We start from the raw sequence: 72,089 nt of genomic DNA on the forward strand, positions 1-72,089 counted from the left end.
CTTGCATCACTGTACTTTTTCAGAACTTTGTAGAAACAAGTCATTAAGAAGTAGCAGAACTTGGATCTTAGGTTTAAGACCCACTGAAACATAGATTTATAATTTGATCCTTTGAGAGGTGACTAAAAGTATTATAGGAATAATCAGATATGGCCTAATGGTTTTATATATTTTTTCTGCATTCTCATTGGAATAATTATCAGAAAAAACAATGAAAGTCTGGATATCTTGTGTCAGAAAAGACAGATTGGAAGGGAGCAGCTATGGGAATTATCATCCCCTCATCTGCACTTTCTCCATTATTTCTGGCTTCTGATTATATGGTTTGTATACTTCTTGCTACTCAGAGGACAGACTGTACACATCTTTAACACCATGTTTATTTACACAAAGCTTCTTTTGCTACCAGATGATTATCAGTAATTTTCAGAGACTATTGCTTTAACTTTTTTTTTTTAATTTTTTTCCACATGTGATAAAAATTACTAAGACATAAGCGTAAATTGGTATAAAATTCTTTCTAGAAGTCTTCAGAAAAGCTACAGACTCTACTGAAAAGCTTTTTCTCCCTGCTTTATTTGGCTAGAAAGAGAGCTATGTGTAGTTTAGAGTAAGCCATTCTCACTCAACAGCTCAACACTTTAGGGTCAAAAGTTTGCAGATTTTGTGTATGGTGCCTTGAAAATAGTTTTTAATACTTTTTTTTTTTTTTAATTTAAGAAAAACAAAACATAAAGCAAAACAGAAAGGGCTATGGAAATTTGGAGCCCGTAAATTGTGTTTGCAGCAAATGGTTTATCCAGAAAGTTCTCTGAGTAAATAAGGAGAGTAACAAAAGTATTCTGCATGTTGAATGGATGTAGTAGGGATGTTGCAAGTACTAGAATGTGTATTACTATGAATATGAAAAAGACCAACAGAAGCCTTAGAGTAAAACTAATGTAAATGTAATGATTAAGTAAAACTCTTACAAAATCATTAGATGTGCTTCATAATTATTTCCCCTCTGTGATATGATTTACAATTAGTCCATATTAATTATGTTTAGTTTTGGAAAGAGTTCATGTTCTCCGCACGTTGCTAAGAAATACACCAATTTGTTCAAAGTTTGATGCTGAAATTTAATAGTAAGAACACTCCTTAGAAAATGCAAGGAATTTCATTTCTGCCCAAGATTTTGACTTTCCATGGCAAAAGCCGTCCCCAAAACCAGGGTGAACTCTGAACCACAATAGTGAAATTAGACATTATAATAGCAATGACCAGATTTCCACAAGCATCATTTAAGAACAAAGTCTGATGAGTCAGTTACTTGGTCATTTAGAAAATCCTACTCTAAAGCAAAACAGTGCTGATGCTTCAGGAAAAAATCCTTCTTCAATGTGTTCAAACACAAAAGTGGAAGATATGAAAGAAAAAATCAGGTATTCTGACAAATATGCATGAGAACCAGATGACAGTCTGGAATACACTTCAAGTTAATGTATGCTTCCATAATTCTGATATTTTCTACATAAAGTTTCTGCAACTGATTTTGCTAAATGTAACAGGCCAAATTATTTGGTTACCCTTGCTCAGTATAGGTTCCATGATCCATCAGCTTTTGCATCTCTTCTGATTTTAATTTTTGTAGATGCAGACAACTAGATTTTTTTTTAGCATTCCATAAAAGAGGATTATATGTAACATTATTTCCCTGCTGTCTGATGACTACTTTACTTCCTATATTTTTTTTTCATGGTCATGTCCGAAAGCAATTTCTTCTTAGCATTGTTTTCAGTAACTTGTTACTGGATGTTCTGCAATTTTCTTTGGCCTATTGAATTTTTTTCTTTTCTCCAGTTCTCAAAGTCATCCAATTTTTCATCAGCAACAACATGGCATTATCACACTTTTTTTTTTTTTCTGTCAAGAGCATGAATGAATGAGTCTTGTCCTACCAGCAATCTTCGGGAAGGACTATAATTATTTTGAATTGTCTATTATAGATATTTTCAGTAATTTTAGATATTTTCACTATTTATTTTCTACACTTGATCTTCTTTTTAGTCAAAAATCTTGACTTCTCTAGTTGTTCAGCAACTTCATTTCAGCTCATAATTTCCTATAAGACATTATATCATATAATTTATGCAAGCATAGTTATGTTTGAGCTACAGTATGTGTTTCATTAAGAATACAAGTTACACCAGCAAAGAAAGATAACCGGAGAGTTTATCAAAACATAACTTTTATAAACTCAATTTTACTTTTTGACCTGAACATATCATTATGTTGTATTTCTGCTTTCCTCTAAACAAACTGACTAATTCCTTACAAAATAGTGAAGTTTGACTTACGTGTAGTTGCCTGGATAACACCCTTTTCCCTACCATTCATACAGCTGCGACATTTTCTGTTCTCCATTCTTATGTGTTCGTTTACAATCTCATTATTTTGAAATTTCTACACTCCCTAAAATTTTTGAAACGGATGAGTAACCAATTATCTTATCTTGACTACATTAAGATGTCTGATTTCTAAGTCACGTTCTATTCCGATAATTTTTTTATCTTGATTTCTGTTATTCAGTTTGCCTCTTCCATTTTATACTGAAATAATTACTCTTACAGAAAGTTGAGGCAAACTATTCATTTAGTATGGGGGCCATATCTAGATTATCTTTAATCTCAACCTCGGCCTTCTTCTTTCTTTTTATTTATTCTGTTTTTATTTATATTCACAGAGTGCCTTTCTTTCCTATTTATTTTCACATCCTTTAAAGGTCCAACTCAGCTTGACTTTTCACTATTGTCATTTCATCCCGAACCTTCTTGACCTCTAAGAGATGATTTCTTGGCTATTCGGTCCTTTTTTCCATTCCTTACAGCTCTCTGCTTACTTCTAATATCCTTTTTGTTTATTCATTCAGCTAGGTCTGATGCTCTTCCTTGCACGTTCTTCTTTTCAAATGGAAGCATGTTCTAGATAGTTTATGAAACTTTGCCTAAAGCCTTCTTCTATATAAAAGTCTTGAGTTCAGGCCAGATGAGTTAATTAACTAGAATTTCCCTTTTAGTAATGGAGAAATAGAGGCAGCAGGTTTGGGGGGTTTTTTCCACGTATTTTAAACTGAATCTCTCAATGAACACACCGTGGTAAGGTTATTTTCTTTTTCCATTATGTCCAAATGTCTTCAGATTAGGTAGCATGATTTTTTTGTTGTCTCAGTAATTATGTGCAAACTATCATATTTTTAATGTCCCATAACAAGTAACAGTATTTGTCTTCCAACCTATATCTGTGAAAGCAAAGTCTCCCACACTGTTAGAGCTTGCAGAGCCATTGCTCTGTAATAATACTCTAATGATTCCCCTCCATAGCATCCTTCCCTGTTGGCTTCTAAATTTCTATGAGCTTGAAACCAGCAAAACTCCTTTTTCTTCCTCTCCCACTCTCTTTTTTTTAGTGTGTGTTTCTGTTAGTCCCTTTCCAATCCCATTCCATAACTCTGCTCCCTTCATTTTGTTTTCCAAATTGCTTGAACATGCATATAAAATGTTTCTTTTTGTTCCTCTGTGCCACTAATCAGATCAAGTTTCCTACACAGTTATTTCTTCAGAAGTGAGACAATTTCAACTACTGTTAGTGTTAGTATTTTCTTTCTTAGGTTTATCTATCCTAGAACCAGTGAAATTCCTTTCTACTTTGCCATATCTATAAAAATTGATTTTATTACCTCTCTCTAGGAAAACCTAATGTATAGGTTTCATAAATTTCTCAATATGGCTCTTCTCATTGTAAAGATCTTTCAATTTCACCAACTTCAATTCGAAAAAGGCTCTATCCATATACCCTCAGAAATGTCCTTTTCCTTTCTCCAGCTTTTATTTCTCTTTTCTGTTCTCCCTTCAGTAAATAATTTTTCCTGTCTACGGTATCCTTACTTATTGGTTTTCTCACCCATATTTCTTACCCTGCAAATTCTTCACTCCCTTTCTCAGACAGATGGGAACGATTATGTTTTGCTGTAGACTTGTTCCAAGTTCACCCACCTAAAACTCCCAGATTTTCTTTACCGTCTCTCTGAATAGAACTCTGGTTCTTTGGCCTAAGTGTGGTAGCTTATGTCTTTTGGCAGTATTTCTGAATTTTCTCATGCTAATATTCTTGTTGTAGACCCTGGCATGAGTAACAGATCTGGGCTTCGGACATCCTCCAAGGTGTTCAAGCAGGCAGATGTAATATAAAATTTATAGGCCAAATATAGTACACACAGCTACTCATCTGGCTTCCCATGGCTAAAAGACAAGATGAGCAGCTTTTTCCTAATTACTTTTTCCTTCCAAGGCAATGACTGAATAATCATAGAATCATAGAGAAGAGGTAACAGAGGTGCTCCAGCCCTCTGATAATCGTTGTGGCCTCCTCTGGACTTGCTGCAATAGCTCCATGTCTTTCTCCTGCTGAGGATCCCAGAGCTGGATGCAGTACTCCAAGTGAGGTGTCATGAGACACTTCTTTTCATGCAGTCACTTTTCACTAGTCCTGAGCCAAAAGTCTATGTCCAGCAATGGCCATCTTCCTGCAGGACCTGGAGAAAAGGAAGAGTCACTTGCATATACTGCAAGTATAGAATCATAGGATGGTTTGGGTTGGAAGGGACTTCAAAGATCATCTAGTGAGACACCGCTACAATGATCAGGGACATCTTCAATTAGAAGATGCTCAGAATCTAGCCTTAAAAGTTTCCAGGGATGGGGCATCCATCACATCTTTAGGAAACCTGTCTCAGTGCTTTAGCACCCTCATTTAAAAAATTTCTTTCTTCTGTCTAATCTAAATTGATTCCTTTTTAGTTATCCCTTGTTCTATTGGAACAGGCTCTGCTAAAAAGATTTTCCCCATTTTTCCTATAGACCCCTTCAAATACCTGAAAGGCTGCTATAAGGTCTCCCCAGAGTCTTCTCTTCTCCAGGCTGAATAACTCCAGCTCTCTCAGCCTTTCCTCACAGAAGAGGCGTTCCACTCCTCTAATAATCTTCCTGTCCCTCCTCTGGACCAACTTCAACAGGTCTGTATTCTTCCTATGCTGTATCAGCAACGTAGCACATTTGAGACCTTACACAGAAGTAAAGACGCTGCTGCTGCCACTGCAGTGCATGCCTAGGGCTTTGAAACCTGTGGTTCCTTTGTGGCAAGTGTAACAAAGCTCAAGAAAGTAAGTACAAAGCTCTAGTCTGAAAGCTCAGCTACACTAACTTCTCTGGATACAGGAATACCAATTGCACTGTGAGGAAGTAAGAATATGATTGGAATAGCAAAAAAATATATACAGAAATCAAGATGTTTAATGTTATGTTTTAAGGGGATTTATTTTCTTCCAAAGCATTTCCTGAAAACAAAATTAGGCTCTGTTGCAGCCGGCATATTTCTATAATCTATTTTTATCATTGTAGACACTGGGGAAACAGTAAAGCTGTCTAACATTCCCTGCTCTATTGACTCAGTCTGAGCCTTTTGGAACCACTTTATAGACTCATGCAATGGGTGATACTTGATTTGATGCAATGTTTCTTTTGACCAAGAAATCAGAGGTTACAGAAAGCAACATGAGCTGTTACTGTTAAGGGCTCAGTTGCTGACCAACAACAGGCCAGGTTGTTTTCTGTGTCACATATAAGCAGTTTTCTGTGTAACTGAGACATAAACAGTCTATCATGTAGAGCACATTACATGACTGGCATGTAGGCACTAACTTACCTTCCTGCAAGGTAAGATTTGCTTGATTAATTCTCAGGACTTACTGTATGCCTTAATAAATAAAGCATTTTGAAATTGTCACATAAGATTCATGCATAATTTTGGGGGTTTTTTTTGGTGTAGTTTTTTTGTGTGGGGGTTTTTTTTTTTACAGAGCAGCAATAATTAGTTACAGAACTGTATCAGTAACATTTGAGCACTGATTACTCCCACAATTTATCAGTTTTTAACTGATAAATTGTGAATGTATTGGCAATAAATAAAACACTGAAGCCAATATTTTTAACATACATCCTGTGTAGTATTTTGGCAAATACAACCAACCTACTTTATCGTATAAAAGTAAGTGCAAAGTATAAAAAGTATAAAAGTAGTTCATTAGAGTTTATTTAGCTGCATATTTTTCCTGTGTCTGGTTGTTTTTACAAATGGCATATTCTCATCCTTAGATTCTCTTTCATTTGCTTTGGTTTGAAATAGCACATGAACAAAATGGCAGTGTGAGTTAATTAGGTAGGTTTTGTTTCATCAAGCTAAATCATACATGTGAACTCAAAGAAAGAAAGAAGGCAGGTTCTCCCATTCCCAGTATTGCATGCTTTCACAAGCAAAACTTCGGGAGATGTAATAAAATAAACAGATTGTTTTTAAACAGATGTTCTTGTGCTGGTCTGCATAGGAACAGCTGATATATGAGGAAATAGTCTAAGACACATTACAAAAATAATATTTAAATTGGAACAAGCGCTCTTGTGATTTACACCTAATGTTGCTCTCACTCTGATAGACAGCCAAATGTTACAGAGAAAATATTCAATGCGTGTTCTCATTTTGAAGCAGCATAGAAGATTTGTAGAGAGCAATGCATGAAGGGTGCACGAAACCTTCTAGAGTTAGCTTTAAGACGCAGTTAAATGAGTTGGATGTAACAGGCTTGTTGATTACAACTTTTAAAAACAGCTACTCTCAAACTTTTTAAAAACCATATATATTTTTAGTAACTAGTCTGGCTTTAAGACTAGGTATTTCAAAGGTGTCTAGGAGAGACAAATATTTGAGTTTGACTCCTGAGTTACCATTCAAAAAACCTGATCCAACAGAGTTCCTGGGATCTCAGAGCACAGAGCACATTGCTGTATCAAATTTTATATCAGCTTCTAAATCTGTCCCATACTATGCTAACTACTAAAGCTGCACTTTAGTAGTGATCTTTAGTTTAGGTGATCTTTAGTTTAAAGATCACCTTATCTGCTAAAAGCACTCTTTGAGCACTCAAAGAGAAAAATTGCAATCTACCAGACGGGAAATCAGTGTGGTGGATGTCTCATGGAGTGGTGATAGGGAACATCATGAACATGAGAAAAGCTTATCTCACAGATGACAGAAGCTCAGGTGAGCACAGGATGGGTATGGAATTTTAGAGCAAAAGTAGGATAGCTGTTCCTGTGGGTCTTCTGTTAAACTGGAGGAAAAAAATGGGCCATGGTAAATGGAGGGACACACCAGTTCCCCACTGGCTTCAGCCTGTAATGCTGTGGGGCTGACAGTCAGCATGTTGATGCTTAGATTTTGGATAGGCTATGGACTAAATGTGATACGTGATTTGGCAGAATTATTCAGTCTGGTTCAAAGTGCAGGGGAGTGGCTAGCGAGGAGCTAATTTCCCCAAAGAGAGTTTCAGTAAGGGGTGATCTATAAAATCCCACCCTACAGTTTGTCATTAGAGTACCAGTAAATAAATTAAGGTGTAAGCATGTTAGTATTTATAGCTTTTATTTCATTTCAGAAGACCATTTCATATGCCATATGGTATACATGCTCTGTTCATATATGAGCTCAAGTTTCGTGTGATGGGTAGTAATATGAAGGCCTAGAATAAAAAAAGTACAAGAAAAAGCTAAAAATGGCCTGTATTGAAGCAAAGGAAAAGACATCTCAGCCATTGCTTATGAACTCATACATTTCTTAGAGCTCTGCAAGGAGCTTTTGTAGAGGCTGACTTAGAGATCAGGTCTAGTGGCAGGTCCTACCTGCTGCCAAATCCCTCAGTGGGTCACACAGTACAGTGATGGCTACCCTGGACTCTAAGGAAAATTTTTAATAATACCTCTGGAGTGGCTAGTGCAGTGCATGACGAAAATGCCTGTGCCCCTGCCAGTATGGAGCCAAAACAAACATACACAAGCCTGGGATACCCTAGAGTTGATTTTATGACCAAACTTCCAAATAAAACTCAAAATATAACTATTTCCTTTTCCCTTACTTTTTAAAAAATTGAATGAACTTTTTAGAAGAGAGATGGGAAAATTATAAGTGGAGAAAAATGTTGTACGATCCCTTAGCTAGAGGTCTGGAAATCAGTCAGCCTTTGAGACAATCTTGGACTAGAGATCTGATTCCTTTATCTTCTTTATCCACAAGTCTAGTTCATATAAATACAAATCAAAACTCAGACTCTACCTTTGAAGACACAAAAATATATTCCAGATATTTTCTATTGCCTTTGTTGTTTGGCAGGACATGACAACCTTGGATGAATTTATCTTTCCAGCCCGCACTAGTCTGTAGTTCACAACAAAACTGATTTTTTTTTGTTTTGTTTTTCTTTTTAAAGGAGGGATTTCTCTGGAATGTTGGTGATTTAAATGACAAAACATTTGGGCCCATTTTGCTTCCTACTTTTTCCTCCTTAGCCTATACTTCCATAAGATCGCCACCAGATGACCAAAGCATCCAAGTGCTCTCTGGATACAGTTCTCCAAAGCCTACTCAAGAATGAGAGAAGAGGTAGAATTTGCCATTTGATCTCTGTGTCATAGGTTTTCTCATAATCTAGGGTAAGATACAGGAGATTTGTCATAATTCTAGCAGTATGGATTTATATGGATTTGTGTAATTATTCCATTTCTGAACAGTGAGGGCAAAAATGTTAGTAAAGAACTGTATGTTTTCCATATAGACATAATTTTTCCACAATATCCAGAGGACAAAAATATGCTACCAAATTCTTATATTTGCTCCCAGTTCTTTCTTTGGTGTAACGTTGTAATCCAAGTGTTGATTGTCATCTCAGGTCAATTAATTTTACATTATTTAACATATTAGGAGGGTTAGTGGGCTTCTGAGTCTCATCCTCAGCTGGGATCAGCAGAAGAACAGAATATGAGTGCTGGGTCACCTGTATTATCACTGGGTGAAAGGCCCATTAAGTGAAGCTTGAAAAATCTATGTTTCTCTACTGAATACCCTGGGAGACTCAAAAGACTGAGGAGAAGGGGAATTTTCCATAGGTTCCCTCTCAAATCACTGGTGATAAACTAGATTCCTCTTCTGAAAGGCTACTGTCTTTCCATTGACTAGCAATGGAAGGCAAGGTGAAGAGCCTTATATATCCTTCTACATAAACACTGAAATTGGGTCATATAACCACCCCACGTGCATATGCTGGTCTGTTGATACATGATAGCCTTTCTCATTCTCATTCATCCTTCCCTCACCATTAAATAATATTTAGAGCTCTATGTTTTCAAGGGCAAAGAGATGTGTCTTCTTCTCCTGAAAGAATTTAGTGAAGTGAGTAAAAGACAGTAATGATAAGGTTAGTTCTCAGACAGGTTTCACTCCCATGTTTTTCTATTCCCCAAGGAAAATATTGCATCCGGTGCAGATGAAAAATAGCAATGAAGTTTCAATTATAATAATATCTTTCTTTGACTTTAAAAATTGTACCTTAGTCATAGGGTTGATTTCTGTGTTTGCATTTTGAATCATTTCTACTTGGGTTATTGACAACAATAACATTCTGCTACATTTTATTTTCTCAGAAAAATATGAAAGATAGAACTGCTTATTCAGTTCCACCTTTTCTTTTCCAAATTCGAGACTGTGAGGAAACTACTTTGTGTCACTATAATAAGCAGCAGTTTTGGCATTATTTGAAGACAATCTAAGGTTTTTGCCCCTTGCATTTCTACAACAAAATTGAAGTGGAACAAAAATGTCTCTGGTCACATAATTTCACATAAGAAGTTTCAATAACAATGATGATGCTGCAAAAAAACCCAGCATGAATTGAAGATACTAGAAGCTAGGGAGTACAAGAGTACCAGAAATACTAGAAACAATATTTCTGCTTAGGAAAGTAGTATGCTTGCTTTAGAAGTAATTGATTTTTGATAAGTATGAAGATTCAGACTGTTTTTTGCAGCAAAGTTACACCTTAAAAATTGGGGATAGTATCATTTTTACTAGAGTATTTTCTGCTAGGCTGTATAAATGCAACATTTCTGCCACATAGACAGAATTCATTACAAATATGATCACTTCTCTGTTCCTGTATGCCTTTTTTCTTAAGTTTAAATGACTCAGATCCTTAGGTACCAAGAAATAGATTTTCATCTGAAGAGAAAAATTAAGAAATTAATATAAGCAGCATAAACCCTAGGGATTTGTGAACCTTCTCTTTGTTGTTCTTCAAAAAGCTTCTCAAAGTCTGGATTTTCCTTACAGTTTCAGAAAGCAATAGTATCAGAACATCTCAACTGAAATCACCGTAAAGAGCAAACTGTTGAGGAAAACGTTCTTGAAATGAAAACACAAAGTGCAGAAAGAATCTTTAGAAATAGGTCTTGGGTTGACTCGGAAGATTAACAAACTGTTTGGTAAATACAATCTCAGTCTGAGGATGCATTTCCCACAGGGTAAAGATCATGCAGTGGTGGCTTTTCACAGCTCTGGCTACCATTGTCTGTTACATGTACACTCTAAGATGTAGAATAGCAATAAAATTCACCTGAGCTGTATACAGACTTTGACAGTGGTAGTGGTACCCAGTAGTTTCCTCTGTATGGAGCTAACATAACTTTATGTTGGAATGTGGAAATTTTGGGATGAATTCATGATACTAGATGAAAAACCAAAAAGATTGACCAGTTAAATATATACAGATGTGGATGAGAGATGTTTCTTCTTTCATAATTCCCTGGGGTTTAATAGGTAATTTTAAATAAGGAACTTCAGATTCCTTTTGCCACTCAGATTCTCCCTGAGGATGGAGTTTGAACATATCAAATCTCCTTCCAGTTGTTACCCGGCAATGTTAGTGCAGTACTATGATTGTTAAATTATTTACTCTACTTAATGTGGGTTTAGTTTACATCTGAATATGGCCCCGAGTATTGGTATTAGTTTGGGATAATTGGATTTTTCAGATTTTAACAAATACATGTGCTAAGTTCATTGCAGAGTGTGTTTAAACTATCTTGTCAAGTAATTTTCAGCTTTTGTAGTGGCAAAGTTGAAATTAATTACCAAAATAAGAGCAAAACCACCTATTTCTTACTGGTGCTACCACAGGTGTGAGAACAACAGCACTAAACTTCAATAAGGTACACTGATGAGTGGGGAAAGACTCAGGTTTCCTCTGGTTCAGAAATGAAAACAGGAAAGAACAGAAGAAATAATTTTTAGAGCAAAACTTGCTATAACATAAATTATATCTTTTTCCAATTCACTAATACCCTTTTATTATTTTAAATTACCTATTTAGAAACATTTTAGAATGAAATGACAAAGGGTATTTCCAGTTAATCCTAGTAAAAGGTTGGTGCTTCTTGTTAAGCCAGTTCATGCGTCATATTGCTTTCATTTGTCCAGCTGCTAATATAAATGATGATCTGTTGAAGTGCATCTCTCTTGGCAAGATATAAAACTGGCAAGGATTTCTGGACAGTTGCATGCATTTACTTTATGAACAAGTACACCATTCTGAGTACCAGCACTCACTGCATTGCATTAAATGGTCCTGCGAATATAATATGACTTTCTGAGAGATTTAACTAACAAATCTTTTTTTGAGGGGATATAAGACTTACAGTGATTGTGGCTTCTGTTTTGTCAGGGTGCATAAGTTTCTTTAAAAATTTTGAGAGAGAGAAATCAAGCTAATTTGAACATGAAGAAGGGAATGAAGGGCCTCCACCTCCTTTGCCCTGTACCATATCTAAACTTAGTGTAAACATCTGAAGCAAAACTATGGTCACATTTAAGAACAGACATCTTTCGACTTCAATGTATCCCAGAAGGCATCATTAACATATGGTCTCCTCTGTTCTTGAAAAATTCTGCTAGCACTAGTTATGCCGAGTTAGTAACTAATTTTGGGATAATTTCTTGTGAATATGGTTGGGGGTCAGCAATATATTTTTTGTGGAAAATCTTTTGGAACTACTAATTTACTCTGGCTGATAATTTGCCCCACAGGGTGGAGGTCAATGCAAGATCAGATCCTGACTGACAAAGATTGAGGCCTGTATAAGGGAGAGACTATTTCTATGTGGTTTGTTGTACCTTGCTTTTACTCTGTCTTTTTAATCTTTGTGTTGACTGAGGACTATTCTTAGAAAATTGGACCTTTTTCACGTCTTGGGAGATAAAATGTTACAGCATATATTGGATCAGTCTGTGTTTACTTGTACAGATTATTTTGTTATGGAGAACACTAAAACTGCAAAGAAAGAAAATGCAAAAACTTTTTTTTGCGTTCTCAGTGCAGACTTGTCTGCATTGTTTTCAGCATATCCTTTTCTGCACCTAGGCTTCAGCATTTTTACTTTTATAGCTCTAAATAATCATGCTGTACCTCTAGGAATTCTCTTTGGGATATGTACATTATTTCAAATGATGCTTTGGAGTGGAAAAGTTTGGAAGAAAAATACTCATAAAATCTCATTTTGTGTGTCATTATATTTATGGCACCACAATTCACTGATGGCACAGTACAGTGATTATAAACACAGCAGTGAGAGCTTCATCATTCCCATCAGCAGTGATTTCACTCATCCTCACATGTCCTTAAATGTACCATATTTAAGCTGACACAGCACAATCTACCAGTGTTGAGAAATGAGGCCCTTGACTCTAAAATGGGCTGCTTGGCAACTTGTAACCCTAGAATTTAAAATAACTAAAGGAACTTGTGTGGTTACCATATTACTCTTGCTATAAGGCTTTTTCACTGCTAGAGAAAGGGCACAGGTGTGAATAAAGATTCAAAGTAAGATTAGGTAGAACATGAAATGGTGATTTAGCTAGTTGCATTTGTTCTGGCAAGTCAGTAAGAATCACTGACCCAGCATCACTTTGGAGGATCAAATTTTCCTATAAAATTTGAAACTGAATACTTGACTAACTATAGTCAGTAAAGATGACACTGAACTCTGCAGAACAGTGGAGTTATTTTTCTGGAAGTTTTATCTGTATTCTACCTGGGATAGTTGTATTCAGCCTTCTTCCATTTCCCCCGATGATTGAGAGGAAATGCTTTAGTTTTTAATCTATTGGTTTGGGTTTTTTCTATTTTGCTTTGTTTTCGGTGTTGGGTTTTTTTTGTTTTGTTTTAGTTTGTTTTTTTCCCTGCTGTGATCTGCTAGAAGTATTTTATACTGACAAGAGCACAGCTGGATTTGGCACATATTGATCAAAAATCGGTTCAAGATAATGGTAGTGGATTGAGTATAGTAGGCTAATGAAAATAAGATACTTATCTTCATATTTGTATCTGGAGTTTGTGCCTGCCAGTAACTGTTGGCCAATAGCTGTCCTTCTAGCAGATCTGGTTGCTCTGATTTACGCTGGTATCTGACTTAGGAGTTTTAGTCTCACTAATTTGCAGTGTTACTCAGGTGTTGTGGACATCTTTGATGGTCAGTTAGCTGAAATTTCAAACAAAATTGCAGGCGAAATAACTTGCCTGAAGGGTTAAAATATTTGGAACACATCCATTGAGACGACTCTTTCAGACTGAAGAAAATGCATTACCTTTGTTCCTCGAAAAACTTCCCTTCATCCCTGTTGGCCAGAATTGTTTTTTTTCTACTAGGGTAAGGTGACATAGTTCCATTTGTGATCTGTCACATATTATTGAAAGTCCCTCTCAGTTGAAGTTGCATATGAAATTTGCTTAAATAAAGCATCTATTTCCTCTCTAGGGTATTGACACTGACTGAGATCCATCAATTTTGTACATCGTGAAGGTAAAGTCAAGTTGTAAAACATTTTTGAGGTGATTTTTTTTATCCGAGTCTCTCCTTTCCAAGGATTTCTGCTAAAATAGATATCACAGTTCTTAATTTACATTGGGATAGATCATATCATCCTAACTTCAGTGTTCCTTCTTTGTCTTAAACAACTCCTGAGAGTGAAAGTAGATGAAAAGACAACATTTGTTTTATATAGGTACAAATTCAGTTACAATTTCAGCTATCCTTGGAGCTGTGTTGGAACATTTTGAGATCGTGCATGGTGCCTATGGCTTTAGCCTTCTACCTGTGTATAAGATGAGCAAGTGCTATCTCTCAGCAGGAGACTCATCACTGCCTCAGCCATTCTCATTTATTTTTTCTACAAAATACTTGCTCTAATTTTCCTTTTAGAAGAAAAAAAAATGTTCTGCAGACATAACAAGTGTATAAAAGTATATCATGGAAGGGTTATAACTGTTGTAATCAAAGAAATTCAAGGTGTAGCACCAGGTACAAATGGAAGTTGTTGTTATATATGGATTATACTGCCTCAGTTATTTAATATGCCAACAGAACTTTCAGCCTTGCTTAGACAGTCTAGGTGTGCCCTTACAACTTTCTTTATATTACTGTGTTCTTAAACATATCCAGTGCTGGCTATTAAAAACCTAGAATTTTGCAGTCAGTGGAAATGCCTGACTTCAGGGACCAAAAATGTCAACAGGAGGAGGACTGAAATAAGAGTTGCAGCTTTTCAGTGCTGAGAGAAACTATTCGTGTATGTGGCTCATAAAACACTAGATAATATTCCTGGTTTTGGGTCATCATGAAGCATAAAATAGTTATTAGCAAATTAATAAAAAGAACACACATGGAAACCACGCAAACAGAGTCCAAATGAAACCCTAGTATAATCAGTAGACCCTAACTGATTTCATATGAGCTATTTCTAGCTCCACATTTGTTCAACTTAGTAATTTATGTGAGTGTTTATAATAATTTTGTGAAATCACTCTGATTAGCACTGTATCAAAATGTCTGATAAAACAATGAATTCATTTTACTAAATTAAAAGGATTTTAACATCAGAATTTATTATATTTTACGAACTTGACCTTTGATGAAGAAAGGAATGCCATTTTCTTACCAAAAGATCAGCATTGTTGTATACAGCTGGAAAAAAACATTCAGAAGGGCATCAAAGAAAAATATTGTGCTCTGTCTATTGTTAATACAGAATGTGGAATTCCAATTTGCATTTGCATCACTTGGCAAACCTGCTGTAAAAACAAACTCAACACCACCATTCCTCTTTTTTAAAATATTTTGTCTAGTTGTATTACCAGAGATCTTTGTCAGAGATTTTTGCTTGAGGTCAAAGAGGCCATTGTATTGCCTGTATTCATAACAGTGTAAATAATCTAACAGGACACAGAAGATTGACATGAGTTGAAGGTGTCTCCTTTAGCCTTTGCCAGTTCTTTACGAATTGAATGCACATGTGTTTAGGGGAAAACTACTGGCAACAGGAATGATCTCAAAATGCAGCAGAGAAAGAGTTGCCCTTCCAGTGACAATATTTTTAATCCAGGTGATATAAATAACTGAAACACTTCAAATCGTCTAGCCACAAGGGAGAAGTGTCACAAAATTAGTTGAAACAAATTAAAGTAATATATCTTTTCCCAAGTCCAAGGTTTTAATTCAGGAACAAAATTGATAAAACTGTTGCCACCGTTATGTTCAGAAGCAGGAAATCACTTTTACCCATCCTGTCTGCCTCATAAGGTATGGTTTCTCCAAAATCCTTTCAGTCAGTGGTTCAGTGACAAATAAAAAGTGCCATTTATCCTTCTTCCCTAGTGAACGTTCACATCAAGATGCTGCAAACTTTTTAAAAGCTAGTGAGTCCCACATGCTTTACCTAAACTGGAAGTAGTTCATCACAGTTTTTTAAGTAGATCACAGGACTGAGATTTCTTTTATCAATTTTAAAGAGAAACATAGAAAGAGAGATGAAAGTTCTTTAATATGAAAGGACTCTTAGTTCAAATGCAATGCTATGCATTGCTTACTTTCTATATGGTGTACTTTCCACCTCTTTGTTGAAAGTAAGGCTTTTATATATTGTTTAAGAAAATATTTTGTGAACCACATTTGGTCCAAGGGCTGCATGTTTCAGTTTATACAGAAAATATAAAGCAAATGAAAAAAGTTGATATACCCAGGATTCAAAGTGATTGGGGTATCTGCACTAAAAATGTCAATGCTCAGGAACAAACTCATGTAAGGCAAAAATTCCAGAGGTAACTGATATCTAAAATTTGCCTGATACTAGTGGCTTTGTCTTTGTCTCCACATCATTAGGATTGGACTTGTTTCAAAGTCTTATAACAGCATTTCTTAATAGAAGACAATATTTAACCATAAGCAAGGAAAGGAAAATACGAGTTGTTTCTTCTCATGTAAATCTGACATTTTGCTGAATATTGTTACATTTTTCACATCACAGTGGTAGTTGAACCATAGGAAAGCAGATGAAATGAAAGAGGAAAAGTACATAGAGCACAAGCTGCAGACAGTTATCCTTCACACATCTACAAAGGGAAATTCCTCGTCTGAAAGGCCTATGATTGCCTATCCTCATGCAAGAATGACAAATGCAGGGACAATATCACCTCAGAACTGGACAGAAAATTGAAAACTTTTTGATTACTAATCTTTCTTCAGAAGAAAAATTACCTAGTTTACATGAACCTGCTCTTTATCACAGGGCATAAAGTACTCTGTAAAACATAAGTGTTCACGTTTCTCACCTTCTTTGTTTTAAGCGCACCAGGCAAAACTAGAGTCACAGGAGTCAAACAAAACCTGCAAAGTTGCTTTTTCCTCTATAAAAAAGTCCTTTAGATGGCAACTTCACATAATATAATTGTATCTGGGTAAGTACTCTCAATTTTCCTACTGACAACTAGTAAATGGGAGTGGCGTTTTAAATTTAGAGTGGTTCAAATGAACGGTTTTTAATGTCATTTGACTATGCCTTTGAACAAAACAAAACTATACCCCATTGTAAGCAAATTATTTTAGTCAATCTAAAGCACAGCACTGAAAGCATAGCATTGCAGGCTTTTCAAAGGTTTTGGGAACCAAAACATGAAATCATGTCAAAAATCAGAGTAACTTGACCTAAGTACAAGAGAGTTAACAAGATCTTCCTAAAATGGAAAGAAGCCTTCTGTAGATAGAGGGTTCTTTCCCCTGGGTTCTAGTGTCACAGGGTTGAGATGAAGTTCAAAGTCAGACAAAGTCAATATCTTTGACCTTCTCTCAGCAAAACAAACACTAGTGGTGAGTGTCAGTAACAGTTCAACAACAGTGAATGTTTTTCTTAAAGGACACAGTAGAGTCAGGGACTTTGCTCTCCCTTTCTGAGGGTGAGCTTGGAAAACTGAACTTTAAGTCAGCTCAGAAGCTGAATGATGACAATGTATTAGCATGGCAAGAGCAGCTCCATGGACACGGAAGATGAAGAAGGAAGGATTTGGATCTCTTAAGTCTTGTAGTTACTGAATACAAAAGCCAAGATCTTCCATTATGACTGTACATCATGAAGGAGGAGAATCTTTTGAGAAGTTATCATTCCACAGTGATTCCCCATCTACCTTTTCTTTATCATGTGCTTAAACAAATATTTCTTCAGGATGACTTTTTTCTGAGTTTGTAAAAAGGTTTAACTGATATTTTTGTAGAGTTTCTTCTATTCCATCTGTCATTTTTGCTTTTCACTTGCTATCTTTAGTCAGTTTTACTTGCCTTTAATCACGTTTTTTGCTCCCCATTTCCTTGATTTTTTATTGTAAACCTTTCAGGTAGATCTTCTGAATCAATTATAAGCCTTGTTTTTCTAAGATTTTGATTTACCTTTACATTTAGTAAGGACAAGTCACCTTTGTCTACCAAAGCCTTAGGTCCTTTTCCATAGAGCTGCTCCCTGCTAGTATCCTAATAGGCCCAGTTTGCACCAGGGGTTTCTTCCAGCTGAAGGATTTGGCATCTGTCCTTGACAGAGTTCCTGTTGGCTCCTTCCTTCCTCCACCTATCATTTTTCCCACCACTTTCAGCTTCTACACTTCCAATCAGTCAAACATCGTAGAGCTTCCCTACCCTCTGAGCAGTTGGGGTTCAGCCTCTCTGATGGTCTCTGTCCCCTTCACAGATGCTGTGTATTCTGATCATTGTTCTGCATCTCCTCAGTGTGGTGACCAGACTCCTCAATAGCACATGGCTGCTGCAAGCGAGGACATGGTCTCTGCCACATCAGCCTGTGGGCTCCCTCCAGAGTCCTGCTTGGGTCAAGGCCTTCTCTGTGCCAGAGGTAGCTGCTCCAGACAGAGTTGGGGACAGTGCCCTATGTTTGCCAGTGCCACACTGTACTCACTCACCAGCCTTCCTCCACTCCCAGAGCTGCACAAATTGCTTTCAGGGCCTGACAGTTATATGTGTCTCTTTCTAGCACTGGTTGAATGGGTGCTTGACATTCCCAAATCAAGAGGAAGACAAAATAAAAGATGTATGCACATTTTAGCATAAACAGCTGAAAAAAGTATTTAGCAGCTGCTAGATTTGGTAGAATAAAAATTGTGGAGTAGCTACCCTTTCCCAGCAACAGTCAGTCCGAAGTTTCTAGAAGACTTCCTAGAAGTCCTCAAAGATGTTAGAAGAAAGTCTCAGAAGATACGAAAGAGTCTGGAAACTGCTCTGTAAACTATTGTGTCTGTGAGCTTCAATTTTATATATTTTAGCAGGGTTTTTTTATGTTAAAGTCACATTGTCTTAGCAATCTCATTCTCCATTTCAGGTCTCTGATTCTTATTACAATTCAGTCTTGAATTAGGGATTCCATAAAACCTCAAAATTACATGTTTGACTCTACGGTCTCAAATCTGTTGTAAATGTTTGAAAAATTTCATCCTCTCTTTAAGTTTTCATAGGAAACTGATATCTTTCAAAACGCTCTTTCTCTCTAGGAGTTTTGTTTTCCCAAAATATCTGTAGTAAAGGCTGATAACTGCCTTATGAGATTTCATTTTTCTGGAATAATAAATAGTTCTCATACTTCTGGACCACGAGTACGTATATAAAAATCAACATACCTTCTGCTTACCTTTTTTTTAATTTTTAAGTTAATTTATTCATCTTTATGAAGAGATTAAATACATTCTCAACTTTTCTGCTGCATTTTCTAAGTAACTTTTACTGCATTTAATTGTTTAGCTTATTAGCTACTAGGCATTTAATAACTCACCACTTCAACTTCCATGTTTTGAGAAAGTGTTTCTTCTTCCATTTCCTCAGAGAGGGGTCTGTGGGATACTTGTGTCAGATTATGTGACAATGTAATACTGAGCAAGTTAGGAACATAAAAATTAAAATGTTGTGAGGGTGAGAAATAGGCATCTAAGCAGACCTCTATCACAAAAAAAAAAAAATTCCAATACTCTCACAGTACTATATTCTACCCCAGGCCTCAAAAGGTTACCTGTTCAGTGCAAATAGATGAGATAGAAAAAAAGACAGGACATTTAGAGACACAGATTTAGACTCTTGCCTGAAGTTGTAAGCAATAAACTACATAGCAGAGGCACAAATAAGGCTAGCAGCTGATCCAGAAACTGTGACATTTTCTGCTTTGAATACAGTGAACTGGTCACTAAACCCTATTGTCTTCAAAGTAAATATTTAGAAACTTTCTCAGTTTTAAGTTTGGTTTCCTTAAGCAAAGTTCATTTGGGCATATTCAGGTCAAACACAGTTTTGCTTTGGTCCTTTTGCTTGCAGAACTTGCATATGAAGGAAGAAGGAGAACAGCTTTCCAGGTTCCTGAAGGGCATGTAAAATAGGTTCCTGACACAGTTGATGAGGGAAGGTTCCCTGCTGGACCTGTTGCTTTTGAACAGAGAAGGACTGGCGGGTGACGTTATGGTCAGAGACCGTCTTGGGCACAGCAATCACTAAATGATAGTTTTGAGTTCTCAGGGAAGTAAGAAGGGAGATCAGCAGACTGCCACCCTGGACTTCTACAGGCCAGACTTCCACCTGTTCAGGAGACTAGTTTACAGAGTCCCTAGGGAGGCAGTCCCAAAGGACTAAGGAGTCCAGGAAAGTTGGATATTCTTCAAGAGGAAATACTAGAAGTACAGAAGCAGGCCATCCTCATGTGCTGAGTGACGAGACGGTGGGGAAGATGATTGAACTGACTGAACTGAGAGTTTTGGCTGGAAATCAGGAAAACAAGGAGAGTTTATGACTTTTGAAAGAAGGAGTAGGTAACTCAGGAAGACTACAAGGACATTGGGAGGTTAAGCAGACAGGAAATCAGAAGGGACAAAGCTCAACTAGAACTTAATCTGGCTAGGGTCATAAAAGAATAAAAAATTAATCTATAAATATTATTTATAGAAGGCAACAAAAGGAAGGCTAAGGAGAATCCCCTCTTAAGGCCTTCTTTGACTCAGCCTTTAATAACAAGACCAGTTGTTCTCTGGGTACCCAGAGAGCTGGAAGACAGAGATGAGGAGCAGAATGAAGCCTCCATTATCCAAGAGGAAATGGTCAGTGAACTGCTACACCTCTTAGACACACATAGCTTTATGGGGCCAGATGGATCTACCCAAAAGTACTGAGGGAGGGGGTGGAAGTGTTCACCAAGCCACTTTCAGTCATTTACCAGCAATCCTGGCTAACTGGGGAGGTCCTAGCTAACTGGAAGTTGGAAAATGTGACACCCATCTACAAGAAGGGCTGGTAGGATGATCTGGCAACTACAGACCTGTCAGCCTGAGTTCAGTGAGAGGAAAGGTCATGGAGTGGATCAGGTCATCTTGAGTGCCATCATGTGACAACAAGGGGATCAGGCACAGTCAGCCTGCGTTTATGAAAGGTAGGTCCTACTTGACCAACGTGACCTCCTATTATGAGATCCACTTAGTGGATGAGGGAAAGGCTGTGCTTGTTGTCTATCCAGGCATCAGTAAAGCCTTTGACACCATTTCCCATGGCATTCTCCTGGATAAACTGGCTCCTCATGGCTTGGACTCTTCACTGGGTAAAAAGCTGGCTAGATGACCAGATCCAGAGGGTGGTGGTGAATGGGGTTGCATCCAGCTGATGTCTGGTCATGAATGGTGTTCCCAAGGCCCAGTGTTGGTGCCCGTTCTAATATCTTCATTGATGACGTGGATGAGGGAATCAAGAGCACCTTCAGTCAGTTTGCAGATGATCCCAGGCTGGGCAAGAGTGTTGATCTGCTGGAGGCTTCTTGCTAATCTGCAAAGGGTCTGCAGAGGGATCTGGACAGGCTGGATTGATGGGCTGTGGCCAATTCTATGAGGTTCAACAAGGCCAAGTGCTGAGTCCTGCACTTGGGTTACAACAACCCCAGGCAGTACTACAGGCTTGAGCAGAGTGACTGAAAAGATACCTGGAAGAAAAGGACCCCGGGGTGCTGGTTGACAGACAGCTGAATGTGAGCCAGCAGTGTGCCCAGGTGGCCAAGAATGCCAGTGGAATCCTGGTCTGGATCAGAAATAGCGTGGCCAGCAGGACCAGGGAAGTGATTGTTGCCCTGTACTCAGCACTGGTGAGGCAACACCTTGAGTCCTGTTTTAAGTTTTGGGCTCTTCACTACAAGAAGGACTTTGAGGTGCTGGATTGTCCAGAGAAGGGCAGCAAAGCCGAGGAAGGGTCTAGAGCACTAGTCTGATGAGGAGCAGCTGAGGGAGATGGAGCTGTTCAGCCTATAGAAAAGAAGCCTCAGGGGGGACCTTATCACTCTCTACAACTACCTGAAATGAGGTTGTAGTGAAGTGGGGGTTGGTCTCTTCTCCCAAGTAACAAATGACAGGGTAAGAGGAAATGTCCTCAAATTGTGTTGAGGAGGTTTAGATTGGATATTAGAAAAAATTTCTTCATCAAAAAGGTGGATGAGCACTGAAACAGACTGCTAGGGAATGTGGTTGAGTCACCATCCCTAGAGGTATTTAAAAGATGTCTAGATGTAGCACTTAGGGACAAAGTTTAGTGGTGGACTTGGCAGTGCTGGGTTAATGGTTGGACTTGATTATGTTAGAGGTCTTTTCCAACCTAAATGATTCTATGATCCTGTGATTCTAAGATGAATCCTCCAAAGGTCAGGAGAAATACTGCAGAATATACACACCCATTCTTCAAAGCTGGTGCCAAGTTGATACGTACCTTTCCATTACAAAGAAAAAAATTAAAAAAATTGAAGTGTTGAAAGTCACACAAGACTAGAATAAATACCTGACTGGCAGTGGACAAATGTTGAAGACCCACCCAAATATTATTCTTTTTCACTTCAGTATTCTTCAAAGTTCTAAAAAGGATGCTTCAATCTCGCAGAAATGAAATATGAACTTCTGCACTTTGAGTGAATGTTGTCTTTCTTAGTATTGGTATAAACTGGGTTTTTCAGCTCCATTTGCAGTTTCAGAGATGCTTAAAACACCATCTGAAGGGACTATAACATCAAGGAGCTATGAGAGAAACAAACAAACAAAAAAAGTTTAGGTTTGGTTATGATGAGCCCACAAGACAAGCACCAAAGACACTATTCTGATGCTTAGGGAGATTTTTGTTTTATAATTTCTATATTCAAAGAAATTAAGCACTGATGCATTCATTTATTCATCTGTTTTTGTTAGCTGATTATGATAAGATTCCTAAGTTATGCCCAGAGTATTGAAATGTGACACAGTAACCAAAGTCTGGAAAATGTATGTTTAATATGACAAGTACACTTAGGCTAGCAAATTCTTAACCCTTTTGCTTCTCTTCTCTGTAACCAGTGGTTTCTGCTGATGTATCAGTGAGAAAAATACTAATTTTATCAGTGCCTCAAAGTGTGCTAATTACCTCATTTATAAGGAATGTTATATTATGACTGGCAAAGCTCTTTAGCATCCACTCTACCCCGCAATAATTTCTTGGCAAAGCAGAGTGTTTGATACATGTAATTAGCATTTCCTCCCATTATAAATAATTGTTCCTCATTTTCCACTAATTCTTTTCTAGGCTGTTGATATACTTACAGTAACAATAGACAAACCTGAGCAAATAGGGGTCTGGAGCATCTCTTATGAGGCCTGTTTAGCCTAGAGAAGAGAAGACTGACAGGGGAATCTCATTAATGCAAATAAATATCTCAAAGGTGGGTGTTGAGACTATGGTGCCAGACACTTTTCAGTGCTGCCCAGTGACAGGACAAGGAGTAATGGCCATAAACTAAACCACAAGAAGTTACACCTCAACATGAGGAAGAACTTTACATTTAAGGTGGCAGAGCACTGGAACAGCCTGTCCTGGGAGGTCATGGAATCTCCCTCTGTGGAGACATTCAAACCCCATAAACCCAGTTGGATGCGTTCCTGAGTAACCTGCTCTAGGTGACCCTGCCTTGGCAGGGGGTTGGACTAGATGATCTCCAGAGGCTCCTTCCAACCCTAACAATTCTGTGATTCCATGAAATTGTTTCATGAGCCTTCCATGTGCAAGTTTTGTTACTGTTGCCACAAAATCTTGTGCCATTCTCTCCAAAGTATATTAAGAATATTAATGCTTGTGGTTGATGGAAGTTATAATTTAAACTTGTTTTAAAAAATTTATAATGCTGAGAATATGATTGTCCATACTGTACTTGTTCTATCTTCTTTGTTTGAGGTTTTGATCTCTGGTAGAAAATTGATCTATTACATTTTGATATACTGGACAGGATTCAATTCAAGATGAAGACACCAAAAGTGGTGTCTATATATAAGCTGAGTGCTTAAGCCCCCTGTGAAATCAACAAGATATGGTCAATACAGTCAATGATGTTGAAAGAGTTATTCAAGCAACTTTCCAGGGTGTGTGCCTGATGCAATTTGAGATTTCATCAACTTGTCACCTGTTGCACTTCAAAAAGTCACAGCTATTCTTACATCCCAAGGCTTCTTAAGCCCTTCATATCTGTGAAGCAGACATCTCAAATGTCTGGGTATATTAAATGAATCTAGAAGTCTATGTCAAGGCAATGGAAAATCTACCTCGGTAAGCTGAAATTGTCTCTAGGCTACACTTTTCCACATCTGCCATTATTTTTTCAGGAGCTTAGATAGCTCTTTGACAATTACAGTTAGTTGTTATAATCTTAAACTTAAAACTACCACTATACGTCTGACTGCCTTGTGATTTCAAACTCCATCTTCGACATTGCTATAGTTGATGACATTTCTGTCACCATACTGCCAAATGGAGGTAGATATTGCCAAAGCATTCTTGAATGAATAATTTGCCTCCTATTCTGATTTCTCTCTGTGCTACAAATGCCTTTTTTTGGTCCTTGAAACACAAGATACAACAGGAAATTTGTCTTCTTTCCCAGGATGATCCAGAGGTAGGAGTAGATCTGTAGTCTAGGATCTGCTAGAGCTCAGGTTAAGGTACTGCTCTCTACATGATTTTTGAGTAACTACAGGTATGCTACTTAGCTTCTCAATGCTTCTTTGTCTCTGTATGGTGATTATCAGTATGATGCAGTATCAAAAAAACAAGGGAGAAATATGAATGTGTGAGGTTTTTTGAACTTTACTATGCCTGGAGATACAGAATAGGAAAAAAAATGCATTTTAGATTTCAATTTTATTAATTAATTGTCTGCCACTACAGTTATAATATCAAAAGTATCTCAAATCCTAAACAGGTATTTTCAAGTTAGTTACAAGTAAAATAAATTATCCTAAATATTTCGAGCTTAACTGTCTTATATTAGCAATCAGCATAACGTTACTTTGGTGTAAATACACTATTCTTAAATTACAACTCAACTTTTATACATTTATAATTTATTTACTAAAATAAATGTTACTCAACATAATAAAGTTCATCCTACTTTGTTGAGCAGTGGGTAATCACCCATTACTCAGTGTTGGATTCCAAAATATGAATTCTGCAGAAAGAAATTTGAGTGGTCTCTGCAGAAGGCCCTGGGGAACAGAAGATGGGAAAGCCCCTTTCCCCTGACCTCATCTCTATGGACTCTTCCTGCCTTCTTCAGCAGAAACTCCTTACAGGTGTTTCTACAGGTGATGTTATCACCTGTCCTGCCAGCCAGAGAATCCACATCCTGATCTCATCAGACCTCTGCATAAACCCATTGTGTTCTCCCCTTTTGCATGTGTATACTCTGTAACCTGTTGCATCCGTATATCCTATACCTCATCATGGCTAGGCTTTGTGAACAAAGATTTGGGGAGGGCTCTACCCACATTTGTTACAAGCGCACTGGTGGCTAAAATGGCCAATACAAGATAGGCACATCCAGTTCCAAAAAGCACAGCAGAAAGACTCCTTAGGTGGTATATTCTGCAAGACACGATTCTTTTTGCATTGTCTTTTCTCCTTGAGAGTGATCCTGCGTGTGTTCTCAAAAGCATCAGCAGAGTTATAGATGGTGTGTCTCCAGACCTTCCGATTGGAGGCCAGAGAAGACCAGTTATGTTGATCAATATGGCCAAGGCTGAGATGTTGTTTCAGGGAGTCCTTGTATCTTTTTTTCGGGGCTCCTCTCTTGTGACAGCCAGTGGCAAGTTCACCATAAAGCAAGATCTTAGGTTGGTCCTTCATCCTTGAGACGTGCCCTGCCCAGCACAGCTGTGTTCTCAGCAACATGGCCTCAATACTTGTGACTGCTGCTTGTTCTAGAACAGATGTATTGGTCACATAATCTGACCAGTGAGTGGATGTTTAGGACTGTACAGAGACAGTGTTGACGGAAGCGTTCTAGGAGTCGCAGGTGGTGGCGGTAGATGACCCATGATTCAGATCCATATAAGAGAGTAGACAGCACTATGGCTCTGTAAACACTGATCTTTGTACTTTATATCCTATACCTAATCCCCTTATAATTCTCCCAAGATAAAAGAGGGTTTTTCCCATGAGGTAATTCCTAAGACCCCAAAAATGTTAACCTGGGTTTTTCTTCCCTTACCTCATCCTTGTGAAACCCCCAATGTTAATGCCATAAATATGTAGAACTCCCTGTTGAATATGTAAACCCTGAACCCTTTAAATATGAAGTTGTATATCCAATAAAGGATTCCAGTTTTCTGCCTTCCCTGGGATCGTCTTAGCTTCATTGACCTCCGCAACTCAGAAGTTCAGAATTTATAGGCTTAATGTAAGGAATACACTGCAGAAGAACCATGAGTATTGTGAATCATCACATTTATTGTGCAATGAAGGTATAATGTATTTCATAAAGTTACAACCTATTCTTTTTGACCCATGTCTCTGTACAGCCTAACCCCCTAATAAAATCTAGATCTTATGATAATATGTTGCATTACCATTTCTGCTTTTTTCCTATGTGTGAACACTATTTCTGTGAAAATGTTATTTTCCCGTGAAACCTTGACATCTAATCCATATCCTAGAACTGAGTCTTTCAGAAGATAAACTGAGTTATTTTTCTTTCTCAGTTTCTTCAGCATTCTTTCTTATTCTTGATCATATAACTTTTCTAATATCAGTAACATTTGCCAACAATAAGTACAAGAATTATTGTCTTTTTTTTTTTTTTCAGGCTGCTCAGTAAATGAGTTGTGGCTTCCTAGACTGCACATTCTGTTCTTAATTAGGTTTGCAGATATTTTGACTCATTCAATGGTCTCATTAATGTCTTTTTTTGGCTTGTAATGGTCTTTTGTCACTGGTCTGATTACTCCTTTTGTCTTTTTCTGTGTGGGTTGAAGAGTTGGGAAATAGTTCTTTTTTGTGTATGTTGCAGATGGTTCCACCTATCTCTTATTTTTCCCCTTGCAAACATCTCTGATGTTTGTTTTTTTTTTCTTTGTTCTTCTTCATTTTGGACATTCCTCTCCTTGGCATTGACCTTCATGAGGACTTTAGTGTGGCTTCATTGGTCTTGCTTGCTAAATTTCACTGCATGTCAGGTGACTGACTTTTTCAGAAGAAAACTGAATCCACATGGGTGTCTGTCTATGCTCTTACTTGTCAAGCTTAAGAGTTACTATTGCTCTTTCACTATTTGCAACTGCTTCTTATTTGACAACTTACCAGTACAACAGGCTTGGGTCAGGACACTCTCATGTTCTAAAGGCCTTTCATGTTCACAATATACTTTTTGTGATAATGCTTGTTAATAATACCATTTCTTCTACATTTAGATGAGTAGTTACACTGTCTGTTGACATGGAAACAAATAATCAGGTAGTAAGGGAAATAAAAAATTCGCTCATAAGCTGGTCTGTTCATATGGAAGTACAGCTCAATTTTACAGCTGTGAATGCTATGGCTATTTTACATTTGCTTGTATATCATGTCTGTTCTGTATAGCGCCCTGTATCATAAAAGCCTCCAGGTATTGTCACAGTGTGAGTGTGAGGCAATAATTGCTGCAATGTAAAATGTGACTAACTAGTAAAATCTACCCTCTAAACTTCCTGACATGTTAAGCTGGTGTCTTCCCTTTTATAACTTATTGCAGTTCAGATGAAATCAAAGGACCTGTGGCAATTCAAAGGAGTTGAGAATTCTTATTGTATTCAAACAATGGGAAGACAGTTCTTGACATTAACATAAAAAAATATGCACTTCATTTCAGAAGAAAGAAAACTGGACAAAATGAGTCATCCAACATCTAGTCCTGCAAAGACAAATGTTATGTTCAAGTTTCTTGTATAATCATGTACAGAAATACCTGCAGCTATAAGTAGCAGTTTTGGACAGGCTGGGTATACATATTAATGTAACTAGTGATGATACTATATACTTACTTAACACCTTTCATCACAAAGTACATTATCAAACACTAGTTATTTGAGCCTTAGAACATGTCTGTAGAAGACTATTATACAGCTGTAGAGATTGCACACAGAGATTAAATGGTTTGGGTTAGGCCACACAGCAAGTAAGTAGCAGAGCCAAAAGGAGAGCGTGAGTGTTGGCTACCGGCCCTGTGCTCCAACTATTGGACTGCACTTCCTTACTACTTAATTCCCATATTGCTTCTCTAATAGAGCTACTGAAACTTTTGAGCACTCTGTCAGTTTTGGTGTAATATCAAACCCGTTGTGTTTCTCTCTCTCAGTTCCTTTATGATGTCACAAAATATTGTAATTACACTTTGGAGGGTCTCATTTTACAGGTTGCCCCAAGTCGTCCAGCCCTGGTGGGGGATCAGCCTGACATTGTATAGCTCCCATCCGCTGTCCCCAGGACACAATTGCTGGCTGTTGCTGCTTCTCTCTGATTGCTTTCGTCATGGTCTCGGTGTTATGCCCTTAGCTCTGCTGTGTGAGTGGCTGGACCCTTCTGTGCTTAAATAATTCCAGCTATAGGCTAGTTAATGGGAAACACATGTCTCCCAGGCACTGGCGTGAGCTTTCGGTCCTGCTGCTCCCGCAGCTTCTCCCGAGCAGGCGTTCAGGTAACTGCAATGGGACAGCCACGACCTGACCGGAGCTCTGCCTGTGCCTCGGAGGGTGAGCTGGCGAGGGAGGAGGAGAAAGGGGCGAGCGGCGGGGGGAGCGGCGGCTCGGGGAGCTGCCGTGCCCGGCGATGAATGGAGCGGGTCCGCTCGCCCGCGCCGCCCCTCGCCCGCCCTCCGCTGCCCGGCGGGGTCCGGGGACATCCCCGCCGCGCTGCCCGCGGGCCGGGCCGGGCCGGGCCGGGCCGGGGGGACGGCGTTGCGCGGATTCCATTTCCTGTGGCTGGGACAACAAACTCAGGTTTGCGAACTGCGCCGTGCGGGCTCGTGGAGCTGCGTAAAACATCGTTTACCGAGCTAGCATGATGCTCGGGAAATGAGGAAAGAAACAAACACGGAGGGGGAAAAAAAAAAAAAAAAAAAAGGAAGAAAGGTAGGAAGTAGCGAAAAAGGAGTCCTGCACATTGCCTCTTTGTGCTCCGGTAGCCAGGGGTGTGATTGAGTTCCCAAAGCACCCACCCTCCGGGGTGCCACCCAATGGCTGCCGCGTGCTCGCAAAGCCCCTCCCGCCCGCCTTGGCTGAGAGGGACCCTCCGAGAGACTGCCCGTACTGGCTCTCACAGGCTGTAACATATAAAAGCTGTTAGCAGCGCCCCTGGCCAGAAGCTTCACAACTAGCAGAGTTTAGTCCTTTGGGGCGTTGTAATAAGAGACACTCTTTCACAAAGGTTCATATCATCACATAGGGGAGTGCTATATATACTGGGAGAACAATAGACTCAGTTCTTTTTTTTTCTTGGTATTATCCAGAGGTAAGCCATTCAGCTCCATAAGTTTGCTTTGCATGCAGTTTTTTCAATGCTTATCACATTTTGCTGAACTTAAGTTTTGAATGCTATTTCTAAGATGTCCTGCTTTCATGCTTTATATGTTTTCTTTTGCCTATGAGTTTATCTCTGCCACATTGTGTCAAAACAACCCATGCCTATGGGATTGGCTTAGGCTAGGATGTATATTTTCACTTTCAGTGGAAAACATGATATGAGGTTTCTTGCAGTCTCCCCATTTCAGATTTATAGTGTGGTATATGGACTGATCTGATGTGATAGCACTGTCACTATTTCAGGAATTCTACTAGCCATGATCATGTAATTAATGGTATAATGATACTTCATTTGATGTGTTTAGTAAGAATATTATTATCACTTAATACAGTTATTGAAAATTGCTCAGCAACACGTGTTCTGATTGTTTTTATGATTGAGCTGAAAGACAGAATAATTTTTCTAGTCACAGCCTGCCAGTTCACTTTGTCTTGTTACCCAGATACACAGAATCACATCTTTGACATCTTCTCTTCTACAGATCTGTTTTCTGCTGCCCTGACTTAAAGCAGAGTTCCTCTGTGGCCTATCTCTCTCCTTTGGCCCCAAAATGACAGTAATTGCTGCAATCAGTTGTACTCTCTTATTTTCCGTTCTCTGTGAAACAAGTGCATTAGTGTTGCCCAACTCCACTGACCTATTCCTGTCAGACAATAATTTCACTGACATTGAGACGGCTTTGGCAGCTCATCTGGACTCTGCAAACATTCCCAAAGCCAGGCGGAAGCGCTACATTTCACAGAATGACATGATTGCCATTCTTGATTATCATAATCAAGTCAGAGGCAAAGTCTTCCCACCTGCTTCCAACATGGAATATATGGTAAGTGAAATTTGTTTATTTCAGAGTAAAACAAACTGTAAGTCAGCAATTTAATTTTCTTAAACAGATTTCAAGGGTTCAGTTAAGTAGATAAATGGGTTTTTATCTATTATTGCTTACTAAAATGTCCTGTCCTTACATTTTTAAAGCCACATTAACTTAAGAAAGCAAAAGCTTAATACTGAACTCTGAACCTCTTATTTGCCCTGTTCAATTTTCATTTCCATGTGTCGTCCCAGTGAAGGTTCTAAGACCCAAGTAAATGAAGTGGTGAGTTAACTGCTTATTGGCTTGAGGAACAGTATACAATCACAACCTGTGATCACAAGTGTTTAAAGTTCTCATCATTAGTAGTCCTGTTGTTTTTGTGGACCACACTGAAAATCGTTGCCCTGATGCGCGTAAAAAAAAGTAGCTAATGACCATTTCTAATTTCTTTCACACATAATACTTTTGGAAGGAATATGGTAAGACTGTATTTGCAGAGTAATTCATCTGATGCACTGTTTGGCTCCTGTTCATATGTTTTACTTACTGCATATTGTTTGTGAACACTTAATACCTTTATTTTTCCATCAAATACAATGTTGCTTTCAAATGTTTTGCTAATATATAGGATTTCAGTGTGCTCATTTTCCCCCTTATGGCCAAGTACTTATTATATGAATTATCTGTTCCTACAGGTATGATAGAAGTTATTCATTCACTGTGATTTCATACTTAGCTCTGCTAGCTAAAGCAATGTGTTTGCTATTTTGTGTTCCAACTTTGAATGCATGCATACTGGACCTCTAGTGTTAAACATAGGCTGGTCGACCAAAATTTTTTTTATTTTCTAAGTAAGACATTCACATTGTTTTGAAAGCCCAGACACATTGTGTCAGCACCATAAGAAATGCTTTAAGTCACAGAGTTTCTCATGTGACAACAGACGGTTAACAGGTTTGAGAAACAGGATACCATCAACTTGACATAAAAAGAGGATAACAGTAATAGCAATTCCTCCTTTTTTAGCAGCTAACGAGTAACAATTTGGACATGGTTTCTATCACAGACATTACCTAAATCTGGATTTGATCATATAATCTGTTCAACACATCCCAGCAGCACCTCAAAATGCTGAGTGCACTCAAAATATTGCAGAATGAAGACCATAGGCTGAGTTTGAAGTCTGTTTAAGTGGAAAGGTCAGAGACAGAAAAAACAAAGAGGTCAGAAGTCAAGCTCAGTCATCATTTTCATTGCTGTGCTCTCCACTGACGTTTCCTTTGATTCTGCATAAATAAACTTTGTTGTAATGTCTGAGGGAATGGCAGCCTACCATGCCCTTCCTTGGCTTGTGTCTTTTAGAAATGTGCTCCTGCAGTTTGCTTAAGTGAAGCCAGCACCCTGTCATACTCCCAAAGGGTTTGTAGAGTACAGTGTTCTTAGCCTGTTCAGTAAAAAACCCTTTAAAATAGAGATCAAGTTTCCTCGATTAAATCTATTTAACCCTATACATAAACTGCAAAGATTTTATCTATATTGGTTGGGTATTCTGCTGCAGCTTTGCTGCAGCACAGATACAAAATCCAGATTGAAGGCATGGTCTTTACAGCTTCCATGCTATTCTTTTCCTTGCCTTTCTTACTATTGCTTTTACCAGTACCAGCCAGTCGTAGGATGTACTTGTGTTCCTGTCAGCATCAGCCCCATCAGTAGTCTCACGTGCAATGTCTAAGGCTTGCTTTCACATTTGGTTTTCCAGTCTGAAAGTACTTTGTGACTTCATGCTGCAAAATTCAAAGCAGGACTGCAGGCTACATAGGTGATGATCCAGAGCGCAGCTTGAGCTTTGATCCCTAAGTGACACACAACCCCTTTGCCACCAATTCTCCTTCAAAATTGAGTAAGTCTATGTATGTCCCATGTAACTACAGAGCAAAAAAAGCCCAGTGAGCAACATCACACGTGGTAATGTGCTCTGCCATCTCTGTTGAAGTCATGGCAGCATCTGTGTAGCTTTTTACCTCTGTGGCTACAGAAGGGTTTTGGTAGGAAGGCCTTGAAGATGGCATGGTGCTGGTAAGCCATGCCAAGACTGGAGACACCAGTCTGACTAATGCCCATTTGAGTTTGCTTTGTCCATTCTTTGCTCTCTGAATAATTTCAGTATGTGGCACAGCACCTGTTGTATCTTACAGGGATACGAGGTTGCTGCTGCTATATATAAAAGATATTGTGTCACTCAATACTCATTTTCATTAATAAGACAGCAAACATATTGTCATTACCAGCAGAGAACGTTCACTGTACTTGAAAGAACCTTACAGAGTGTGTGTTCTTGTCCTGAATACTATGGAAAAGTGCAGGGGTAGTGAAGTAAATGGCCTTTCCCATTTTCCCTAACAATGATTAAAACGGATGTCACATGTTAGAGAGCTGGAATTGCTTACAGATGCAGTAGATTGTGGAAATCTTTTGTAAGTGTGTTAAGGTAGAGAAAAACTAAGCCGTTTAGAAGCAGAAGAGAAAGATATTTTCTCATATTTTCTCTCTTATTGGTCATATTAAATAGTGTTTTGTTGTTTTTTCCTAATTCTGTTAGGAACTGTTCTCATGAATTATTGTGTCACATTCTCACTTCTGTACAGTTCCATTTGCTTTTTATTCCACCCTGGTAACAACTCAGGATTTAGTTGTATGGGTTGGTTCTTGTGATTCCAGTTCTCCACACCCAACCTTTTTGGCTGTTTTTTTTCTTGGCACATTCTGTTCCTTCCCCAGTACAGTCTGCTTCTTGCATGTTCAGTGCATTTATAGATACTCTGCACTCCCTGGGCATTATTTTCTCTGCCCTTACTGTCTAGAAAGTTTATGTGCTGTAGGGCTCTGGATGAGAGGTCTTGAAGAACAGCTTTGAATTCACATGCATTGGGTAGGGGAAAGTCAGATAAACACTGCAGTAACAGCTGGGGTAGTGTTTTAATTCTCTTTGGGAGAGGTATGTCTTAGTGCTGCTCCAGCCTGTTGCTGTATGCACTCCCCAAGGAAACTGAACAACTGAGGAGTGAAAAACTGTGATGGGAGTCATTGCTTTATTTTCAGTCTGCAGTGAAAGAAATTGGTGTGTCTTAATGCCAGTTATACTTTGGTAAATCTTTCTGTTGGGACATTGGCATCCTATGTGTTAGACTTCAAAGTAGTCCTCCTTTTGGTTCTGATTCTGGTGTTACTGATGCCTTCAACTGGATGTTTTTCTACAGGTACAAATTTAGTCATTGTATATGTGAAAAGAGAACAAGAACTTCTAAGCCAATAATATAGAATTAATGAGTCTTTATTTTAATTTGGATCTTTCTTCATCATCCTAAGACTGTTTTACTTTAGGCTGCTTGTGCTCTAAAAGCTGAGGGTGTACCTGTGGAAAGAAAGATGACACCATACTTTTGACCTGGCAAAGGGTGAAAACCATCTACTTGGCTTTGCATATTTTTTCTGAAGAAAGCAGAATAATTCCATAAAATTCATGATTCAGAAAAAGTGATGTGTAGATTTACCAGCAGCTGTCTAGTGTGCAAAGTTTGTAAATCTGTAGATACAGTGGAAGCTTGTGAACAAACAAATCCCTTTCTGTGAATGCTAATTCTGTACTATAGAGGTCTGTTTTGCCTTTTTGGAACATCTCAGCTACTTTGTAGGCCAGTAAATATTTGCAATATACTGTCAGCTGAAATTTGAGTCTCATAAAACATGCCTTTTAGTGTGCATTGATACTACCTTTAGGCTCCCAAAACATTCATTAATGAAATATCTGATTCTCATAGGATCAGATGTTGTTTTACCTTCCTTACAGTCATCCCCACTTGAGGTCACTTTCTTTGTAGTCCATATGGTCTTTGTTGCAACCCATGTCACTGTGTGCATGCTGGCTGAGAAGGTATGCACACAGGCATGCTCTTTTCAGTGTTGCATGCAGAAGTAGTAACTGGTAGAACAGGACCTTAATGAGCATTGAACACTATCCTCCATGGAATTCCCATAGGCAAAGTGGGTTTTACTTAAGAGTACTCTAAGGTGATCTGAATAACTTGTTGAAGAGCCATAGCAAAAGACAAGCTGTGAGTAGTTCACTGCTGGTTCTGCAAGGATGAGTCCTGAGCCCAGTGTGGATCAACACAGTCATTAGTAGAATGGGAGTAACATGTCTGAAGTATAATAGAGGGGACAGGATTGCATACTCAGAAGTGTGTTTGTGGAATTATGCCTGAAGATTTAAAATTTTAGGAGAAAAAAGCGCTCTAAATAAACCTGAGCCTGCTAATGAACAGAAGATGTTCAGATATTCAAATGTTCAATTTTAATTCTTTTTTTTCAGTGATGTGTAACTGCACTTTTGTATTTGGGAAAACCTGCCCCTTGTTGAACATGTCACTTTGTAGGACTCAAAACAGTAAAAGATTTGCAGACTAGCCAGAACTGAGTTTAGCTGAGTTGGTTAGAGCATGGTGCTAATAATGCTATGGTCGCAGGTTTGATCCCCATAGAGGACGTTTACTTAAGAGTTGGACTGGATGATCCTTGTGGGTCCCTTACAACTTAAAATACTCTGTGACTGTGATTTTGGCTACCTAGGAGTTATTTTGTGTTTCTCATCAGCAGGTGGCAGGGGAACTGGAAGGGAATGAAGAATATGAGCCTATCAGTTTCTAGTAAATCTGCATAAAAGACCGTGATAACATGGACAAATGAAATTACCTATTATTCTAAAAGAAAAGTAATTGTGTTCCAAAAGAAGTTCCTGTAGTCCTGTGAAGGAGCCCATGTGTGTCATGCTGGAAATCTGTGTACTCTGTATGCTTCAGGAAAGACCCTCTTTGCTGAGGTGATGAATTTGGATACTTAGCTTCTTGTCCCAGATAATTTGCAGACGAGACAAAGTCAGGTCAGAGAAGCAAGAAAATAACCTACTTAGTGGTCATAAATGTAAATAAGTGCATTATTATGTCACTTCTAAATCTGAAAGTCTTGATAAAAATCTCTTGCTGTCAAGGTGATCTTAAAGATGTTCTGTGAATATGCAGTAGGTGATGGGTAAGACAAAATGAAAAAAAAAAAAACAACAAACCTACTTCAAGTTTTCCAAAGTCCTATTTAATACCTTTTATATGGGCATGGAAAGACTGAGTTAATTTGGTTTTCTCTACAATTCAAAAGCATTTCTGATAAACAATTTTTTTTTTGCTGTTGTCAGTATGGTTTCTTACAGACCATTCTAAACTTTAAAGGACATTTTGTTCTTGAGTAATTTGCTCTGGTTTATCTCTGTGGTCCCACTGAAATCATACATGTCTGTGAGTAAGGGTTGCAGGGCTAGTTCCTTCAAGATTTATGTCTAATGAGTTGGATAGGATCTCTTAATTCATGTAGTTTATCCCTGGCCTGCTGCAGGACTTCCTTCTGCGTTACATACATATGGTTTTCATCTTGTCTATTCCTGAACACATATAGTGATGCTGTCTCAGTCACATCTCTTGGCAAATATTTTACCTTAGGAATAGAAATAATTTCCAAATGTCTAACTTAAATATTTCCCTTTAAAACTCAGATAATTAATCTTTATATGCATTTTTAACTGCCAATAGTATTGCTATACTTTTTCATTTCAATCATTACCCTTTACATATTTACTGACAGTTTTCTTGGCATTAAGATGCATTTATGCATATTATTGTTCCTTAATTTCCATGTGTATGTCGTTACAATACTTCTGCATATTGGATCAAATGACAGTTGCACTCCATTTACAGCTCCTTTGTTAAATTAGTGAACACACCCTTCAATGTCAAAGAAGATTAGGCCCATCATTTTAGCCAGGCATGTTCAAGGACACAAGTGCCATAATGCAATAAAGAATTTACCGTAGAAGTTACTGGCAGCCTACTTTTTCCATTGAGTAGCCCTGTTCTCTTAAATCCCATATACCTGGTGAAAGTTGAAATAAAGTAATCAGATGATGAGTCAGGGTACAAAGATCTTAATATACTTTTCATCATGCCAGAGCAAAAAGCAAAACCCTAAAGGTAAGTGTAGTCCACCCCAGTCTTCTGGGAGGAGAGAGATCAAGATGCTTGGAGCTTCCCCACTGTGGTCCACCTATCCCAATTTGCCATAGCTTTTAGCTTGCTCTCTGCTGGGAATTCACAAGTGATGTAAGAACAAATGAGAAGGGGTGTAATGGTGGAATGTGTTCACTGGTTCCAGTTTCTGCCTCTTACTACTTGTGCTTCTGTTCAGCCAGTTGGTTATGTCCCTTCTGCCTAGTACCATAACCCAGCACCTGGAGTGTCTGAAGATCGTGGACTAATGAATTCTGGAATATTGATCCTCTCAGCAAGTTAGAATAGTACAGAACAAAGTAATGTGATTTACATGGTTACAGTTAAGGGTGTTTGTCTGCATCACAGCTTGGAAAGGAAGCAGTTATTTAACAGCAGACTCAGTCTTTTTCTTCAGTGGAGGCACAATGTGGCAACTGACAGTGAGCTGAAATAAAGCAAGAATAGATGGAGCTTACTTTCCACGAATTTTGGCACAATAGAGTTACCTACCTCTCACAGGTGAGTTTAGCCACTTATCTGTTTCCTAGTGCACCATGGTCAATAATGCAGCACTTGGCTATCACTGAGATGTAGGATACTGCCCATTTTTCTAGCAGTTTCATTTACAGAAAGCTAGGAAAGCCTGTTCAGTCTCAGTAACTGGTGTTTATCTGGGGTCAAATCCAAATGGATGCTAGCTATATGAAGTACAAAAGCCATCTTTTACGTTCAGAGTGAACGATAGAAGACCTGTTGAAAAGTTGAATGGAAAAGACTCTCCTAGAAAGTGCTCCTTAAAAAATCTGAAAATACTCCCCAAAAATGCTGTTGTTGATAAGTATTTTGAAAGAGAATGACTGTGCTAAACTTGCTTTGGTACTAGAGCTCCATTCCAATGTTTTATGCATAACATCCATCTTGATGGTGTTTTAGAAGAGAATATTTACATTATTTAAATTTAGTATTAGCACAAAGCCTTCTAGGAGTTTAAACAAACAACAACCAACATAGTAGAGTCTCAGAAAAAAAGGAGGCTGCCCAGAGCCCTCAGATTTAGACATTCCTTTATTATTAAATGTAGCACCTCTTGAACTCCTTGGCTAAAAACAGAGACAGGGCATTTTTCACAAGAATCTTGATCCAAAGTACACAGTACTTTGTTTCATACATGAATGGAGATGATAGTAACCTTAAACCTCTCAACTTTTTTATCCTCTTTCCATACCTGAAAAGAGAAATAATCTATCAAGGTCTTTGAAAATGTGTATCCTAAAGACAGCAAAAGATGGAAATCCCAGGATAGCCCCTTGTTTGCTTTTTGTACACAGAACAGCATCTTCAGCTCAGGCATCTCCATGTATGAATGCATTTGCAGGTGCCCTCGGATGGGGTTTTGGGTCTATTTTAACACAACTGAGAATGAACGGGTTTTGCACCTATATCGATTTTTGTGATATCTGTTAATCTGTATCAAGAGAAAAAATCTTAAATTGAGCTCTCTTCTTCTGAGAATAAAGAACTATTTTTCTTAATCTTTATTCTGTAGAAAGAAGAAGCTTCTATGTGTTTTCTTTTGTGTCATGCTGCTATGTCTTTCAGCTAAAGCTACTTAGAATATTGTAAGTATTTTCTTTGAAAACTTTTGAAGAAATTAGGAACATTTTTATCTTTTAATAAAAAACTTCAGTGGTTAGTAACAAAAATAAGTAGAGAAAATGGGGTTTTTTCATATAGATGAGAAACAAAACAATACAATACAATACGTATATTTTTCATTCGCATTTTGTGTTTCTAAGAAAAGAAAATTTGCTCTAATCACATATAAAATAATAGAGGTCAGACACTCTCCTGTTCGGACTTATGACCAATTGTCAGGGCGACATGGAGCTAGACAAAGTTTGGTCCTTTTTGTTACCACTTCTAAGATAAGTTTTTGCCAACTAAAATATGTCTTGCAGTAGGTTAGAAAAGCACTGAATATTTTAAGATATGTAGCTCTGATACTTTACTTTTCCAAGAACTAAACAAATAATAGCATAGCAGGGAAGCTTATTGTTATTAAATCTGACAGCCTACCAATTTTCTTTTTTTCTTGTTGTTTAAAAGCCTGGTGCCAAATATGAAAAGAAATGCAGACAACCTTTAGAAGAAACAAATTGACTATTTGCAGTGGTCAAGCTTAAATGATAGACCTTTTTATTTGCGCAAAATAGACACCCAGGAACATAAACTCCTGTGTAAAATATAGACTTGAATTTTCATAAGAGGAGTGTTTCTGGCAGTGAGGTTTCTTGGACATCTGTCTGGTGATGGACTGATTAAGACAGACCTTCTAATACTGAACCCTTCAGGAGTGTGAATCAGATGTTTGGAGCTTTGGTTATATGAGAGTAAATTTACCATAAAACATTGCACAGTTTTACTTTGAGTTGCAGTGGAGTATTGGACAAGCAGCTTGATGTATTAACCCTCTATTTATTTGCAAAGGAATGACGTACAGAGCTGCGATTCCCATGAAGATATTTTTCTTTAGAGGGCAGACTGGCAATTTTCTGTGTAAACTTTCTAATTATTACCTAATGCATGTGAGAAAGGACCTACATCTGTGGTAGCCACCAATTACAATAAGCACAGAAAAATTTCTAACAGGTGGAAGTTGAGATTAAAAAATATTCATATTCCTAGAGAGAGAACCTAGAGTCCAAATGATCTCAAGGCCAAATAAATACGTAAAGTTTGCCAAATCTGTCTATAAGTTCCAGTGAGCTCATATGTTTTCACCACACAGTGTGTATTGAGAAAAAGTGAAGGCAAAGAGACAAGGTTCCTTCAGTCACTTTGCTGAAAAAGCATGCAAGCAGAAGGGCTGTTCGATTGTTTTATTAAGCTTTGTGCCAGATTTGTGGTAGTGAATGTGGAAGGGGGGTTCTACAGAAAGTTTCTAGACCTTAAAATGCTACAGGTTTAACTGTATGAAAATGAAGGGGAGAAGTTGTACCCTGCACCCCACTGTGGGATTTCAGAGAAACAGCCACTGTGCAAATGGTGTGGCTGGTCCAAGGCTGAGTGACCTGTGAGGACAGACCTGTATGCTGGAGAGTAGCAGCCTACATGTGCTAATCCGCTCTGGGACTTGCACTAGCAGCTGTGGAATGCAGCTGCACAGATGGACTGGACATGTCAGACTTCATCCCTTGGCTTCACAGTGTTTTCCCCGGAGGAAGAAATTGCTTGAGTCAAGGTCTTCTTCTTTCTCACTTGCTGCCATTCTGGGAGCAAGAATTTTTGATCTTCAACTGGGCAAACAAACAGAAGCACGGGGCTGCTGGAGAGTAAAATAAAAGGTCTGAGATGAAAAGGCTAATTTTTTGACTGATCACTGCTAAAAGGTCCTACTGGCTATCTTTCTGAGGTGCCTAGGAACCACTATGGATTTGTTTGTGCAAAATAACAATCTGAACATCACTAATGTGAGTCCACAGTAAACATATATTAATGACAAATAAGATGCCAAAACTGGGAAACAAATTGCCACTTTTTATTCCTTCAAAGTGTAGAAGTGTTGCCATGCAACTCTATTCAAATTGCATATCCCAGCATTTCATTTGCCATCTCATCACCTAACTGCAGTCCTGTAAAGAAGCTGTTGTAGAGGGGACTGATTAAAACAGCATACTTCACCTGTTTGCTCTGGATTTGTACCTGGTACTTGTCACTCCAGCTGTACAGCTGGAGGCAGCCAGCTGAGGGTCTAGTCATGCCACAACTGTTCTGTCATTATGATCAGCAACCCTCACTCTATGGGCACTGGGGGAATTCCTAGGAAGGTAGTGGGTGACCATGTTTTGCCTAAGGTATTTGTTTTATCGTTGAGAAATATGCATAATACTGTCTTAGCTGATGTGTCATATTAAAAGACCACAACAAACTGAACCCAAACAGTGAAGTATTGAAGACTGCTTCTGGTATTTAATACTCACAGCAGTGCTCTGATGAGGTTCCCTTGTACTCTTGTGCAACTGAGGAGAGCTTCCTTGCTACTGGCAATGAAACAGAGCCAAGAAAGATCAAGGATCATGATGGCAAAAGAAAAATGAAAGCACAATTTTGGATCCCTCAAGGGCTTTAAAATGGTCATTAGCAGAGCCCCTAGGCTACGAGGTTGAAAACATATCTTGACGGATTCCCCAGTTAGCCCATATGTTCTATCTTACAATCTCAGGGAAGGAACGCTACTATGTATCTAATTTTTTTTAATATTTAAACACTTCTAAAAGCTTCCAGTTTACACACAGATACCTACACAGAATGAAAGAATCATTAATACAGTGTACCACTGTGTATTCTGCTCCCTTTGTATTTAGATCACAAATTCTTGCTACCTGTTGCCATTAATAACCATTTCAGAGTACTCGCAGAGAAGAGTTCATTGTCACTTGATTTGGTAGTGATGTCTTTCTCATACAACAAGGCCTGCATAGAGACACAACAATGTTAAGTCAGGTTTGCTGAGAACATCTGAAAATGATGGATATGTGAAATCACAGTTCAATTACACTTACTAAAGCAAAGCAGAGATTAAAAGCATCATTTTCAGGTTATGAAGCCCACCACTGGTGCTACAGAAATATTGGGCCTTGGGATTTTATTGATATCAAGGAAACGTGTCATTTTGGGTCTGTACCTTTATTAAAGCAGGGGGCATATATTTATTACAGGCCTTCAGTATGACTAGGTGAAAGAGTTAATGTCAGGTGCTACTTAAGAACCTTCTTTTTTCGTGGAACACTTCTCAGTTTTGCCACACAAAAGGTTGTAGTCCTCTTAGTCTTCTCTGTAAGTACTCATTTAAATGGAATAGCTTTCTCCTTCTGTTGCAGAAATAGGAGGTAAAGCTGAAAGCAACAAGGTGACCTCACTACTTTATCTGTAAGTAGAAGACGGTGAACAAGTTTACCAAAACAAATATGTGGAACACTTCTAATCACTGGTTCAGGCTCTGCTAACAGATGTTGCAGTAGACCATTTAAAACAAGGAATTTGAAACTTTTTTCTTTACAAGTAAGATTACCATAGGGTAAACGTATCCAGAGTAGGAGCATATTTTTAATAATACATCAGTCCTTTAGAAAGTTTACAGTAAGAACAAGTGATTATGTTTGCCTCCCAAGATATGTATTGAGCAGAGGGTCAAGAGAAAGCTACTGCATTTAAATGATTGATATTTGGAGTACAATTCTGCCTGCAATGAAAATGAGCAGAACCACTCAAGTTATAGTTAGAAATGGTTATGTACACAATTCCTCACATTAAAACATAGCCATTAGTGTAGGAAGAGAACAGCCAATTATTTTTCAACAAATGTTGTGGATCTTTGCAATATTGTAGTGGTTTCTTTTTCATCATCAGATTGTTTATTGAGCTTCATAATTTTTTTAATATCTAAGAGCATAGTTGTGACCAGCACCTCCTGTTCCAACAAAGCTATTCCAATAAAGAACAAAAGGGCAACTTCATCCCTTCTACATATAAATTATCTAAGAATGAGTGAGAGACAGCTATAGAAACAGCTATAAAAAGGGAGGGTACAAGGCAACTGTGACCCACAAAATTAAAAGGCTTCCCTTGGGGAAGTTAGTTCACTTTTTGGGCTTCAAGAAATTTCGTTCAACAAGAAGGAGATTTTGTTGTACACTCTATTGCTTATTACACATTCTATGGATTAAATATTTTACTATTTGTTTACTGATGGAAACAAAAAAACCCAAAACAAAACAAAAACTTGGATGAAATTCTGGCTCACTGGCAAAATTCCTGCTGACTATATTAATGCTAAGATTTTACTCCTAACTCTCAAGATGCATGTGCTGTGTGAGTGCAGAGAACACCCTAGAGCTGCCTCACAAAGTGGTCTCTGGTGTTGAAATACCCTGTGTAGAAGCACTGCCTTGTTCCTTGTGTTCAGTCCTCTCGAGAATTTTCAAGTGACGTGTAGTTTTAAAGTGTTGTTTTGCAGAGAGCAGTGCAGAGAGCACAGACAGCTTTCTAGGAAATTAGTCTTTGGCTCAAGAAAGAAAAGTAAATTGGCCAAAGGATGTTCATTTCAAGTTGCCAGTGGAAGTGTGGTGACATACTTTAACTCTATTGCAGCTCAGTTAGACCCAGTTGAGGGGTGGGAGGGTTTCCATGATGGACCAAATCAGTGATATGGAGCTTTGAGCGGATCTTTATACCGTATGGAAGGAGGGTGATTTCTTCCCCAACTACTTACAACCTAGCAAATGAAGATTTGCTATCTCCAGGGAGAGAATAAGCATAGTTTGGCAGTGGGAGTTTGCATGATCAGCATTTAAGGATGAGTCACCTTCTCGGACCTTAACCCACTGAGTATGGAAGTCTTTCTCCTTTTTCCCTTTTACAATTTTGTGTTCATGTCAAGCAACTCTCTCTGATGTGCTTAATAGGAACACTGGATTGTCCATAATTTCAGAGTTTATAGTTTTGTTTATCACTTTGGGTTTTTATAACTCTTTGCTAATTACCTTGAGCTTTTTAATTTCTCCTCATACAAAACCTGTCCCTCTTGCTTTCTAGTTACTTCAGTTTCTCTTTTTAGAGTATTTTTGTATTTCTTTATATGCTATTTATCTATGTACAACAACGAAGCCTCGTGGGTTCAAAAATCTAAATGTCTTTGCCCTGTTCTCTTGCATGCCCAAAACAGGGGACTGAACTGAGGTACAAATTATTACAAGTGTGGACTCAAGATTAGATTTCTTTTGAAAGGGCTGAACTAATGGTACATTCTCTGACAATTTAGAAGACTTTAGGTCATTACAAGACAAGTTTTTCTACTTCAGCTTATATTAGTTGCTTGTCTTTTTATAGAATCATAGGATCATTTGGGTTATACAGGACCTTAAAGATCATCTATGCCTGCCATGTGCAGGGACATCTTAGTACTAGATTAATCAGTCCCATCCAACCCGGCCTTGAACACTTCCAGGGATGGGGCATCAGCAGTTTCTCTGGGCAACCTGTTTCAGAGTCTCACCATCCTCTCAGTAAATAACTTCTTCCTAATATCTAATCTAAACCTTCCCACTTTCAGCTTAAAGCCATTCCCCCTTGTCCTATCACTTCATCCCAGTGCAAAAAGTCTCTCTCCATCTTTCTTGCAGGCTCACTTCAGGTACTGGAAGACTCTATAAAGTCTCCCTAATGCCTTCTCTTCTTCTGTTGTTAATCTAGAGCCAGTCTACCTTTTCTTCTAGGAATGTAAAATATAATAAAATAAGGAAGGTGAACCACTTCGACTTCTTCCTTGAAATACAAATGACTTACATACCAGTATGGGACTCTGTACAAAGGCTTTTCTTCAGCCTGCTAATGAAGAAATAGAGGAAATTGAAAGATGCTGCATATGCTCACCTGCCCCTTATTTCTTAGTCAGTAGTTATTTTCTTTCTCTTTGTCTCTATTTTTTTTATGTTTGCCAAAAATTTATTCTGTCCAGAAAGTGGTCAAGAGTAAAAAGATAACAGAAAGCAGAGTGTACTATACATGACAAACCCATGACATTTTTACTGAGTTTGAAAGAACACTCTGAAACTTTACCAATCAAATGCTTCAGATGATTCCTGATAACCAGAAAATGAAGCTGAGAAGAAGTGAAAGTGAACTAGAAATACTCTCAATGTCCAAGGCAGGGACTGTGCCTCATTTGAGAGGCTTTTAATAGTGAAAACCTAATCCAGTCTTCACATTTCTTTCAAACACCTAGTATGCTATTTTGCAAGGCAATTTAGTACACAAAAATATGCTGTGTGGAAATCAGGATCTCGGCACTGTTTGTGCAAATACAGTACACATTTAGATTATTGTGGGAGTGCAGCCAGGTCACTTGGGAGCAAGCATGCAAACCTCATGTTCAGCCTCCTGGCAGGAGCACTCATGCCAGAAGCATGATTAATCCCAGCAAAGGAGGGTGTTTATGGGGTGTCACAGTCCTGGCGGAGCAGCCCCTTATGGATACACACCAGGCAGCTGTGTTTGGACCCACATGCTGGATCCATGTGCTCCTCTGCTCCCCTGGGCCTGGGCAGGCTCCAAACGCCCACTGTGGCCCCAGCCTTTCAGCCCACTCCCCAGGCGGACTTTTATGCTTGTACCTTCTCTTTAAGCCCTCTTTTTGGGACCACTGCTGTACCACAGGGATTATAAAGGTTTTTTTGTACACTGGCCACATGCAGCTAGTTAACTAAATGGCAGAGATTCAAAGCAGAAGAAATGTCTATGCACTGGTTTCTTCACCTTGGGCCCTGGAGCACATCCTGAGCTTTGGATGGTGCCATATCAGTCCTATCAGTCCTATGTCCCCTCTCTTTTACCCTCATGCTCCAGCTTAGCCTTATCTTCCCTAGTTACACACTCATCTCTAACTCCTCCAAGAAACTCCAGTAATTTTTCAGAGCTGAAGTCTAAGTGTTCTTTGGCTTGAAAACCATTCCTTCATAGCATGCTTCGTCTCTCTTTTGTCCTCATACTGGCATGCTTTGACTTTGTTCTGGGAGCTTTTCTGAACAGGTGTAAAATAGATCTTTGTGTTGAGCATCACCTATCTTTCTGTCCCTAGGGTGGTTCTACTTGAATGGAGGATGATTTGTGTTAAGGGTTCTTATTGGTCTCTGTTGCACTTCACCTTTAATCTTGAAAGTACCTCACCCACTACACATTCACAAAAGCTTGGTTCAGTGGTCTAGCAATTTCATAAAATTTACTAAATTTTGTCCTTCTCACTAAGAGAAATTTCTCAAACTAACAGAGTCAGGGCATGAATTACTGTCCTAGTCAATGATTAGCCTTTTCATTCTGCAGGTTAGTGAAATTAAAACTGAATTCAGTCTTAGCAATCATTATTAGCATGTAATTCAGAAAATATTTGTGACATGGGCCACCTTATGCTTTGATAAGTTTATTTTTGACTTTGCCTGTTATTTCATACCTCTGTTTCATAGCCATTTGAGATTTATGAGTTTGAGTTTGCATTTGTCTTTAAAGAGCTGTAATGGGCTGCGTGGGCAATTTTACCAGATTCTGTTCCTGCCTTTATACCTGCAAGTCACTACAACTATCCTGCACCTAAACACTCCACACAGGGTATTCAAAATATGCATCTAATTCCAGAATCTACAGCCTACTTGGGTATCCCTTAAGCAACTAAGATATACAAGGATTTGTGTGCACTTATAACATAGCAGTGAGATATTCTTTATCCAGAGCTCCAGTAGGTTATATTGTCAGTGCCTTGATTATTGCTGAGGCAAGCTTGTTTTGCTATTTTGCTGCGGAGAAAGCAGCAGTTACAAATCAGGCATGTAATTGAGCAGGCAAGGCATATAAAGCAGATAGTGTTTAAGTTCATTTGTCATGTTCCAAACATTGCAGAACTTAAGAACTGAAATCGTCTCTTCTTACAGAGCTGTTATCCTTTTAGTCCAGGCAGTGAACAATGTCAGCTCCTGTGCAGAATAAAGTAATGAAACTCATACTGCACCTGGAAACTATTCATAGTCTTTGCCTTTGTGTAAACCCTTTTATTGACCTTGTGACCTCAAATATGAAGAGCTGCCACACACGTTCACTCTGGCTATAGATATTCCTGAGGTCCTATTTCAAATTTTTTGGTGTTTTTGTGGGCTGTGTAATACCTATGCTGAATTGTTCTTCCTCATGTTCCTCTACTTCACTTTCTATCTGAGTCTCAGCCAATATTTCACTCCTCTCCACACATGGATCTCATCAACACAGGAGGGAAAATGGTAGGAGAATGTCTGTTAGGTGAAGGGCTTTTCCAGAAAAAAAAGGGAGAGATCTGAATACTTGGCTTCCTCTAATGATGTGGGCAGGAATTCTGTCCAGCAATAGGGCAAATTCCGCTGGATACTGTACATGCTGCCTCACATCTTTCCAGACCTGATGTGTTACAATAGTATATTTGTGAGTTAAGATACTTGTTTCTTGTGTTCTAGTACTATGATTGGTATTTGTTTTTTTCTGTTCTACTGCTAAGGATATTTTATTTTGTTAGGTCTGGGATGAAACACTTGCCAAATCTGCAGAGGCTTGGGCTGCTACATGCATTTGGGACCATGGACCTTCCTACCTACTGAGATTCTTGGGCCAGAACCTGTCTGTAAGAACTGGAAGGTAAAAGGATACCCTACAAAACAATTATTTTGTCAACCTTTGAACCACCTTTGAGATCCAGATTTTGGACTGATGCTAGGGTCATCTGCTCTTCTATAGTTTACATCCATCTATGTTCATTTGACTTAAGAATATTATTGCTTAATACTGCACCCCCAGTGTTACTCTTTCTGTATTTTAAACAAACACAGGTATCGATCTATTCTCCAGCTGGTAAAGCCATGGTATGATGAGGTGAAGGATTATGCTTTCCCTTATCCTCAGGACTGCAATCCCAGATGCCCCATGCGATGTTATGGACCCATGTGCACCCATTACACACAGGTTGTATAAATTATTTTCCTCTATATATACTCTCCAAAGCTGAACTTTTCTATGATGTATCTATATGTCCCTCTCTCAAATAAATGTGTATATATATATTGTATATATATATGTATATTTATTCTTTTCAATTTGGACTTCACCAATAATAAATATTTATTCAGATGGTTTGGGCCACTTCCAATCGTATAGGCTGCGCAATCCACACGTGCCACAATATGAACGTCTGGGGATCTGTTTGGCGACGAGCTGTTTACTTGGTATGCAACTATGCCCCAAAGTGAGTTACTTTATTTTTGTTTATTTTTATATTTTGTGCATGTTTTGTTCCCCTCATTGGACTGCTTAATCCTTTTTCTGCAGCATGACCTCTATTTGTGCCTTTGATTCGGGCTGTTCCTTTATTCAAACTTTTAATCTGAACATACAGAAATGTATGACTTCAGTGTACAAGAAAGAAAAGGAATCAACTTGATGTGTACGAACCAAAACCAAAACCTTGTTTTCTGTTGTTGCTGTTTATATTATTGTAAAAACTTTTTTTTTTGTCTTCCTTCTTTGCCTGACTCTACTTTACTTTGAATTCCCTATTTCTTCACTCTTTTATATATATATACACATGGTGAACTAGACTTCCTCAGGGAAACAATTCCTCTCTATATCAGGCATTTGATTTACCGAGAGGTGGGCCTGTGCGAACCTCATGAAGTTCAGTAAGGCCAGATGCACCTGGGTTGAGGCAATCCCAAGCACAAATACAGGCTGAGTAGAGAATGAATTGAGAGCACCCCTGAGGCGAAGGACTTGTGAGTGTTTGTGGATGACTCAGCAAGGCATGCTTGCAGCCCAGAAAGCCAACCATATCCTGGGCCGCATCAAAAGAGGCATGACCAGCAGGTCAAGGGAGGTGATTCTCCCCTCTACTCTGTTCTCCACCTGGAGTGCTGCATCCAGCTCTGGGGTCCTCAGCACAATAAAGATGTGGATCTGTTCGAGCAGGTCCACAGGAAAACCACTAAGTTGATCACGGGGCTGGAACACCTCTCTTATGAAGATAGGCTGAGAGAATTGGGGCTGTTCAGCCTGAAGAAGAGAAAGCTCCAGGGAGACCTTGTATCAGTCTTCCAGTACCTGAATGGGGCTTGCAAGAAGTCTGAAGAGAGACTTATCACTAGGGCATGTAGTGATAGGACAAGAGGAAATGCCCTTAAACTGAAGGAGGACTGGTTTAGGTTAGGTATTAGGAAGAAATTCTTTACTATAAGGGTGGTGAGGCACTGGAACAGGTTGCCCAGAGAGGTTGTGGGCTCCCCATCACTGGAGCTATTGAAGATGGGGCTCTGATCAACCTGGTTTAGTGAAGGGTTCCCTGTCCATGGCAGTGGGATTGGAACTAGATGATCTTTAAGGTCACTTCCAACCCAAACCATTCTATGATTCATGAACAGTGATGATACTTGTTGTTGTCCACAGGGTACCTTTGCTTACGACCATGCTGCATAATGGCATCCATAACACTGGTTCCACATAAAGTCCATCAGCCTAAGGCCCATGTCTACAAATCCATCTCATCTTGTCCTCCATATTAGGGTCTGTTAAAGTACAGGTCATAGACACAAATAGGCGGCCCTATATCCAGTGGCTTGCAGAGGTCTCTGTTAGGTTGAAATGAAGAAATTAATTTTCTCCCAGCATTTCCTAGACGTCATCCCAAGATTACTCTGGGTGCAGAATGAGTCAGTAAAGTATAGCGCTGAGCCATGTTCGATTTGCGGTCTGGTTTGGACCATTATTTCAAAAGTAGCATGGACAGTGTTAAGTGACTGGTTTCTCTGACTGTATACTAGGCAAAGACATAGTTCTGTATAGGAATCTAAGTATAATTAATTGAGCATGTTTTCCATAAACTCTTGGTGGCACAGGTCCATTTGTGGTAAAGACTATGCAAGAATATGTCATTATTCTAGCTGTTATATGAGTAAAAGAATTTTTAAAGATTTTGCAAGATAGGATTTAGTAAGAAAACTTACTTGGGGAAAAAACCAACTTTAGAAATCCAGGGGATTTCTCTGTCCTTTTCTTTTTAATATTTACTAGAAAAGGATGGTAAGAAATGAGTGTGAGGGAGCAAAGATTAGGCAGCAAAAACTGTATCTGACTTCTAGTTCTGCAGTATGGACAAGGTGAAATCAAAGTTTACAAGAAAAACCCAAATATTATTTGAAAAAATATTAAAAATTGCAAACTTGGTAGAATACTTCTCTCATTTTCATATATAGGAAGAAAATGGTTTTATACACTAAATATTATTGAAAACTGATGCATTGTTGTGTATCAGTTACCAATGAATTATGAAATTTTGTATTTTGTAAGTCTAAAAATCCCACTGTTTCTCAAACACCAAACCAAAGCCTGGAGTTACGAGTTTTTCTCGAGGTGAGATTGTGAATAGACCTTTAATTCATAAGTAGTGGAATAGTGATTTTCACATCTACTTCTTGCAAAGTCACAAAAATTATATTGAGTGGTCTTGCCGGGATTAAGTTTGTATTTCTAAGATTTAATTAGCTTAAGGACGTTGGGCTAAGAGTCCTTGATCACACACACATAGGTCTCTTTGCCAGTCAGTAGTTTGTGTTCGAGTAACCAGCACATCAGAATCTCCTCTACAGAATAATGGAGTGAATGTTGCAGCCCCAACCTGAGTTACTAAGACTGGAATTTGGCAAAGACTTAGGATTTAGAACTCAAGTAATTTTCACTGATACCATGCTGTAACACTTAAAAATATTTGTGCTTCCGAAATGAGGGGGGGGGAAATAAAGTTAAGGAGGATAATTGCAAAGTTTAGAAAGGCCCTGCCCCAGTTTATCTAACAGTCTGACACAAATCAGCCATGTGTTGCATAGAAAATGAAGCAGAAATCAGTTTTCAGCAAATTCTTTCTGGATTTCCATATCTGTTATCAAGCTAAATATATTTCCTGGGCACTTAATCTGCTGTACCCATTTGGAAGAGAAGTAGAAATGAGCAAATTATTTGAGATTCCTACTTTCTTCCAAGGCACAGCCCAGACTAGGGCTTTTGATCCAGTGTTATTGGCTGGGAGGTGGGGGCTGACAAAATGTTTCATAAATAATTGCATTACTCACTGCTATTCCACGTCACATGCAAACTAAAGGAAAGTTCTCTGCTCTGTGAGACATAACATTTAAATAAAAATCTAATTTTAACTTTCTGCCTACAATCATGAGTGTTGCATGAATTTCTAAAAGCTTGTGGTTTATATAAACTCCTTAAAGTCTGGATGCGTTTTTCAGATGTTCATGGATGTTTCAGAGTTACCTCTTTTCATATCATCACTTTCCAGACTTTTTACCCCTTTCCCCCTAGGGTATACTACACAGCTCTGTTCACCAGACAGGAGTCCTTCTCTTTTCATTAGCATCTATGAGACCCTTGGAAATACCCAAATTCAGTTCTTTTTAATACATTACTGGTGCAAATAGTTTTTATCTTCTCTTTTCTTGAACAATGAATTCAGCATCAGACCTTCACAGTGTGGACCTAGGGTAGTGCAACCTAAGAGTAAGATTTAACTAGTTTGTTTTTTTGTCTTCTAAGTACAAGCTTTTAAGATAACTGCTAGACAAAAAGGTGCTCAAGGAAAACCTTGCACCAATGCTTATTTTGCTAATTTTTCATAAATATAGCCCTCCAGTAAAAAATACTCTTGCCCCAGGATCAGAGAATCAAAAATCACTTGGCTGTAGCAAAAGCAAAAAGCCTGGGACTTCACCACAGAGATGAAAGGACATGGCATGGATGTCACTGGCTTTGGTTGACATGGTCATTCTCCTGCTGTTTTTTGGTTTGCTTCTCGGTAAACTACAGAAATAAATTAATATCGTGATTTTAGTAACAGACAATTTATAGGATATCAATGAAGATGTTAACTTTAGTCACTCAAAACAAGTATGTTTAATGATTTTTTTTCTTCCACTCTGAAATTACTAAACGTTCTTTTTCTTTTTTGTTTTCAGGGGGAACTGGATTGGAGAAGCACCATATAAAGTAGGAGTCCCATGTTCAGCTTGTCCTCCAAGCTATGGAGGTTCCTGTACCGACAATCTGTGTTTCCCAGGAGTAACATCAAACTACTTATACTGGTTTAAATAAGTTAAGGTTTACATTATTTTGAAGAAAGCCCACAGATAAGTAACAAGAAGCTTGTATATTGAATTTTGCACATATTATATAGAGAGAGATATTGTAATAATACTCTGATGTTTTCTTTTTGTATGCTGTTGTATAATTAACTTTCAAAGTATAGTATAATTTGGTTTTAACACTTTGGGATTTAAGACTCACGTTATCCCTTTTAGATTAGCCTTTGTTAAAGGAGAGAAAATTTTCGCCTTAGCAAGTGTAGCTTCCTGAAGGTTAGTTTATATTAAAAACACATCAAAATATAGAATATTACTTCATTTTTAAAAATAATAGCTCCAGAAAGAGAAGGGTCATTGTTTAATACTGTGCTTTAAAAATGGAGTGTGACATACAAAGCAACAAATGGCCCTCACACTCCCAGTGATTCCTCCCATTTACACCTGTGCTTCCAGCTGCAATGTCAATGGGACACTGAGCAGACAAATACATATGTGCAAGAGAAACTGCAGGTTATTACCTACCTCATGCACAGCGTCAATTGGTTTATGGTGTTTCAAGAGTTCAGCACATGGCTGCTGCTATCATCAACAATGTCTGTGTGCAGACAGGAATATTAGGGAGAATGGGGAACCACATTGGCCAAGATGCAGTGGCTGTTAACTCACAAGCCTAAAGTCTTATCTAGATAGAAAGCTACATAATTTTAAATATACTGGCATAAGAGCTCAGCTTGAATCTACATTCTTGTATTTCTGAACACAGTCGTAATGCTTATAATGGTGCTTTGCAGGAGTATATTTATTCTTGTACAGAAAAGCAAGGAAATATATTGCTACAAAGCAACATCCATCAATACATGACATCCATACTGTTTTTCACACTGTCATTTTGCCAGTATATATGTTATCCCCCAGACTGAAACATAGTCAAGAACCAGGAAAGATCAGACCTAAAAGTAGATAAAAAGATTTGTAAATAAAAGTCATCAGGAACTTTTAAAAGTTCATATAAATTTCTTACAAAAATTCCAAATTTCTAAAGCAATCGGCAGTGTCCTTTAAAATATGTTTTGCTGTTTCCTGAACATATCTGTGTGACTTATTAAAAACCAAATCTGCCAAAAAACGTTCCTCCCAAAAATTGAAGACCTTATGGGTGCTCACTAGAATATTTATAAAGAGGGTCTACACATCAAGCTAGAATATCATACAGGTACTTGACTAGAAAAACAGATTATGGAAAGGAAGAAATTGAATACCAGCCACAACTACTCCGTCATTGAAATAGCCTTGAGTTTTGGGTTTCTATTACAGGGCAGAATGTACTCCACTTTAAATATACATGTTTAGTAGCATGTAGCATGTTTACTGCTTGCATTGCTACATTTAGACCTCTGAAATTTATGAACTTTGAAAAGCAATACTGAGTAGAGCAAGTGGAACAACAGAAGGTTATTTCACTAGTGCTACAAATGTATGCATCTTTAAGTCACTAATTCAGTCTTTTGAGGGTATTCGAAACAGTCTGTCTCCAGAGTAGGAAGTAACATATTGGTGATACAAAAGAAAGACCAGAGTCTGAATTCTTCACATTAGTTATTCTTTTTCTCAAGCAAGATATCTGAGATGGGGGGAACAGGCTGTATAGTGTATGAAGCGTAGCAGCCCCTCTCTATCTGTCCATAGTCTGATCCCTCAGAGAACGTCAGCAGCTGAGCTACGGCTCTTCAGACATTTCTGATTAGTGACACTTCTGTATCTGACAGGGCATTAACTAGACAGGTATATTGCCTTTCAATGTGTCCACGTGGTAAAAGAATAACACTTCTAATATTCTACTAACATTTATCTTAACAGTTACAATATAAACATTTTTCCTTATGTTCTCAAAGGGGTTTGGACTTGGACAGTGCTCAATCAGCCAAGTACTTTGGCTGAGTAAAATACAGTCCTGTTTCAGGAGTGAAAGAAAACCTCTTTGTATCATCTAGGTACACACTGAAATAATTCAGTGAAACAGAACTACTTGGTGGGTCACTAGCCCTTAGCCAGTACAATTTTTGACAAAATGCATGTGACAAATGCATTTTTGTTCTGCATGAGGAATCTTCTATAGAGGTAAAGACAGCACAGTTAAAACAGTGCATCTAGCCATTTTTCAGTATTTTTATTATTTTTTTTTTAAAAGATACAAAATAGGAAGCAGAGCATAAGAAAAAGTTCAGGTTAAGCCGTGGAGCCTACAACAGTAGGTCTAACAATAAATGACTACGCACTTTGAAACTTGCAACTTGTATGTTGTATGGTACACTTTCCAAGCAGGACTAGACATTGTAAATTAATTTATAATTCTGTAATTCAGCTGAAATTATTATCACGGGTATATATGTTATCGTATCTGTTACTTTTTAAGTTGCTACAAATACCTTGATTTTGTGTAATATTTTGTTTTCTGTGGATATAGAAAACTTTGATTTTAACAAACAGATATGCAGGTTTGCCACAACATCCCATAATGGTGCTAGGAATTAACTATCATAAATCACACTGTAGTTGACAGCAGCAAAAAATATTCTGGATATAAGCTATTTCATACGAGCAGCTCCTGATAAAACCAGTCACAAGCACTCAAGCATTAACTTAATATTTTTCATTGAACAGAGGGGATTACAGCTCATCAGATATTTGATTAACACATGAAATTTCACCTTCCACTTTAAAGAAGGCAGCCTTTCTGTATTGCCTATTTGAATTGCCCCAATTTATGTTATCTTTTTTTCTCTTGGGCCAGGTAATGACAATGCCAGTAAAGCTCTACTTTGATTGTCAGTGCCACTGCTGCCTGATTGACTACCTGACACCAAGTGCTGCTACAAAAAAAGTACTGAAATGTGCAGAAGACTTCAGTTGTCTTTGGCAGCTCTAATACACGCTGAGAAAAATGCTTGATGAGTTCAAGGCCATGCTAGGCAAACTACCCCAGTAGCTATTCTGATGGCCCTGAAGTACTAATTTCTTCTCAGCAGAGGGGTGTGCCTTTAAAGACAGAGAAATTAGCTCTGACTTCTGTTCTGAATGTAAAATTATAAAAGTATATACAAACTAAAGGCAAAAAATATTTTTGGTCAAAATACTATGAGAGGCATAAGAGTGAAAAATGGAGTAATTGATATAGTTAATTACTGAGTGCAGCTGTTTATGATATCTACTTGTGACTTTCTGCCTCATTTAAACATCTAAGATGATGGGTAGCAATTGATACCTTTTGGTGCTAACCTCTATGTTCTGGTGCTGAAGTTACAGATATTTTTTTTTTGGTGGAAGATGGGGTTCTCTTCCAATATTACCATATGCACTCCAGTGTTTGTGAGATCTTTTTCAGCTAAGCATATAATTTACCACTAGGCCAGATTTGCTTTCGAAGTTCCTTTTTGTGGTTGTTTCAGGCTCTAATAAGAGTTTTATGTGCATCAGATAGGAAAATGTATTCAAGTTCAAAACCAAAACAAACAACACTCTCCCCTCATCACAACAGGAAAGTGCCTGTGGAACAAATTATTGAGAGAGTAAGACCTCTGACAGTCATGACTTCATATTGATGCTGAACAAGTTTTAGTGATTCCAGATCCTCTCTGTGAAAAATAAATGACTTCAGAAAATCTGGGCTTGACTTTGGACACTTATCCTTGGGATCTGTTCTCTGAGATCAGTTTGTTTCCCTATGAATTTTAGATGAGTTGGATCAGGTCTCAGTGAAAATCATAGAAGGTTTAATATAACTTTTGCAGGAATTAAAAAGTTGGATTCCATGAGAGCTCTATGAACAGTAAAATTAGACTTCGTGTGCCATCTGCTATCGACATTGGAAAATACCATGAGGCTCTGAAAGAGGAAACTTCCCAGGGCACAAGTGATGTGTACCTCAGCTGTGACCTAACAGAACAAAATATATCTGTATCTATATTCATGTCTATGTCTATAGATAGATGGATAGATACATCGATAGATCTGTTGTTATAGTCTCTCCGAGGACCAGGTTGAAAGCATGGATGCCCTCTTGTGGTTGAGAATGCTGCTATGTCGGCTTGATTACATTGGAATCCAAGAGGTTTTAGGATTTTTTAAAAACAAACGCAAATTTAAATTTTTTGGCCTTGATTTTAAAGACACATTACTTAGCGTGTCTGTTTCCTTTGAGAAATGAGGTGCAGTGCATAACTCCTGCATTTCTTAGTTTTATGTGTTTTGTAAGTACGGAACTCAATCACAGTTGTACTTGCTGTCGGTTTCCTATTGTACAAAGTTTTATGACTGTGAGGTAAAACAGAGGTATTCAGATATCAAAAGAATTTTTAGAAGCATTAAATCACATATAGTTCTTAAAAAATAGGGTGTGGAAACCCTCATTACGCAGATACTAAATTATAACAGTCCCTAATAGAATTTTAAAGGCCCAAATTACTGTTCCAATCTTCCCGATTGCTGAGTTTTCAAGACAAAACTCTTGTTTTCCTTTTCTAGAATGAAATGATCTTGGAATCCAAGCACATAGAATTTTTATGGTGCTTTTTAAAACAGTGCAAAATAGAAAATTTTTATGCTCTGATTCTCAGCTCATACATTGGTTTGATGGTCTCAAAGTGCACAAACCTTGTTTAAATTCATAAGTAGAATGTTGAACTTCTGACAATAGTAGCCTTAAATAACAACAGCCTTCTCAAACTGCCTTCTTTCAATAGGAAATAATTGAAAAATCAGGAAAAAAAAAAAGCAATGACCCATCTGATTAATTCAACAGATGGGCAACAGCCTATCTGGTTGATTCAAAAAATGATAAACCAAATTGATTACTATTGGTAATTTTAATACTTCCTTGCTGCTTATCCTTCATTTACCAAGTTTCCCTCAGGATAAAGTTATTTTCTCTTAGAGAAGATTTTTTTGCTCATATTACAAGGCAACACATTTTTAAATTGACACAAGCCAGTGGAACAGATAGAAACTTTTGATTGTTATCCACACTCTGCAGAGCCCTTCTGAGTGTGATGTGTGAGAAATCCAGATTGAAATGGTTGCAACTGAGTATTATCTCCTCGTCTTCTCCCAAAAGACAAAATTCAGAGTGAAAAATGATTTTGGCATATTATCATTTGGTAATCAGATTGGAAATTCTTTAAAATCCCTCATACTGACAAATTCTTATAAATTATGATCAGGGTTGTTTAGGCCAGCAGGAAAGTGGGGGAATATCTCTCAGGTTACATGTTTAGCTCACAAAAGCAATTGTCATTCAAATCGCTGGGCTGTTCATCACGCTGCTAACTCACTACAACTTCAATAGATCATCATATAAGTCAGGAAGTATCTCGGATGTGATGTTTAAAGTAATAAAATTGTTCCTTAAGAGTGAATGGTAATATTGGAATCTAATAGCTCTGAGGAGTTAAACAGCTTTGTTTCATGTAGGGTGCTCTTACGTAATTGAAATGGTGCTTAAAGGCAAGTTTCATTTAAGAAGCAAAAGATGCTGAGGATTGGCAAATTATTATATTTCTATGCTTTTTCATCTGAACCCATGTGAAAAAAAATGTTCAGAGTTTATAGAGTGAAATGCCCTTCCCCCCCTCTCATTATGCATTTTCATTTTTCTTGTTTAGATTTTTTGATAATTTTGTGGATGGGGTTGTATCTGGTTTTTTGGAGAAGAAAGCTTGTTGTCTAACACGTGTTTCAGTGACCTTATCAATGTATCATTTCTTTCATATCGTCATATGATCCTATATACATGTTATTTCTGAGATATAAATTTGTATCCCTGTTTCAACTTCTAATGCTATGAAATTATAAAGAAATGTACATCATTTTTGATCTATTTTGTAACATCTATGCATTTAAATAAACAAGTAAAATTATCAGTATTTACACTTGATGTTCTTTTGAGGCATCTTTTGTTGTTTTTTTTGTTGATTTGTTCCCCAAAGAAGAGGTTTTCAAGACAGATTTAAACTGAATTTTAATTCAGTTTGAATATATTTATATAAATGCATATGTTTTATACCTGAGCTCCATTATGTACTTGAAATACCTCTGTGTGTAACCACTTATATGGATAGGAGCCTGCGTTTTGGTATTGAGAGACAGAACTCTTCATCAGAATTAGTGGTCAGGGGGTGTTTTCTTATGTTCCTCTGGCCAAGAGGAATAATCTGAACTGTAAACAAAGGAGATCCCGTCAGAAAATCAGGGAGGTACAATGGTGAATTGGCCAAGTTCTCTTCCATGGAAGGAACCATGCTGCAGTCAGAAAAAGAGTAGGTCTTTGTTCCTGAATAACTGTTCTTCCTCCCAAGGTGGTACCAAAGCTGTAAAAGCCAGATTTGAAAACAAAAAAACCCAGAAACTTAAATGTAAAAGAAAAAAGGAAGCTGTATCATGAGGACAAGGAAGAACAGAGAGAGGAAGATAAGGCAGGAAGATAAGGCATTTTTAAAATGTTAAGACTTAGCATCGCAAAAGCTATTCAAACTCAGTGTGTAAATCCTTTGTTCTCCTTGGTTTTTCCTTCACAAGCTGGACACAACAAAAACTACTTTTCTTAAAATTCACCATGACACAAAGTTATTTCTACATCATTTATAGATTCAGCTAGCAGGACACAATCTCACAGAAACTAGGAAGGAATAGAAAGAAGTGCAGATTCTTTCAGAATGCCACCATGCATTTTCTCTAGTATACTATTTTTTTGTTTAATGACATTCTATGATTTTTATCATACCTCTTTGTGATGTAGAAGTTCAAAGACATTTGGAATTAATATTATGAATGTTTATGAATAAATACAGCACAAGCTGTTGGCAGTCTCTGGGCAATTGTAATAGGATTATGTCAAATGCCAGTATACAACAGTATTCAGTGCTGCTAGCCTCTTCCTGATCTGAGCCCAGTATTTTTTGGACTACGACAAAAAGAACAGTGGTTTTGCCTAATTTCTTATTTCTTGGTGGACTTGTTTTTTTTTTTCTTTTTCTCTCTTCCTATCTTGCTTCTCTCCCATCTTTCTCATCATCTATGAATTGGTCTGCAGTTTTTGCAAAGTCAATGCTAAAGCACATCAATCCTCTGTATTATTTTTCGTTTTCTCTCTGTTGTCCTTTTGTCTGGATCTGAGAATGAAACAGAACTGATAACTGAAAATTTCCACTTAGTGCCCTGTCTGAGTCTCACAGTTTTCTAACCATGGTTTCCATCAGGCCTTCACATCTTGATTTTTCACCTACAGAAACCAGAACGTGATGTGTGTGTAGCTCTCACTGTGACATGGAGAGCAGATGTAGTTGGGGTGTGTGATCTCAGGTGTGGGAGCTTGAAAGCAGTCATGGAGTCCACAGTTCAGTCAGCACGAGGTGCTCTAAGCTGTGATTTCAACAGGAGGAATGACATCACTGTTGTCAGCAGACAGCAAGTCCACGTTATTGTAGTACCATGGTTTTGTGTACATTTATGTTATTGCACAGTGGTTATTGTCAGGCTGAGAACCCCTCATGTAAATTAGTAGATAGTGTTTTCTTTATTTTTTTGAGAAAATGTCTACCATGGCAACAGAGTATACATCCACAGGGTGACAACCCCATATATCACAGATAGTCAATGGGGTATCCTAGCCATTTACAGCCTAGGAGAGAGGCAGACAACTTCCTTCTCATGAAATCATGCAGTGCCTGAGAGCCCCGTTAAACCAGGTTTTTGAATTTGACTTAATCTCTATTTCTCCAAATCCCCAGTGACTTTGACATCAGATACGTTAATTTGTTATAATTTGACTTTGTTTATCCTGTTTGGTTTTTTTTCTTTCATGTTAGTAACACAATAAGCTGAAAATTATTTGGTCACCAAGACAGTTTTTTTCTGTCCCTTAACATATTCCTTTATGTTTGACTGGGGGACCATTATAGTAATTGCATTCCTTACACATATGACAGGCCTTTAGAGAAACATCATGAAAATATTTCATGGAAAACAACATAAATAGTTCTTAACAGATAATAGAGATATGTTTTCTCAACTTGGCAGTGCTTATAGCTTTTTTTACTTCATGAGATTTTATCCTGAGCTCTAGCTCCATTGTTTTAAATCCCCTTTTCAGCTGAGGCAGGACAGGTTTATTTGATTTTGTCTGTGAAATTTAGCATTGGACTTGCTCCACTGCATTCTTTTGTTAAAAAAATTTGAAAGTATGTCTGTAAGTCCAAAACTCACTGAGGTTTTGGTCAATTTGCAGTCCATACATCTGCAGCTACAGCCTTAGAGAGCTGTTTTACAGTATTTTGTAGACACTGGCAACACTGAGGTGACAGTAGTTTCAGCCAGCAAGAACCCTGAATAATGGGAGTTTTTTCAGAACACATCCCAAGTGACCTCTTTAACTGGATGTATTGAAATTCACTTTATTAGCTATCATAGCATCTGAGTCTACACTTGATCATACTGTGGTACTAGAACATAGAATAGAGCACAGAGAGACGTGCTAATATCCATGTAGAAGGTGGATAAATAATTTGCATTATTTAAGTAAGTACCATTCTGTCTTCTAAACTTTTGATATCTCTGTGTCTGTTTAGTCACTGTAGGACCCTTGGCTTGCTGCTTTATTTGGATTTTATTTTGGCAACATTTTTTTCTGCATCATTCTTCAAAGAGTGTTTGTATTTCCTCCTTGTTTGCAGGATCAGATGTGTTGATAAATTATTCATACTTACTGTGATCTACCTGCCATATCAACTTCTCTCCATCTTTCCTATTTTCATTACACAGATTTTGTTTTTACTTTTTTATCTTTTCTCAAAATCTCCAGCTTTTTCCATAGCTGCATGAGCTTCTATTCATTCTCATTCTCCTCCCAGTAGAAAGTGTACTGTTTAGTATGCTGTATACCACCACCATTTTCTATTTTCCAATCAAAAACATATGTGCCAAACATAACTGAGATGGCAGTCTGCAAAAAACAGCGTCTCCCTATCGGTGTGTTGAACGTGCACAGACATGTGGGGTTTTTTCCTATGGGCAATGCCAGAATCCTGCTGATGTATCAGCCATGGAAAAATATTTGTCACTAGCCATCTCCTGAAGGATTTTTCCCCTTGCAGGTAGTGGAAAATATTCCTCTTCTACATATCTGTTTGATTATTTTGGGTATGTCCAAAAGCAAAAATAAGCACGCTGGTTTTTAGCGAGTGTGTTTATTTTATCCATTATTCTAACTCCAGCGCAGTCACCTGGAGTCACTACAATGTAATGCCTGGGAACAGTATACCTCAGGGAGCTGAGGGGAAGGAATGCTCCAAAAGTGGCTCAGAAACAGAAGATGTCTTTGACAGTCCTAGAATACTTTTATTTCCTTGCTGAACAAGGCCACATGGGCCCCGCAGCTGGACCCCAGGATGACATTATGACATTTACATCTCCAGAGTCTGTTTCACTTCCTTCCATAAGCCATATCATCAAACTGTCACACCAAAGCAGCCTTGATGGTTGTATGACAAAGCTCCAGCTAAAGGTCTAAATGTAATTCCTATGGCAACTCAGGAATCATAGGTGGGAAACATGTTTCATTGCTGGGACAGCCTGACTGGATAATGAACAGCAGTAAAAGATCTTCCTCTCCTTTGAAAATAGTGTCAAATTCCTTACCTGCTTTGCTTCACTTCTTTCCAGAGCATGAACTTTCTTCATAACACCAATGGAGTGACATACTGTTAATTAAAAAAAAAAAAAAAAGATACAGTCTTTACTCAGTATTTTATTACAGTTTCCATATTGCCATTATGTAGTCACCCAGGCATGTAATTCTTCTACTCTTTTGTGGGCATAAACTCAACCTGAATTGTATCCACTCATCTTCTATTATTTGTAGCTTCTCTGAGAAAAATGAGAGGAATATTTTAGGAAAAATTGAAGCTAACTTTTTAAATTATCTTTCCTTTTATTTGTATGTTGCAGTTCGAGGGGTTTCTGGGGGGTCACTGCTGGCTGCTCTGTGAAGGTTTTCAGGGCTGGAATCATCCCCCCGCCGCCCGTCCCTCGTGGCAGGAACAGGCAGCGGAAGTACTTAAGCCAGGACACAGAGACCATGTAGCACGCAGGGAATCCAGCAGCAAAGAAGAGAGCTTTATTCAAATTTCCCGCAGCTTATAAGGGCTGCTGGGCCAAGGATGGGATTGGCCATTTGGCTAGCCAATGCAAGGAGACAGTATAATAACTATGGCAACACAGAAACCAATGGTAGACTGTCACAGGATAGAAATGGTGTGAACAATTTCCCTTGCATTTCTGTGTGTATTGCCTTGGCATGGCTGGGTGCAGACAGTAAAAAATACTGTGCCACTAAGATGGCTACAGGAGCTAAAGTTAGAACAAAGGTGGATTCATGCCAGATGCCGAGGAGGAGTTTTGGCAGGTGAATAAAGTTTTCTCATCTCCTATGACCACCTGTTGTGACCCAATTAGCAGTGGACAGCATAGTATGTTTTCCTTATGTAACCAATGTAGTGTAACAAGAACTAAGCGTTATAACCACTATATATTTTGTCTTTCTTCTAATAAAGCCGACATTTTGCCGACCCTAAGGGTCTGTGAGCATCTGTCCATGCCCTTCCATCAATAGTAGACAAGTGAGTTAACAACTTCCAAACCCCGGCATTTGTATCCATTTATTATCTTTCCATGTCAAAAAATGTTTTAACTACAGTCTGCAATCATTGATATATGCATAGATTTTCAACTTTTCTGTCTCTTTTCAGTTTTTTATTCCTCCCATACAAGATATTTTAATTTCTTTTTATCTTTGTTCCACTCTCTTCTTCAGTTGTTTTCCAGAGGCTTATGGTGGACAATACAGCTTTTGATGCAGATAATTTCCCTCTCTCACAACCAGGTGAGACAAGATGACATCTTGCCCTCAAATGTCATCTCTCTTTTGTGTCATCTTTACAGTTTCTTGCTCATGCTCCGTGAATGCTGATATCATTGAACCGTCTATACCTTTGATAACCTTGTCCCCGCTGCTTGCAAGAGATCTTATATTTTTTTCTCTTTTTCTTCTCCTGAAGTAGTATCTTAGTGTCTGTGGATGCTAATAACATCTTCACAGAGACCCATGTAATGGTACTTTCCAGGAAACTTTCCTCTTAAATACTGCCAGTTACATTCATGTACTGCTATATAGACATATAGCTGTGGACTCAAACAGCAACCCTGTGAAGTCGAGAATCATGGACAGTGGGTCATCTGACCCAACCACCATGCTTTAACGGGATCATCCTAGAGCACACTGCACAGGATCATGTCCAGATGGTTCTTGAATATCTCTAGTGAGGGAGCCTCCACCACCATCCCCAGGAATGCAGGACTTCATCACATGTAATAGTAACTTGGGAAGACAAACACCATCACTCCCGACATCTGCCCTTCCTCCTTCTTCCCCCAGTTCTAAATGCTCAGCACAACACCAAACAGTATGGAATATCCCTTTGATCAGTTGGGGTCAGCCTCCCTGACTGTGTACCCTTCCAATTCCTTGTGCAGACCCAGCTGCTCCCTGGTGGGGTGGGGTGAGAAGCAGAAAAGGCCCTGATGCTGTGTAATCACTGATCAACAATAACAAAAACAACTATGTATTGTCAAAATTGGTTCCAGCACAAATCCAAAACATAGCCCCATACCAGCTACCATGAAGAAATTAACTATTCCAGCCAAAACCAGCACACAGACCATTTTAAGTATTATCACTTTTCCTGAGTTAGAGAGGGAACTTTAAAGATTAACTGCAAGCTTTATCCTCTTCTCCAGAAGGTACATAAGCACATAACAAAGAGAGCAGGGTTACAAAAAAGAGAAAATACATCCGAAGAAGCAAAATGCCAGCTGAATGAAACTAAGCAAATGGAAAATTTAATTTTAACTTAGAGTCTTCAGAAATTTCTACTTTAGCACATGCTGTTTATTCAAGTTTCAGTGCAATGAAGATGTCATACTGTGGAGCTCACTTTAAATATTTTTATTTCTGACATCTGCATTTACAGAAGAAATGGAGCTGATACAAGTCCTTAAACTGAAAAGGGCTTTTAGTCCTTTTTAAAGTAAAAAAGTAAAAAAAGTATTTTATTAAAGTACTCCTATTTAAAAGTAAAATATTTGATTTGGATAAAAAATTAACTTCATTAGGGGCCTTTATTTTCTAAAGGTAAATAGTGTTGTTTATTTATCTGGTGATATCAGAAATTAGTTTCTCTCCCTCTAACTTCCTACAATTTTATTTTATTTATTCAACATATTTTCTCCAATTACATTTTAATTATCACTTTTAAAATATTTTCTTCTGCTTCAACTAGTGCTATGGTATATCCTTGTCAATATTAAGACAGTCTTTTGGAGTCTTTGCCAACCAGAAGATACTGGTTCTTCAAAGTGCCATAATTTTTTTTACTATTTATTTTCATATAAATTATGTGTTTTCAAAACAAGATTAATTAAATTAGTTTTAAGTAGTAGTTCAGAATACTGTTTATATGATATGTATTTTCAAAATTTCTCACCATTCTATTAATAAAAATCTTGTGCTTTCTCATAAAGAGTGAGAGATATTGAAACACTAGTCCATGCACCGTGTAGTAGAACACCTGGGTAAAAAGGCAAAATTCCCAAAAGTCACTTGTTTCTTTAAAGAGCTACTTAGAATGTAAGTACCTAAACCCAAGAAAGTGTTTAACAATCCTTTCTTTCTACCAACGTCAGCACATGCACAGAAGCAGAGCATGTTCACCTGTTTTCACTGGTGAAAGGAAAACTGAATTTTGACGTCCCAAGTATTTAGGGCTAGAGCCTTCTTCCCAGGAAGAAACAGAGGGCTCAGAAGAGATCCAGAGCATGGAGTTTGCTCTTTTTGCTGGCTAAGAAGAGAAAAAGAGGTTAAAATTGTGGCAGCAAGTGCTGCTTCTATAAATCTTTAGGTTTTTTACATACAGGCTATTCCTTGTTAGATAACCCATATGCGAAGTAGGAGCCTCAGAGTTACTTTCATACTTGCCTGGAGGGGATTCACACTTTCAGTAGACTCCCAAATAAAGAATTGTACTTGTGCTGAAGAGCACTGTTAAAAGGAAGGAAGGCAAGCAACAAGGAGCCGCTGCTGCATAACCAGGTGTGCAAGAGTCATGCAAGAGGCCCAAGGGAAAACAAAAGTTGTGGTTTGGACACCTAACTAGAAGAGCTACAAATCTTAACCCCTGCTCTCAGGACTGTGGCTGTTGTAGACAGTGATTTTGGCATGCAAAATGTCAAACATTATGTATTAATTTTTAAACATAGAATGTAAATTGCATCATTTCAAGGGACACAGACTAAAACCCACCACCTGCTATGGAATAGTATGTGTCTTACCCGAGGGGATGGATATCACTTTATCTCTGAACCTTACACAGGCTGGGCAAATCCCCTAAAAAACTAGGAAGAAGGCAACTTTGAAGTGTATGTTCACCTTATCAGGTGAACATGCAGAAAAAATTCAAACCAGACATAAATCTTTTTAAACATCATGAGTGTACTCTCTTTGGTGTTTTCTAAATTTAAAGTGAAGGAAAGCCTTATCAGACAATCATAGGTCTTACCCTACATACAGGGTGAGGGAGGCAGGGAAGTGAACTCCATAGTGCTAAGGTCACAGAAGGCCAGATTTTGTTACTTTTATTGCAATGGTGTAGTTGAAAGGGTTACTGACTATATTTAATGGAATTAATAGCAAAGTAAGATAATACAGTGCTAGACAAAACAAAGACTGTGCTATTTATCTGTGCATGTAAAAGTATAAGCAGATCTGCACATATTCCTAAGCTTTCACATTTTTCATCCATGAAAAGTTTGGCAAACCTTAGAGTTACTACAAGGAGTATATATCAATCCATAGAATTTACTTCATGACTTTTTTTCCCCTGCACCTTAGCCAAGCCTCACCATGTGTGTGCACTAGAAACCCTTGACAAAAGCCAGCTGAGGGCTGAAATGTTGGGAATTTGCCCTCTTCACCTTTATGAATAAATCTTTCTTTAAAAGCAAAGAAAAAATCCTCTTGGCTTGGAATATCTCAGCATGCTGACTGTGCACAAACCAAGGCTGGAATAATCATGCATTATTGTGATTTGTTTTTGTATTGCCTCCTTGTCATGTTTTAAAAAAAGAACACAAGTATTATAATTTCTTATTACTTTGTACCAGGTGCTTGCCAGATAGTTAAGGAGGGCCAGCTGTTAACTTTCAGGAGGTGCCAGTGGAAGAAGTGATAAATATTTTTTAACCAATGCATTCAGAAACCTGTAACATTCCTGCAAGTAGTACAGCCTGTTCTTGCCCCAAGAAGGAGCACTAGGAAAGAACTGAATGCAGCTTTAGCTATCTTTTTAGAGAAGAGAAGAAAGGCAGTGAAACATGCACTATGCGATGAGCTAATTCTTTGTGAACCACCAGTGAGCGTTCTGCAAGCAACACTTTGAGAACCGTTTCTGTAAATGATGCCAAATGAAAGCATGGTCTGATAAACCCAAAGAAAATAGTTTTGTCTGTTTCTACCTACCCATAAACTGTGCAATGAAAGCGCTGATGGTAGTTCCACTGCTACTCTTGGCACCTAGGTTTATGAAAGCTGTAGATACATGAAGAGAGTTTAGAGCGAAAAGAACCTGCCATGAGAAAATCTACGTGCAAGTCCTGTAAGTGTTGTTATTAAAGCAACTATTGCAACAGGATGATTTTGGTTTTCCTGCAGTTAAAACACAAATTCTCTTATTTGCCACTTAATTTATAGCATCAGCTAAGTTTTCTCCAGTTAGTGCAGATGTTTTAATAACCAGAGATGTTCTTTCTTGTTCTATCCCATCCTTTAAATTAAATGGTTTTCAATTAAGCTCAACTCCATAGATCTGATCTGGCATTATCCCAGACAGGAAAGTTTGCCAGTAACTCCAGCAAAAGTTGGTTCAGCTCTGCACAACTGAGTGTGCCATGGAAGCACTGCAGGCTTCTCCCTTTCCCGTCATGTTGTGCCACCATGGCTGGGGTCTGTGAAAGCTGATCAGACGACAAAACATGGATGGAGAAGGCCACATCTTCATTAACAAAACATAGGTGATATCTGAGGAGGTCCAGAGCAAGGCTGTGTCTTTCTACCATATAGTCACAAAGTAACTTTTGCACAGTCTAACACCTTGATTCTTCTTCCCTCCTCTTCAGTAGAAGTAGTGGGTTAGGGATCTCACAAGGCAACAGCTCACGACTTTTGCTTCTTTAGGTTTATCCCCTAGCAAGATCCTAGTACTCTTTTGCTCCTGGTACTTGGATCCTTTATTTTCCTGTACAAGCTGCCACTTCGAATGACCTAAAATTTTCCTACAGAAATGACCAGCTTTCAGGTCTAAGTCATCCATGAAGCTGACCTTTTCTGACATTTTGAAGAAGGTGAAAAATTTCCCAGTTTATATCCAACAGCAAAACCAACACCCGCCACCAGAATTAATCATTAGGCAAAATTGAAGTTCTTGAAAACTATGTTATACAAAAAGTCAGAGAGTCTAAACCCTGAGGAAACAATTCTGTTAAGGGGGTAATTGAAGAAAAAAACAGTTGCTCTCTACTGAACTGTAGCAGACAAAGACATGCTAGAAGAGATAGGATACAAACTAAGTTCTGTCTTGTGCTCTCTCTCTTCCTTCTAGGCATAGCCATGGGATGGCAACTTTGTTCCACTTAAAAAATCAAGTCTGTATCAGTCATTTCTCCTTGACTTAGGAGGTGAGCTGACTGTGGGTATAGTAAATGACATAATGGCAATATTAATAGCTGAAATAGTTTTTTAAAAAGCCTGTTCATTAGGAAAATGACAGAAAAACACCCAAACAAACTAGCTTACATGCAATTGGATAAATAACTTACACAGATAAAGAGGGAAGAGATTACAGATCCTAGCATCTGGCCAGTCTCATTCTTGACATGGCCCACTGAAAATTAGACAGACAAAGCTATACCAAATAACCTTCAGATCAGATTTTTTTCCTGACTAGTGTCCTGTTCCTTCAGCAAGATAGAAATGTCTTTTTGAGATGTGCATCTTTTGAGAAGAGAAATTAGTTATTAGAAGGAACAATACTGTTCATATCTTTTGAATCAGTTTGGAGACTGCATGTGTATAGGCTCAGATGTATTTCAAAAACTCAGATGCCACTTCCTTCAGCAAGTAGCTTCCCTTTATATTTCAGAAACTTAAAATCTGCACCCACCTGAACTGTGCTCCTAGACTTTATATATTCTAAAAAGGGGAAAGTAAGATTCTACTGGTTTTTTTTTTCTGTGATTCTCTAACTTGCTTCCTGAACAAGGAGGTGATTTTAAAGGTAAAAGAAAATATATAAATCTGACTGAATATAAGGATTAGAACTTAAGGAAGAAATAAAAGAAATATGGTTTGGGAACTGTTTGCACATTGATGGATTTTTTTAAAAAATAGTGAATCTGGTAGATCAATAAGACTAAGGAGAAGCAAGGGTATAACCGCAGGATTTGATCAACGAAGCAGAATGAGAATGAAGCAGACATATAGCCAGGAAGCCAAGAGAAAGCAGAAATCAGAGAAAGTGAGAGAAGGAGGAATTGCAGAAAAAGTAAGAGGCAGAATAAACACAAAGATGATAGAAACCAGCACATTAGATTTAACTAGTGTGACAGTTAAAAGAAACCTCTAACTTAGATTATCTACTGGAAAGGATAAACCGTTTTTGGTAAAATAATTTTTAATCCCCGTAACTTGTAATTCTATGGCCCATTTTTACATAACAAAATAAACTTTCTCTCACATTTGATATCACTGTCATTAAGACTGTTATTTCAGCTTTTCATTTTGAAAAACATTCAGTCCTCTAATAGCTAGTCAAGGAGAAAAGATTTACTTTTTTCTTTTTCTTTTTTTTTTTTTAAGGTGATCTTAGAAGCCAAACTGTACCAAAGAAAAGTGCAGCAGAATAGTTCCAATATAGAACACTTTTTCCAAATACAGTGAAGGTATAAGCCAAGTCGATCACATGAAGCACATGACAGTACTGAACAAAAGTAAGTTTTATACTGTTGAGACTGATCCTGCCTTGGCTGGGATCAGTTCTAACTTCTACTGTATAATAACTCTTCTAAGAGTGAGAAAAGAATCTAAGGGTAAAATCAAGACAACATAAGACTGAAATGTGTAGCCACTCCCTCAGGGGCAAAGGACAAGGCATGGCCTCTACTTTCTTTAACATGCATGTTTGACAACACGTATTGCTGCTGAATTTCATCTTTAAGACATCTCACCTCTTTTCCGGGCAGCTGGCTTGCTTCCTTCCCCTAAACCCAACTCCTGCTAAAAGGAATATAAGAGAATTGTGGCACTGTCATTTCACGTTTTTACCATCTTATATCACTCTCTGCTTACTGATATTCTTGCTGTCCTGCTGCAGAATTAAGTGTCAGCCTATATTTCTGGTGGCTGAGGCTATTCAGCATCTTAGTCAAGCCTCATACACTCATTTTCTCTTCTACAGGAAGCAGTTGCCATTCATTCCCACAGCTAGCATATTGCCTCAAGTACACATGTGTGCTGCCACTGATCCTGACTGATTCTGCCCTGCCTCACTCACATGCATGGAGCATGCCTCATCCCTGACTCACTGCTGAAAAATTAAGTACCTCAAACTAACCCAATCCACCTTTTTTTCTAGTCTGGGCTATCTTGCTCATCCCAGTACTTCTCATCATTATCTTGTTACATCTTATATTTCTTACCTGTTTATCAGTACTGGAGTGTTCTCTCTTTGTCAATGTCTTTGGTAGGGCAAAGAGACCTCTTATGGCCAACCATCAGAAACTGAGAATTACAAATAGGAACAAGTTTCAGATTTTGTTTAATATTGTATATGAATTATAGCAATTTGCTGTCAAATGAGTTTTATTGAGGAGATGATTCATTCTCTCAAGCACTATTTCAATCAATCAATCAATCAATCAATCAATCCATCAATCCTTCTTTTGGAAAACAAAATATGGGACAAACTTGAACTTTCAGATGTTTAGCCTCTCAAGGAAGATTTTCAGGGAAGGAGGAAAAGTCATAATCCTCCAGTCTCACCATATGGTGTTCCTGTGCTTTATTTGAAACAGAGGGGAGAAGCTGACAGCTTTGTCATCAATATTATAGTGAAATTCAGACATAGTCTGCTACCTATAACTTTCCCTCCACTGTCTGCATTTGTGTATAGAAAAGGGAAAGGGATATGACCTACTTTTTATAGACAGAAAGAGCTATATTTAGAAAGGGGAGAGTTAGTGCCTGTAAACCACAGTAATCTGAATTCAGTCAATAAATTAAAAAAGACAGGTTCAAATTTTTTGGGGAACTCTAGGAATGAGAAGGAGAGAGGCATAATGTTGGATAAGGGGATATGGAAACATTTGAAACAAGGGTCAATAAAAATCCGTGTGGCGTATAATATCTTTTTTTATATACATATGCTGTTTTTAAACAAAAGAGCTATTTATTAAATGGCTTTAATTTGAAAGGTTTCACCACATAATGAGCCTTCCTGTTCTCAGTGTAATGAGGGGTATCTTGAAGATCATGTGAAAATCAGCATGACTAAACAAAGGCAATTTTACCACCCACTCTTCTTCCTTAAAACAAAGTGTTCTAGACAACTATGTGTAAAGTCATGGGATAGAGTACTACAACTGTCATCATATCAATTCAGACAATATATGAATTATCTTTTCAGAAGCTGTGTTAGCCAAGATATATGTTATATGTTTTTTATTGCTGCTTAATTGTATGATATTTGTGTTGGACTAACAACAGTTTGAGATTATGCAATGTATCTTACTTTTTGCTACTCCTGCAGTGTTAACAATAGAGTTTCTTCAAACTATGTCATTGTAGTTGTGTAATTTTCAAATTTCACTAGTTTAAATTTCCTCTCATTATTTATTAACATATCTTAAAATCAGGTATTGTAAAATCCTATAAAACAGCAGACTGTGAAAAACGTAATACTTATTCTGTAAGTACAATGTCATTCTTCCTGATATAAACACAGAATTTTTGTTAACATGGCAGAAGAGTGAAGAACTATGAGAGTAGCTCTGGCAGTATGGCTTGAAATTCCCTGCCAACACCTTATAGCACTAATTTGTCTGTTGGCCCTCTGTGAAAGCCTGGGTGATCCTTCTGACAGATATAGTCAAACAGCAACCATTTGAAGTCAAGAATCACAGAACTGGTAAGGTTGGAAGGGACCACAGTGGGTCATCTGCTTCAACCTCCTAGCCCAAGCAGGGTCATCCTAGAGTATATTGCACAGGATTGGTATCCAGATAGTTCTTGAATATCTCTAGTGAGGGAAACTCCACAACCTCTCTGGACCACCCATTCCAGTGCATGGTCATGTGCGCATGAAGAAGTTCTTCCTCGTGTTCAGGTGGAACTTCCTGTGCATCAGTTTCTGCCCAGTGCCTCTTTTCCTATTGCTTGGCACCACCAAAGAAAGCCTGACTCCCTTCCATTGACAGCCTCCTTTCAGACACTTGTACACATTGATGAGGTCCCCTCTCAGTCATCTCTTTTCAAGGCTGAATAGGCCCAACTCTCTCAGCCTTACCTTGTAAGAGAGATGCTTCCCTTAATCATCCTTGTTGCTCTCTGCTGGACTCACTTCAGGAGCTCCATGTCTCTCCTGTACTGCGAAGTCCAGAACTGGATACCCCAGATGTGGCCTCACCAGGGATGAGCAGAGGGGCAGGATCACCTCCCTTGACCTGCTGACCATGCTCTTCTTAATGCACCCCAGGATATCACAAGTGCACACTGCTGGCTCATGGACAGCTTGTTATCCACCAGGACCCCCAGTTCCTTCTCTGCAGAGCTGCTTTCCAGCAGATTAGCCCCCAACCTGTGCTGGTGCCTGTGGTTATTCCTCCCCAGGTGCAGGACCCTGCATTTGCCTCTGTTGAATTTACGACTGTTCTTCTCTGCCCATCTCTCCAACCTGTCAGGGTCCTTCTACCCTGCAGAAGACAGAACAGCCACAACCTGTTAACATATGGGAACTGTTGCTTCCCCTGTCTACCCTGTAAAACTGCTAATTGGCATGTTGTCTATCACATGCCAAGGGCCATATGTGAGGGAAAACACAAAGCTGTGGCATTCTCAAAGAGGACTGTGGGGTCTTCTTGAAGGAGCAGGACCTTGGCTCTAACTCCCTTCTGCAGCATGGAGGCACATTGAGGTTGGCACTGAGCAAATATAGGGAGTGCAAGAGAGTGCAATGGTTGCTGCTGCTTACTACTAGACTTACCTACGTGCCTGCATGGGATGGAATTTTCTGTTTGTTTCTCTCCTCTCTTCTCACATAATTTAGGAATTGCTGCTGGAATATTTCATGTCCTTGGACTCTTGACCCTGTGCCCCTGGGGACCCATTAAAATAGTTGACCAAAAGGGCTTAGCTGTATTGAGTATGGGCATTTTTTATGCAGCATTTTTAACTTCCTGCCTATAACAATTTACGGCCTTAGTTTCAGTCAGTTAAGGAGGTGCATGGGGAGAGGGAAACAGCTAGTACTGGGTGAGAAACTGAAGTGTCCATTGAGAAAAGAATCATAGAATCATTAAGGTTGGAAAAGACCTCTAAGATCATTACTGTTAACCCAGAACCACCGTGTTACTGCTAAACCATGTCCCCCAGAAATGCTGCCATAAGAGGTAATAGGTCAATCCTAGAACATTAAGGAACAGAAGTGCTTACTCAGGATCCAAACTCGTTTAGAAGGTAGGGTAAATGAAACCCTTACTGATCACATTCCATCTGACTAGTTATGGGACCTTTGGGACAAAATGAAAGCAATGATACTTCTTTCTGTGACATCAGTTTTTTGTGCTAAAATCCTGAAGGTTTGCTCTCATGGTTGCTTGTTAGATGAGTAGTTTGATGAAGCCACAAGGGATAGAACTAGGAAATCACCCTAAGGGCATCACATAGGGACACTTTAGCATCTGCTCAGCTCTATCAAGAGGTCATTGCATCTGAGCACATCTGGATTTCTAGGGAAAATGTGCTGTACCATAGCAGTTACAGTAGGAGTCTGAAGCTGCATGTTTTTGGCATGGCTCTTAAAGTGTTTCATTTTTTGTGTATCAGCTGCAGGCACAGAGAAAGCTTGAACCTGAGGTGCTCTGAAGGAAGAGTTTGAAAACCATGAGTAAGTTCAAA

At 38.3% G+C, this 72,089-nt stretch overlaps 1 protein-coding gene across 2 annotated transcripts; it reads left to right on the plus strand.

The window, feature by feature from the left end:
* Positions 1–28,209: 28,209 nt before the first annotated feature.
* Positions 28,210–55,902, plus strand: PI15 (peptidase inhibitor 15). 2 transcript variants are annotated; one of them, XM_051769209.1, is made up of 6 exons: positions 28,210–28,272; positions 29,638–29,979; positions 46,150–46,268; positions 46,460–46,592; positions 46,757–46,872; positions 50,636–55,902. In XM_051769209.1, exons 2-6 carry the CDS (start codon positions 29,707–29,709, stop codon positions 50,769–50,771), a joined length of 777 nt encoding a protein of 258 aa, XP_051625169.1. In that variant the 5' UTR covers positions 28,210–28,272; positions 29,638–29,706; the 3' UTR covers positions 50,772–55,902. The 2 variants fall into 2 exon arrangements, with proteins under 2 accessions (XP_051625169.1, XP_051625161.1); XM_051769201.1 differs by lacking the exon at positions 28,210–28,272 and adding an exon at positions 28,897–29,084.
* The last annotated feature ends 16,187 nt before the right edge of the window (positions 55,903–72,089 follow it).

Source organism: Manacus candei, unplaced genomic scaffold, assembly GCF_025592945.1.
Source record: "Manacus candei isolate 608988 ecotype Guabito, Panama unplaced genomic scaffold, ASM2559294v1 h1tg000008l, whole genome shotgun sequence".
Taxonomy (NCBI): Eukaryota; Metazoa; Chordata; class Aves; order Passeriformes; family Pipridae; genus Manacus; species Manacus candei.

Coding starts and splice junctions, on each gene's coding strand:
- PI15 (XM_051769209.1), top strand. CDS start 29,707: ATGACAGTAATTGCTGCAATCAGTTGTACTCTCTTATTTTCCGTTCTC. Junction 46,269..46,459: donor CTGTCTGTAAGAACTGGAAG/GTAAAAGGATAC, acceptor AAACAAACACAG/GTATCGATCTATTCTCCAGC. Junction 46,873..50,635: donor GTATGCAACTATGCCCCAAA/GTGAGTTACTTT, acceptor TTTTGTTTTCAG/GGGGAACTGGATTGGAGAAG.